The 72,089-nt window shown below is 29.2% G+C and overlaps 5 protein-coding genes and 1 long non-coding RNA gene across 18 annotated transcripts; 3 read left to right on the top strand and 3 right to left on the bottom strand.

The window, feature by feature from the left end:
- Positions 1-4,358: 4,358 nt before the first annotated feature.
- LOC111308458 (nuclear cap-binding protein subunit 2-like) lies at positions 4,359-7,692 on the top strand. The gene is made up of 8 exons (XM_022906782.2): positions 4,359-4,494; positions 4,595-4,818; positions 4,918-5,056; positions 5,249-5,282; positions 5,490-5,600; positions 6,300-6,353; positions 6,446-6,552; positions 7,394-7,692. The coding sequence occupies exons 1-8, from the start codon at positions 4,399-4,401 to the stop codon at positions 7,460-7,462; spliced, it is 834 nt and encodes a 277-aa protein (XP_022762517.2). The 5' UTR covers positions 4,359-4,398; the 3' UTR covers positions 7,463-7,692.
- A 3,994-nt stretch (positions 7,693-11,686) lies between these two features.
- On the bottom strand, positions 11,687-17,016 carry LOC111309292 (uncharacterized). Of its 8 annotated transcripts, none has more exons than XM_089750432.1 (10): positions 16,669-17,016; positions 16,477-16,589; positions 16,288-16,346; positions 13,700-13,753; positions 13,360-13,445; positions 13,220-13,280; positions 13,068-13,132; positions 12,873-12,978; positions 12,436-12,524; positions 11,687-12,133 (listed from the first exon to the last, which is right to left on the bottom strand). In XM_089750432.1, the coding sequence occupies exons 1-10, from the start codon at positions 16,791-16,793 to the stop codon at positions 11,980-11,982; spliced, it is 912 nt and encodes a 303-aa protein (XP_089606558.1). In that variant the 5' UTR covers positions 16,794-17,016; the 3' UTR covers positions 11,687-11,979. The 8 variants fall into 8 exon arrangements, with proteins under 8 accessions (XP_089606558.1, XP_089606561.1, XP_089606562.1 ...); XM_089750435.1 differs by having other exon boundaries at positions 13,390-13,445; positions 16,669-17,015; XM_089750436.1 differs by lacking the exons at positions 16,288-16,346; positions 16,477-16,589; positions 16,669-17,016 and adding exons at positions 15,714-15,783; positions 15,919-16,280.
- A 21,821-nt stretch (positions 17,017-38,837) lies between these two features.
- LOC111308130 (cytochrome P450 CYP72A616-like) lies at positions 38,838-40,088 on the top strand. Its single transcript, XM_089752149.1, has 5 exons — positions 38,838-39,011; positions 39,088-39,143; positions 39,225-39,327; positions 39,493-39,876; positions 39,978-40,088. The coding sequence occupies exons 1-5, from the start codon at positions 38,838-38,840 to the stop codon at positions 40,086-40,088; spliced, it is 828 nt and encodes a 275-aa protein (XP_089608275.1).
- A 528-nt stretch (positions 40,089-40,616) lies between these two features.
- On the bottom strand, positions 40,617-47,428 carry LOC111309291 (26S proteasome non-ATPase regulatory subunit 2 homolog A). Of its 6 annotated transcripts, none has more exons than XM_089750428.1 (25): positions 47,223-47,428; positions 47,034-47,134; positions 46,652-46,794; positions 46,222-46,281; positions 46,021-46,088; positions 45,711-45,753; positions 45,502-45,567; positions 45,354-45,392; positions 45,176-45,258; positions 44,778-44,892; positions 44,572-44,646; positions 44,140-44,298; positions 43,828-43,935; positions 43,646-43,750; positions 43,402-43,542; positions 43,220-43,324; positions 42,776-42,997; positions 42,515-42,628; positions 42,223-42,438; positions 41,849-41,908; positions 41,650-41,763; positions 41,482-41,567; positions 41,210-41,318; positions 40,944-41,122; positions 40,617-40,860 (listed from the first exon to the last, which is right to left on the bottom strand). In XM_089750428.1, exons 3-25 carry the CDS (start codon positions 46,742-46,744, stop codon positions 40,785-40,787), a joined length of 2,436 nt encoding a protein of 811 aa, XP_089606554.1. In that variant the 5' UTR covers positions 46,745-46,794; positions 47,034-47,134; positions 47,223-47,428; the 3' UTR covers positions 40,617-40,784. The 6 variants fall into 6 exon arrangements, with proteins under 6 accessions (XP_089606554.1, XP_089606540.1, XP_089606546.1 ...); XM_089750414.1 differs by having other exon boundaries at positions 46,652-46,772; XM_089750420.1 differs by lacking the exon at positions 43,828-43,935 and having other exon boundaries at positions 46,652-46,772.
- Positions 47,429-49,015: 1,587 nt separating this feature from the next.
- LOC111308455 (uncharacterized) lies at positions 49,016-49,983 on the bottom strand. Its single transcript, XM_022906778.2, has one exon. The coding sequence runs from the start codon at positions 49,912-49,914 to the stop codon at positions 49,201-49,203; it is 714 nt and encodes a 237-aa protein (XP_022762513.1). The 5' UTR covers positions 49,915-49,983; the 3' UTR covers positions 49,016-49,200.
- Positions 49,984-52,633: 2,650 nt separating this feature from the next.
- Positions 52,634-53,286, top strand: LOC149520008 (uncharacterized). Its single transcript, XR_016327118.1, has 2 exons — positions 52,634-52,904; positions 53,067-53,286. It is a non-coding gene; the product is annotated as an uncharacterized LOC149520008 (long non-coding RNA).
- The last annotated feature ends 18,803 nt before the right edge of the window (positions 53,287-72,089 follow it).

Below are 72,089 nucleotides of genomic sequence, written 5' to 3'. Positions count from 1 at the left end.
GAATCTACCTTTTAAAGATACCTAAGTTAAGCTTGAGACTTCTCATTAAAATGAAAAAGATTTAGTTAAGTGACCAATCGCACCTAAACAAAAAAAATTGGTAGTGACTTCTTAAGACAAGTCTAGTTATAGGTCTATAGATCTATACGTTATGACATATACGTTCGCTCATTCATATTTGGTTCATTTACATCCCTAATTATATTATTTTTTTATTGGTTTGGAAAACTAGAAATTAAATGGTGAGTAATAGGAAATTCAAATGCAAAAGTTTGCTAATTACTAAGGCATTTCGAGAAGTGGTAGTAGGATAGTTTCCTTGGATGAAGATTTTTAAGGAGAATGCCATTGTCAAGCTTGTTGATGTGAATGATTATATTGTTTACTTTTGTTTTTTGTTTTTCATTTTTTTTTTGTTATTGATTTTATCACAATTGGTAGTCTCAGTTTGTGAGATGAATAGGTGAAAAGGAAAGAAATTTTGAAATATTGCTTTCTTGCATGTTTAAATGTTCAAATTGAAAATTTTTATCATGTCTTGGTTTTTGGATTGACTGGATTAATGTGCTATCATCCATGATTTTTCTAGGAAATGTGCTTGGAATTTTTTAGTTTGGTTTGAATGATTGTAAATATTTTGAGTTGATTGGTTGCTTTCCATTTCACTATTTCAATTTCGTTAACATATTAATTTCATTTTTAAACTTGATTGTAAATATTCGTATCAATATACTAACTATTAAACTTAAGTCTTCTAGCAATTTAACAGTTCTTTTTTATCATAGAATCATTTTCCATTCAATTAATATGCCAATTGAATGCTATTTGTTCATGCATGAAAGTCATGTGGCGAGTTAACATGTGTTGTTGTGCAATTATCTTAATGCCACATTATCGATTTTGCTTCATTTTAGTTTTTAATGGCTTATGATATGCTAATTCCTTTGAAGATGTTCGAGGTTTGTATGAAAGTTTTCTAAAACTTTTTTGGTTTGGTTGTTGTGAAAATATGAAACTATGGGTTTTTGTTATTTCTTTAGCTTTTTGTGTATGATTCATATGAAAAAAAAAATGAGATTTATTGGAAACAAAATTATGGATTTTTCTTGATTCTTTAGTCTTTTTTCTTGATGAATGGTGAAATTAATATTTGATTTTGAAATTAAGATTGTAGCAAATTTTAGTTTTTAAGATATTTCTATGAAAACTTTTTGGAATATTATTTCGTGATTGATAGTGAGTTGATAGAAGTGATTGAAGTAGATTTTGTTTTTTCCCTAAAATTTGCAAGCATTAATTGTGGATTTGACAATTTTAGGTTAAGAATGATGGTTTCATTTCTAAGCTCAGTGGTATAGAATGGTAGTGAAGGGGATTTTCTCATGCATTCCACTGCACTTTGTTTTAAGGAGTTTTATAATGCATAAGGTTTTTATTTCCCATAAAGAATCAAGTTCAAGTGTAATGATATTGGGTTGGTAATTTTTTTTTTTGTATTATTCAAAATGCTAATTTATACTGATTTTTAACATGTTAATTAAGTCTGTTTCTTTTTTGGATGATAATGTTGAAGTTTATGTCAAAACTCAAAAGGTGACAAGTCTTGAGTATTGCAATCAGTTGTTTTCTACCTATTTAATGAATAAATAGATATTGTAAAGCATAAGTGAAACATCAAAACTCTTAATTTTTGGTTGTCAAAAGTAAAATTTTGTCTGTGTCCCTTCTCACCCCCATTTCATTTAATTAAGAGTATTCAGTAACGCATCTCAACGTTTAGTTTTGGAGGAACCAACTAATGATATATGATATACTTTTTTTTCAAAAAAAAAAATCATACTTATTAATGTAAAAAATATATTAATAAAAATATGATGAGTTCATAAAATTATAAAACAAAAATATTATTGTGACAATATTATATTTATAATAATAATAATAATAATAATAATAATAATAATAATAATAATAATAAGATTTACAATTAATAGTAGAATTACTAATTACACAATTTATTAATGAATTATGGGAATTTTTTATTTTTTGGCAATTTAAAATTGAAATAAAAAAGAGATATGAATAAATCAATTATTAAACATATTATCAGAACAAAAAAAATTATATATACTCTTAAAAAAATGATGATAAAATTTTGAGATTAAAAGTTGTGGTATTTTTTTTTATCCTTTTGTAAAATAGTTCCAATATAAATTTTTTTTGTTGAAAAAAATACAACAACTTGAGATATAAATATAAAATAAAAATAAAAGTGAAAAATGATATGGAGGAAAATTTGAAGTAAGCTAAAAGAAGGTTAGAGATCAATTCTTAAAAATTGCAATATCCCTTTCCCTAAATCTCTTAGGTTTGGTCTTTCTTACACAAAAAAAAAAAAAAAAGATAAAAAGAAAAGGAAAAACACATTTGATACTTATAAAAAATTTAGAATCTTATCGAAAAAATTAAAACTTTAATTTGACTTATATTAAGTTTATATGGTTGTGATTTAAAATTTATGGCAAATCTCTTAATTTTAAGACTTTACAAGTAATGATATTTAAATACAATAAACATATAAATATCAATGTGATTTAAATACCTCTTAAATTGTAATGCACAGATTAAGTAATAAAATTATTTAAAAAATTTATAATTTTAATTTAAGAATTAATTTAAATGTATTTAATATAAGTATATATAGGAGTAAAAGGTTTTTAAAAATGTTAGAGGGCTAAGCCCCTTTCGGCTCTTATTATCCACCTTTTCTAATATTATGTTTGGATACATATTAATAAAAGAAAGAAAAATTTTTTAAAGGAAAGAAAATGGTACATGTACCCATTGTTTGGATAGTTAAAATTAATAATAATAAAAAAATTTAACAACCATTACTTGGATAAATAGTAAAAAAAAAAAGAAATAATTCATTATAATAATTTTTTTCAATTATAACATTTTTTTAATAAAGTAACATATAATATACAAATATATCTTTATATTATCTAACTTGTATAAACAAATCTTTCGAAATAAAATTAAACTTGTTTAATACGGTAAGATATATTAGCTAGTTATTGATTTACTCTTAATTTTGTGTTTAATTTAACCTTTTGATTTATTCTAACAATAAATTGGCTTGTTTTGTTGTTAAGAACTAAAAAATTATAAAATATTTATAAAATGTGATATTATATAAAATACTCATAAAAAGAAATTATCTTTGTAGAAGGTATTAGTTATATAATCAAATCTAATGTTATAAAAAATATAAATTGAGGTATTAAAAAAATAAAGATTACAAGAGAAACCAAAGGTTATTTGATTTTTACTTATTTTCTTTCTTTTAAATTAAACGTTTATTTAAATAAATTTTTTTTCTATTTCCATTACTTTTTTTATTTTCCTTTTCTTTCTTTCCCCTCTCCTCAATCCAAACATAGTGTGAGAGTATTAATACATTGTTAAGTAAGTTGATTTAATTTTTGCGAATAAACTTCTTCTTGAAGAATAAGTGAAATGATATTTTTTATTTATAATTTTAAATAAGCTAGGAAAAAGGATTGTACACATATATGCACATGTACAAAAAACATGAGATATAATGATTTTTTTTTATTTTTTTATTTTCATAGCTGGGAGATCAAGATGAAAAGCTTGCCTAACATATCAAACTTTATGCAATATCAATCATTGCAACTTCAAAACAAGCCATTCTCAATGATCTCATAACAGTAAATTATTTATCTTCTTTTACTTTGTCTCATTGGTTTAAGTATTTTTTTTTATATTTTAATTATTTATTTGTAAATTTATAGATTTATATGTTAAAATTTTGAAGGAAGTTTTTTATGAGAATTGAGCATGGATGGAAGACCATGCTAATATAATGTAGCTACAGGTAGGGAGTTTTTTTTTTTTTCTTCCTTTTCGTTATTTTTCTCTATTGGTTAGTATTTTTATCTTTTTAGCATGAAATTGGAATTTTATGATGCATGAATCGAAGAAAAAGAAATATTAGTTTTTAATCTTTCACCAAATTATAATTTTTTTTTTGTATGCATAACTTTTAATCTCTTTTATTCGGTACGTAAACACAAACATAATACATTTAGATATTTTTAATTTTATCTTTATAATACATCCTAGGAAAATTGTAAGATTCCGTATCTCGTACACGCACACAAAAAAATTTTGCATTAAGACAAAGATTGATATCTAATTAATTTTAATCTTATTTTTAATTTTATCATTATAACAATTAATCTTACTATCCCCACTATAAACCAATTTTATACAGCTTGAGAACCAAATAAGCAGAAGTGGGTAAAAATGGGCCGAAGGCTCAACAAACCTTTCTTATACGTACGGCCCAATATTCGCTGCAAAAGGCAAAGGGTTATGCGCTTGTACTGTTTATCAAGGGCAAAACCTCAACCTGCAGAAAATACGGTTTTTTGGGAGCATTTGAAGAAGGCAATGGCTTCTCTGTTCAGGGTATATTATTCACTTTCCCAGCTTCTTTCAAAAGGTATTTATTAGTGATAATTTTTTTCTGATTATTTAAATTTGGGTGTTGGTTGGGGTTAAATCATAGGACCCAGCTAAGCTTTCAGCGTACCGGGACAGAAGATTTAATGGTACGCAAGAGGATTTCGAGCAAGCACTCCTTACTTCCACAACCGTCTATATCGGAAACATGTCTTTTTACACAACTGAAGAACAAGTTTACGAGCTTTTCTCACGAGCCGGTGAAATTAAGAAAATAATCATGGGCCTCGACAAGAACTCTAAAACACCTTGCGGCTTTTGCTTTGTCTTGTAACTCTCTGTTCATTTTTTCCCCCTAGAACATGTTAATCTTTGTCTTTATTTTAAAGCTATTAATTTGCTGTTGGATTTTTTTTTCTTCATCATCAGGTATTATTCTAGGGAAGATACAGAGGATGCCGTTAAATACATTAGTGGGACAATTCTTGACGACCGTCCGATTCGTGTAGATTTTGATTGGGGTTTTGTTGAAGGAAGGCAATGGGGCCGTGGTCGAAGTGGTGGCCAAGTGAGTTCTTTTATTGTGCCTACAATTTTACAAATGTTTGACCAAATGCACATTTTAAAGAGAAGGTCTTCGAATTGGATGTATAGTTTTGGACTTGTATATTATGGAATTAAGATATGTAAAATGAGATGGAGAGTGTTGCCAAATTTATATTTCTAGTATATGAATTGATTTAGTTTTATATTTTTGCAGGTGCGAGATGAATATCGAACTGATTATGATCCTGATATCCTTTCGGCTTTTATTGTTGAATTTTGATGCTCATAATTTCTTATATTGTTCAGACACACAAAAGATGCATATTTATGAATAATGAAGTCTAATATTGATTCATAATTTTGGATAATCACTTGTTTCCAAATCTAAAGAGTCGAGGTCTCTTCAGCATGTCTTTTTGTCTATATATATGGTCTTCTCCCTTAACATGCTTTACGCAGAGGTGGCTACGGAAAATTAGTTCAGAGAGAGTTGGAAGCGCAAAGACAGCTTGTAGATTATGGTGCTGGGTCACTGGGCTCATTCCCACCCGTTGTGCCTGCACATTGTGAGTTTCTAATGACTGTTAGAAATGGATCTCTAGCTTGTCAGTTAGAATTATTCCTTTTTTCTTTTGCCTTAAGGTTGCCTATTGCTCATTTTAAATGTTTGTGGGAGAGAAACGGGCATTCACTGGTTAGTTTGGAGAAATGCTGCAAGTTTATTTATTTTACTAGCAATGTTTGAAAATGAGTTTAGATGGCAGAATCTAATATGATTTGTCAAATCTACTATTCGTACTCCTGTTGGTACAATAGTACATCCTTAGACTACATGCTATATATCAAAGAGCCAAGAAAAAGAGAAGCAAATAGTTTTAACCGGAAACTGTAAAATGATAATCAGCAGAAAGGAAGGTTCAAGGTCTATTTGAAATGCCTGCCCTCTCCTTTGAGGTGTGTTGTAAATTAGGAACATATTTGGCAAAACTGTACTTATGATCATATTCTTGATAGATTGTAGATTGTGTGCTTTTGGCAGTTAGGTATATTTATTTCTTTTGTTTCTCAGTTTACCAGAAAAATTCATTACCGATATCACTTGATCCCTGTGTGATTGATCCTGTGTACTGAAGTCAATCTCCTGGATACCATTTAACTTATTAGTTGCTTATAGGCTTTTCTGTCCATTAATGTGCATCTCATGTTGTTTTGGGTGTTAATATGCTCAGAAAGGAGATAAACATACTGACATCTTGTAAGTGCAGATGGTAGGCATGGTGGTGGCCATGGCCATGGAGGTTCTCATCGTCATGGGAGAGGTATATACCTTTGAATAGTATGTCTAATTATTCTTGTTATATATATGTTTGTTTGAGCCATTCCTATATTTGACTAATTGTCCATAAAGTAGATTACCATCGGAAGCGACATCGAGATGATGACCGCTATGCACGCGAGTCCTCAAAGAGAACTTCAGATCATGAACCCAGGAGAGATTCAGACCATGATTCTAGACCGGTAATGCTTAATAGCACTATGAAGAGTTTATTGTTTGATCAATAAATTTTGAATTATTGGTATCCCCTACTTGCACTTGTTCCTTTGTTTTAGTTGTCAGGAGTAGGGGTGTAATTAAGTCGAGTCGAGCCAAAACACTAAAAGTCTTGAGCTCAACTTGAAGGTCATTGCTTGAAGTTCAAGTTGAGTTCGATCAAGATCTATTTTTCTAACTCGAGCTCGATTCGAGATGGAAACTGAGCTACTCAAGCTCACTTGAATAAGCTCGTAACCTAGTAAAATTTACAAGTTCAATTACTATATTTGACCTCAAACTCGATTATTGAATATTCAAGCTCAAGCTCAAATTGAGAGAAAATTAATTTTTTCTTATATATACCGAGGATAAAGTTATTCATAGATAATTAAAAATGATCTATATATAATATTAATATATAGTAAAAAATTTTAAAATAAAAAATCTTGAATAAGCTCATGAGCTACTTGACCCGAGCATTAAGATACTAGGCTCGAACCGTTCAATAATTCAAGCTACTCAAACTTGAGCTTGCCTTAGCATTGCTGGAGTCAAGTTTGAGTGATTTACGAGCCAAGCTTGAGTAATTCACTGAGTATATTAGCTTATTAACACTGCTAGTCAGGAGATAGTTTGGGATGGAAATAGATAAGCTTTAGGAAAAATGCAATATGGGAAAGGGAGAAAATTAAAAGGAAAAAAGATTAAAAAATGCAAGGATGCTAATTGCATTTTCAAATCTCCATTTCCTTTTCACTTTGTATGACAAATTGTATAATCAATACTTTTTGTTGCATGCTTTAAACCTCTATTTTGACCCAACAGGAGAAGAATCCACGTTTCCGGGAGAGTGGTGATTCTGATGATGAGGATGAAGATGATCGGAAACAATGACCTTAATGGATTTATATATATATATATATAGTGTAATATCTGGAATAACATTTGGTATTTTTATGTATTTTGTAAGAGGTGCTGGACAATATTTAGGACAAAATGGAGTTTTCACGCTACTATTGATGAGCAGCAAATCCTGCCTGCTGCTGTCTCATATCTTGGTTTTAGGCTTTTGTTGTATGTTTAAAGGTGAAACTATTGATGTCCTTTTTTACTTTTCTTTGCCATCTATTGTTCTTTCTAGTGTGATGGCCTTGATTCTAGCGGTTCACTCCGGATGAATTTTCTTTGTAGCATTTTGATAATACAAGAACTTCCATGGTACGGATGTACTCGGGTTGAATCGAGAAATTTCAAATCGATTCAAAATTTTATTTGAATTCGATTGATTTTTAATTTTTAAGTTTGAATTTGATTTTAAATAAAAATTAAATTATTTGAACTTTTTCAAATAAACTTGTTTTTTTGAAAAAAAAATAAATTTGAATCTCATATTTAATTTTAACTTAAATTATTTGTATTTGAGTTTAAATAAATATATTATATAAATATATAAAAAGCTAAAGCCGTTGACAAAAATGATAATTGTCTTATGTGGATATTTATTTTTTTAACATGTTGGATATTCTACGTTAGAGCTATGTGTTTATTAATTAACACATTTAATTTAATTTAATACATTTTTTAAAAATAATTTATTTTAATTAAATGAATTACATATATTTGTTTTGAATATCTAATATCCTTGCTTTCTGTGAGTGAATTATGATTAATTTGATCATTAATACAAAAAATTAAAATTAAAGAAGAAAGCACATTAACGGTGAATATTTTTTTATTTCTTCTAGTTGATATTTACGAGCTTATTAACAAATTAGTTTTCAATAAACATTAGCTTTCAATATAAAATTTCAAATCTTAAGTTATGGGTATGGACTTTTCGGAACAAAAACATAAACAAGTCGAGATTTTTTCAAAAAAAAAAAAAAAAAAATCTCATTATAATTGGTTTGCATAACTTATGCCTAAATTTTTTTATATAAATTATGCCTAAATGAATATGCAATTAGAACTTATATAAAGCTTCTTTATTGATTATGTTCTACCCATAAAAATTTTCTACTATAAATAGGGCATCTTGATATGTTAAACTGCATGAGAGGCTATTTTTCAATTGCATTGGCTTTGCATCTAGGTAAAGCTCCACCCACCTAATTCACTTAGTATTTGTTTAATAATTTATATTTCAAATTAGGAGTGCTTTGATTAGTTTTAATTTTTTACCTTTATCATGTAATGAAAATGAAAACTTAATTTGATTGTTTACAATATTTTTACAGTTTGAATTAAAATAATTATCTTTATCACTTCGTATCTCTTTTTTTTTTTATAATTTTTTATCTCTATTTGTTCGGTCATGGTTGATGCAAAAATTCTCAAATATTTCATGAAATTTCGCCTCCAACTTGAAGATTTAAGTGTAACCACAAAAAATACAATATTTTTCAAACTTGATTAATTTATCTTATAAGTCAAATGCAAGTGGCTTGTTTATCTTCTTTGCTAAAATTGAAAAATATTACACTTTTTTTTTATGCAATTTCGTTATAGTACACTTTTTGCTAACTTTCTCCTTTTGACCCAAGTAATTGTAATATTCTTGATATACACTATTGTTTTTGGTTAAGGGAACTTTGTTAATTCCAGGTTTTCTACAATATATGTAGTTAGCATATACAATTGATAAATGATACCTATTTGCTATCTAACATTTGATTTTTTTTTTTTTTTTTTGATTTGATAAATGTGCAGGTTTTAGGGCATTTTCCATTTTCTATTGGTGCGAAATCTGTTTTTTTCTTTTTTTTTTTATAGGCTATAAATACTTAACGATGATAGAGTAATTCTTTCTAATTATATAGCAGATTTGTTGTTGTTTTATAGCATGACTTGCTTTATTTTGTATATTTGAAATTTTTTTTTTTAATTTTTTTCCTTCTGTATTGAGATAAAGAAATGTTGATATTAATTGACATTTTTACTATAGTTTACATGTTCTTTTGCATTTTTATTTCCATTCTCCCTTTTTTTTTTTTTTTTAGTTTTGTTGTTAAACATTTAGTTATTTACTAAACCACAAATCAATATTTTTTTTAATTAAAATATCTTATATTTATATAAGATATATAAAAATAAAAATTTTGGGTAAAAAAAAACTATCCTATTGGATAGTCTAGCTTTTTTAACACAGGAAAACCTTGATAATTATCATATACCTATTACTTAATGTTTTTTATTTAATTTGATTTGATCTTGATGAAACTAATTTTATTGATAAATCTTTTTCTTAATTATTTTTAATTCTTAATTAATTTGATTCTGATTAAATTAATTATATTTACTTTTTTAAGAAAATATAATCAAAGCGTAATTAACGGTACTATATTTCTAGGTTTTCATGTAAAAAAATGATTTTTGATTAATTGATACAGCCATATTTGATTCAAATAAAATAAAATGTATTTTTCAATTAACTAATTGTTGCAACCCTAAATATAGAAAACCAAAATATTTGCTTATTTTTTTCCACGATCATGTTTTGGAAATATTTTATATCCTTTTTTTTTTTTGGTCTTAAGCTAGCAAAATCTCACTATATGTACGTTAATTTAGTGAGAATTGAATAAAAAAAAATATTTTTTTATGATCATGCGTGAATAATTTTTATTCTCAATTCTTTTTAATAAAATAATTTTATTCTCAACTCATTTTAATATACGTAAATATAATTGTGAATTGAATTACTTTATTTTACAAGCTTCATATTTCATTGTTGTGTATGGGTTTTGCAATTCATTTTTACATTAATCTACATTGTTCTTTCATATTAATAATATTTTTGGATTTTTTGTTATAATTCTTTTTCAATGCACGAGGAAAAGGCTCAAACCCTTGAAGAGATTCAAATTTCATGAATATTATATATGCTTTATTTTTTTTTTCTTTTTGCAATGAAAAATTAAAAGAATTTATTTCAAAGCATGGGTAGTTGAAAAAGTAATGACAAAGCTCAATATAGAGGTAAGCTTATAAAATACATTTTCAATGAAAAGAATGGGTATGGAAAATTAATATCATATATTTCAATCATTTTCTTAGTAGCATATTGATGTGTTTTTTTTCATTAATCTCCTTACATGTATTTTATTTAGCCTTAAATTGAAAAAAAAATAAAAAAAAAATCAAGAAAAAGAAGAAGAAGAAAAAAATTAAGAAAGAGTAATGAAATGCAATTTTATTTGGTATAGAATTGCAAAATGCAATTTTAACAAAAAAAATCTGCATAAAATTAATTGTTTTTTGGTTTGTGCTTTGTATTGTATCTGTTTAATAATTATATTATAAGCGTTCTTTTTTTCATTTTCGTTGATAGAAAGCTGTAAATGTTTCTACATCGAGTATATATTTCGATAATTGGAAATTTGAAATAATATTTTAATATATTATCTTATTATGATGTTTCTTGATATATTTGTGTAGAAATTAGATCTTTATTAATTTAAATCATTAATAATATATAACAATTATTTCACAATATTTATTTTCTTTGAAAATATATGTATTCTATTTTCATATATTAAAGATGCAAAAAGAAAATTCAAGTTTATCTCACAAATTTATAAATTTATAATACAAAAACCAAGTTCTGCATATTAAATGATTTTAAATAATATAATATGTAATAAAATTATAATTAATTTACTTATCTTGTGTTATGCATAGACTTAAAACTAGTATATATAATAATAATTTTTTAATTAACACAATAAAAATATATAATAAAAAGTAAAAATTTAATTAAGATTGTAAGTCACTCAAGTGAGTATTAAAAATTTTAAATTATGTTTGTTCAATCAATAAAATTGCTTGAATTTGATTTGATAATAATCAAATCAAATCGAATTTAAATTTTATTTAAGTTTTATTTGAGTTAAATTTAAATAATTTATGAGCATTGATAAGAAGAAAGGAAACAATTTGCAAATGTTTATTCTTTACATCCGTTTAACTAACTTTGGGCCCGTCAAGAAAGCAACTCTCGCATCAAAATAGAATTTATGTTGACCAAAAAAACGAGTACCTTATGATGGTGGAGACAATGATTGGATACAAATAGCCAAAACGGAGAAGAGAATTGAGAAAAGCAAAAGCCAACTGCAATTGAAGGAATCTAAGTATCCATTTTTCATAACTAGATTATGATAAACATTCCAATTACAAAAATATCAACAACTTTTTGTGTGACAAAACTGTTAAGATAGAGTAAGAAAAAACAAAAGATCCTGCTTCATCTCGCTACAGCCAACATTCAGCTGAGGATTCAAAGCAAACGTCATAGAACTTGGGGATTTGCAGTCTACTGCCATTGAACTACAGATAACAGCAGATGTGTAGGGATGATTGATGTGCAAAGCATAGTTCCTGGAGATAAGTTAATGTTCAACTCACTCAACCTATTTGATGATTCTTCTTCTACGAATTGACTTAGTCACGATGCTTCCAGGAGCACTATGAGCTTTTCTTCTTTGTTCTTTCCTTCTTTCTGCTTCAATCATTGTGCGTCTGAGGTTGGCGGCCTTGTAAATTGGTTTTGGTAAGTGCCTGTGCCTGCATAATCATAACCAATTCAGGAGCATTAAGAACCTAATACGAAGATCATTTGTTCTCATTAAATATAGCTTGAAAATTTCTCCTGCTCTTAAGTTCATTTATCATCTTACAAAGAAAACAAAATATAATATAATGTCAAAAGACTAGAAAGAAAAGAACAAGGCTTGATAAATAAATTTCCTAGTGCATAGTTTTGAATGCCCACCCCAAGGGAACTCCTCAAGAAAGGGAGGGCAATATGGGCATGTTTTGAAATTGTCATGGGTTAAGAAATGAGAATTCTTCAATTTCAATTTTACCTCACAATACGCTTGACTTCAGGAAGGTGCTTGTAGCGATTCTTAAGAGCTTCAAGATATTCCTGCTTCTTTTTTTCCCTTGGAAGTACCTGCATAAGAAATAAGAAGAATAGTTATGAATTTTAGGTGAGATGCAACAAGAGAAATTTCTTTTCAGGTACACATCTTGGATGAAATGCAACAATGAATATGTAAAGAAATCTCTCTTAAAATCATCTGGAGTTTGGAATGCAACCATTAGAATCCGAAGAAAATTATGAAATAAATAAATACTGTAGTTTGTGTTTGAAGCCTAAACAGGCCACATACTTTCTGTTATAAATGTTGATTCTCAGTTGGTAAGACAGTTTCAACAAATTTCTCAGTTAGCTTGCATTAAGAAATATGATTTAAATGTAGAAATTCCAATGAGTGATGTCAAATCAAGAGATTCTTACTACTCCTAATTGTTCTGATGCTTTAGCTTTCCAGAGCCTTAGGTTGGTGTTATCACTACATGAAATGACATAACTGGCATCACAGCTATACTTCACACAAAATACCCTAAAAGGAGAGGAAAAACAATCAGAAATAAAGAAAACAGACTCAATAAACTGAAAGATCCTTATTATCTAAATGATTGGAAACTGAACCTTTGCATTCTCTTTGTATGGTAGATTTCTTGACTGTGACCACCATTATACTGAAAAATTCTAACCTGTATATAGAAGAAACCAACAACATCCTTGGTGAATAGAAACAATCCTCATAAAATTGAAAGAAAAAAGAAAGAAAGACAGCTCACTGTTCTATCATAAGATCCAGTTACAAATTCTCGACCAGTTGGTGAGAAATCAAAATCCATTCTGGAAGGAAAAGGTGAGAAATTAATATTTTCATGAAAATAGATTACTTAACCAGAATAAGCCTAAAAACAGGTCATACACTATAGAAACATGGTTTTTGAGCACACACTTTGCCTCGTCCAGTTTTCTAGCATCATAGCTGTAGCAGTTGCAATCCTCATTTGCCTGCATTTAAAAGAGTTCTTCATGAAAGAGATTTCTTGAACAAATGTTTTGTTCCTTTTTTCTTTCATTTCCTTTCTCTTACTTTTCTTCTCTGTATTATTTATTTATTTATTTTGGGTGGGTGGGGGAGTAATGCTGCAAAATTTATCAATTACTGAGAAGAATTGGCATCAATCTTAAACATCCTAGAAGCTCATATAAGAAAATGTCAACATATGTTTCATGGAAAGACTCTTCAACTTGTTTCCCCTTACCGCAGTGAAGTTCATAGGCTCCATTGGATTCCAAGCAATAGAATTGGTTTTTGTCTGTAAAAAAGAAGATACAAGTCAGATTGCCTGTGAAAAAGTGCTGATTTTAATATTGATGGAAAGCTATCAGTATATGCAATAAAAATTGTTATTGACCAAAAAATGCATACATATTGTTGGAAAGCTATCCTTAAATGCAAAGTTTAAAGTAACAACCACTAAAAGCTATATTTGCTAAGCTCTATTGCATTCCAATTTATTAAGTCTAAATGTAACAAGTTCTGCAGCTTTTCTAAGGACAATAACCTACCATTTATAATGGATAAAAAGAAGCAAAAAAATTTAGATTTGCAATAAAAATGATATGATTTTTATCATTTCAAGCAAAAAATAAGGATTCCATGTTTTCAAACTCAAATGTGTCCAGAATTACCCTCATGATAACTTTCCTTGCAGGGGATGACATCCGCAATCATATAATGTTATGCTCCGGTCATTAAAAACAAAAATGGATGTAAATAATCATATACTCTTTGTATGACATGCTAAAACATTGTAAATGAGTAAATGCATTTTCAGGAGGGCAACCGAGTTCCCCAAAATAAAATAAAGGTAGGGAAGATAAATCAAATTACCAAAGACAGACTACATAATGCATAATGCACATCAATCTACATAGCTAATTGCTTTATGTAAACAAATTGGCAACCACATTGAATAATTTTCTTTTAATTTACAGATTATATTAACAACCAAGCTTCAAACTTTAAGGTTCAGAAGTTTAACTTCATGCAAAATATGAACTAAAAGTAGCATTAAATTGAAAACTGCTAGCTAGAAGCCTATTTCAAGAGTTAATGACATACTACTATCACCCATAAAAATCCCTTAAATTACATAATAGCATAAATCAAATTCAAGATCAATTATAAAAGATCGTGTTTCTTCAAATAAGAATTGACCATAAACAAAAAATCAACATATTTTCAACTACCTAACCATCTATTGTGACTGGAAAGCATAGATTAATAGCATATGACACTATTCCTAGCTGCTATGTCTTGGAAACAAGATCACAAAATAGCATAGAAAGAGTCATGAGAACCTTATGGTAGCCAAATATATCATTGGAAGGATACACCGCTTTGGTCACTCTACAAAACAAGCTAGTTGACATTATGGATCTCACTACACTCTACCTCTTCCTAATTTTATCTTCAATATATGATTCAAGGGATGAAAGCAGAACATTATCATTCTGTTTCAGTCGTCTATTTTAACTTAGGATGAAGCATACGATGATTAGAAAATTTGAGAGGTTTGAACTCAACGTTATATCACAAACCAATTGCGTTAACCACATAATACTCGATCTAGGTGCAGGCTTCTATGTATACTTAGCTGATGTTGCCAAAATATTTGGTTCTCCAGGATTAAATCAAACAGATATTGTGGTCTCTGTTCCCCAATCAAAAGTGTTCACTGGCTGAGACTTAATTACAGAAAGCCACATTCTCATAAAATAAATAAATAAATAAATCAGCATACTGCTGAAGGGTAAAAAAAAATGTAAAAAAATAAGACAAGTTGGGATCAAAACCTATTGTGATTCCATATATCTACTTGAGCACCAGGTGATCACCATCCTGCTGGTGATCAACAGCCCTGAAAAAGAGTAAAGATTATAGTTCACACCTAAGAAAGAGGAGAAGAACCCACGAACTACTGCCCATAAGGTGAAAAGGCTAAAAGAACAAAGATACTTTCTAGCAAGTCATGATCCTTACCAAAATGCATTCTTCCAAACATAAACTGCCAGTGGTTGAAAAATACCAGTTTTAGTTAGTTTAGAATGATAGCACTGGAATTCTTGGTCAAGGAAGATAGAAAGTAAAAAGGTGGGAAGATAGAAAGTAAAAAGAGGAAGTGCTAGGGTTTAGGGTAGGAATTGGAGAGAAAAAAAATTAAACTATAAAGTATTCTTTGCAGAAATACAAGAATATATAAAGAGACATACCTTGGCTGAATTATCAGAAAGGTTATCCAGATCTGCAAGAGTAGCATCAGGAACATTCCAGAGCCTAACACTAAAAAATGTACAGATTAAAGGAGTGAGAAAATTTAGGTGATAATTTGAGATAGTACAACTATTTAAGTTGCAGCTTAATCGGCATTCACTCCCTGCTGGAAATAAACTTTAACTATTAAAATTTATGTCTTACGTGCAATCACTTCCACATGATACAAGAATGCTTCCATCTGTCGATACTGTCAAACCTTGTACAGCACCTTGGTGACCAGGAAATTGGCAAACTATTTGCCTTTGAATCAAAATTTCAAAAATATGTAAATCACAGTGCATTTTAAATAACAAAGTAACAGTATGAAACCACCACAAAAGCATTAATGGAGAAGAATAAATGAGTTACTAAACTGATCTTGAAACCACTATTGCTACCATCATTGTAGTACTATGAGGAAATTGAAAAAAAGAAAGTAATTGTTAATAGCATTGTTTCAAAGCTCTAATTTATTTAATCATTTGATGAAAGATTGGGAGGGGGAGTTCAAATATTAAGATCCTAACTAACCAAAGCTGCAATCAAAGAGGTGTAGAAATACTTGGAAGCTAAATCCCAAAAACGAATATCTGAAAAAGGATGGGAGATAAAAAATCAGAAGTTTTAGTTGCAGTTACTTACTCATATGAAGGCATTGGTATTTGGTACTAAAGAGATAAAAATGAAAAAAAAATAAAAATAGTATGTTAAAATGTTTACCTCCATCATCAGAACCAGAAAAAATTGCTTTCAAGTAATTTCGGTTTTTGGCCATACACTTGATGGAATCGCTATGCCCATCCATAGCTCCAATAAAAGGGTCTTGCAAATATCTAAACAAAGTGATCAAATAATAGTGAGCGATTTTCAAATAAAACCAAACTAACTCAATCCCAAAGTTCGATATTTAACCTTGTCCAGTTTGGCGACGTTAAGAGCGCGGACATACTCAACGGCTTTCTCTTGGGTTCGAAGGCTGGGGTTGAAATTACGAAACACCCTCTGGAGGTCTTGGCTTCGTTCCTGTGTGAATTCATCAGTGGAACATGATATTACTTTCACCTTCATTCTCTTTATCTCTCTTGTTCCTGTTTGGGCTTAGGGTTTATAATTAATTCAATAAAAATGAATGTTCAGAGAAGCAGAGTATTAGTACTTAGTACGCGGTTTCTTTCTTTCAGAGAATCAGAAACAAAACCCCTAAATTTGATGTTTATGGAGAGTTAAACCCTAGAAGTAGAGACAAGAAAAGCAGCGGGAAGATGATTTTCCTTCAACTGGATAATTTTTTGTAATATACAGCCCAATATCAGGCCCAATCCATCTTCTTCCTTTTTTTTTTTTTACTGACATTAAAATCTAAACTCTAATTGTTACAATTAAAAGTCCATGCTGGTAGCTAATTTTGTCTCTTTTTTTGAAAGAAAAGAATCTTTGTAAGCAAATTAATATATAGAAACGACTACTTCACAAAGAAATTTTTAAATAGCATTCAACCTAAAAATGGAGTTAAAATATATTTTAGTATGCAACTAAAAAGAGAATGCTTATTATTAGATATTTGATTCTAACGTTTGGTTAAGAATAATCTGATTTTGCAAAAATTGGTAGATTTTTAATAGTACCCAAAGTTTCAGAATCAAAAACCTATATCTTCTTATGATATTTTAGGATTCCGAAGTAGAAAGTAGCGTTATTTTCAAATTTGATCTGACTAAAAAATTGTGAAATAACCATTACCATTTTGAAAAGCGTGTTTAGATGAATACAAGTCAGTTGTAGATTTCTGCAGCTAAAAAATTTGGTTTATATATGACGTTTGGCATAAAAATGTCTTCAATAATCTATTACAAAAAATTAAATAGAGTTATTCAAGGTATTTCTAGCTAAAAACGTCTTGAATAATTCAATAAAAAAAGGTACGAGATTATTGAAGATATTTTTTGTCAGAAACACCTCGAATAACCTCCATTAAATTTTTTATAAGGGATTATTTAAGGTATTTTTTATCAAACCCTAATAGTAGAGACAAGAAAAGCAACGGCAAGATGATTTTCCTTTGACTGGACAATTTTTTGTCATATATAGCCTAATATCAAGCCTAATCCATCTTTTTTTTTTATTATTGACATTAGAATTTAAACTCTAATTATTAGAATTAAGAGTTTATGTTGTTAGCTAATTTTATCTTTTCCTTGAAAGAAAAAAAAAAAAAACCTTTGTAAGCAAATTAATAAATAGAAATGACTATTTCACAAAGAAAATTTTTAAATAGTATCCAACCTAAAAATGGAGTTAAAATATATTTTAGTATGCAACTAAAAAAAGAATGCTTGGCTTGTTTATAATTTTTGTAAATATCTAATTTTGTCCTAGAGGCATTTGGTTCAAAAAAATCCATACATTTTTTTTTCGAAATTTTACTGTTGGGTATTTGATGTAGAAAAATTTTGTTTAAATGTCTCAATTAAGTTGATATTATTTGTTTAGGCTTCATTTGTATTTGTCGGGTTTGATTAGAGTCCAATTCAAATAAGTTTAAGTTATTTGGGCTATAACACTTTGAAGTACTATATTTAGACTTAAAGGGTTTAAGTCTAAAATTCATTTTTTTCATTTTTTAAATTTAAAAGAAATTATTAAATTCAAAAAATTCAAAAAAAAAGTAAATTAAAAAAAAACCAAAATTAAGACGGTAGCAGTCTGCCAGCCACCTTGCCAATCCTTCATCCCTATAACATGCTACCCTTTTTTTTGTTTCTTACAACTCACCTTTGTTGTTTTAATCCTATACCAACCACCACTATTTTCTCATGATCCTAAAACTCCCATTATCTTATTTTCTAACATCCTAATCCTTTTCAAGATCCCAAACTGCTCTATAAAGCTAAAAACAAACTCCACCACTCAACCAACAAGCCACCCTTTTACCCATATCCATCAACACCCGAAAGCTTCCATAATCGACACTAGCATACCCAAACTCCAAAAACTTCACAATGATGTGGAAGAATTTTGATTTCTTATGCTTATCTCGAAACCGTTTGAATGTTTTGATTAGGTTGATATTATTTGTTCAGGCTTCATTTGTATCTATTGGGTTTGATTAGAGTCCAATTCAAATAGGTTTAAGTTGTTTGGGCTATAATGCTTAGAAGTACTACGTTTAGACTTGGAGGGTTTAAGTTCAAATTTCATTTTTTTTATTTTTTAAATTTAAAAGAAATTATTAAATTCAAAAAATTCAAAAAATAAGTAAATTAAAAAAAAAAAACAAAATTAGGATGGTATCAACCTACCAGCCACCTTGCCAATCCCTCATCCCTATAATATGCTACCTGTTTTTTGTTTCCTGCAACTCACCTTTGTTCTTTTAATCCTATACCAACCACCCATCTTTTTTCTCATGATCTTAAAACTCCCATTAGCTTATTTTCTGGCATCCTAATCCTTTTTAAGATCCCAAATTGCTCTATAAAGCTAAGAACAAACTCCACCACTCAACCAACAAGCCACCCCCTCACCCATATCCATCAACACCCGAAAGCCTTCACAGTCGACACTAACATACCCAAACTCCAAAAACTTCACAATGATGTGGAATAATTTTGATTTCTTATGCTTATCTCGAAACTATTTGAATGTCTCGATTAAGTTGATATTATTTGTTCAGGTTTCATTTGTATTTGTTGGGTTTGATTAGAGTCAAATTCAAATAGTTTAAGTTGTTTGGGCTATAACGCTTAGAAGTACTATATTTAGACTTGAAGGGTTTAAGTCCAAAATTCATTTTTTTCATTTTTTAAATTTAAAAAATTATTTAATTAAAAATTTTTCAAAAAAATAAGTAAATTAAAAAAAAATGAAAAACCAAAACTGGGATGGTATTAGCTTGCTAGCCACCTTACCAATCCATTATCCCCATAATATACTACCCTTATTTTGTTTCCTACAACTCACCTTTGTTCTTTTAATCCTATACCAACCATCACTCTTTTTTCTCATGATCCTAAAATTCTCATTAGCTTATTGTCCGGCATCCTAATCCTTTTCAAGATCCCAAATTGTTCTATAAAGCTAAAAACAAACTCCACCACTCAACTAACAAGCCACCCATTCACCCATATCCATCAACACCCGAAAGCCCTCACAGTTGACACTAGCATACCCAAAATCCAAAAACAATCCAATAGTATAAAAAAAAAAAACACAAAAAAAGAGACAAGAAAAAAGGGTTTGAAAGAAAGGTGATATTTTTTTTTCAAGCAAAAAAGGTAGACTTAGCTTTTAAGTTCTTGTTTACTTTATCTTGTAAGTATAACCTTAAATCCAAATAACCATATGTAAATATTAGAATATCAAATTTGATCATATTACGTACCTATTTGGGCAATTATAGAATATAAGCAAAAGTAACATCAATTATTAAAGAAACTATGTCTTTCACTTTGCTCTTCTCTTACTAGCAGCTTTCAATGGATAGATACCATTAATTAGAAGTGAAGAGGGTAAGTTAACCAAATATTATTGAAACCCTAGAAACCTTTCTATCAAAGGTTTAACGGGTCAAAGGCCCGTACAATCGCTAAACTATACTAACCCTATAAGATGTGCAAAGCTTATATATAAGTGATCACAATTATTTGTTTAGGCTTTTATACTTGTCTCATATTAGGACTAAATTTAAAAAACAAGACTCTAGGTTAATTAATTTTACTTTGATATGGCCACAGTTTTAAAAATAATTTAACCCTTGAGACAACATCTTAATGATCTTATCTGATAAAGCCTTTTAATATTGAATTATGATAGTCCTTATGCCCCTTATTGACATAAGACCAATCTATGATTATAAATTCCAGTGACTCTATCAACACTGGATCTCAGTGTAGTTGTGTAGTAAGAAAATAACACTTAAATGTTATATCAATGAGTTATTTTTATTGTCAGTTCTCTTATCGATTATCCTAAACTTGTTGAGAAATTTTTATGGCATTCAAATATGGTTGTACATCTCCTTTTTATCCTAAAAGTTACTTACTGATATTATTTTTGAGATATACTTAAATGATATCAAAGTCTTACAAATACCAAATCTTAAGATTTTATAATATGACTTGTCAATAATGATGTGCACATGTAATAATAAACATATATACAAATAACAACTATGATATATATATATATATATAACAATTGTGTCCACTTAACTTGATGGTATCACATAGACTTATTCATCTTAACCATATCTTATAAGTAATTAGCAATTACATGTGATACATTTAACAAAGTAAAGAAACCCAAAACAATAATGATTTCAAAAGTAAATTTAGAATGCATAATTGCCATAATCAACCCAATACCTTAACAAGTTTTATTTTTCATACCTGTAAATATCTATATTATGAGCTTGGTAATAACATAATCCTCACAAAAAAAAAATATGTCATGATATAATCAAATCACACTCCCACTGATTTAACAAATCACAAACATGTTTAATAAAGAAGAAGCACTTCAATAAATGGAGTCATGAAAAAAATATGTATTATCCACCCTCATGCCAAATGCGATAACTATTATTGTTCTTAAACTTTCATGATGTCACTTTAATAAGCCACTTACAAGTTACTAACATATTAAGAACAAAATTTCATATTCATATGTTCATACAACACAACATGAGATCATTTTCAATAAATTTAGAATTAATTGAATTACTAATTTTTTTTAATCTAAAACAAGCTTAAACTAATAGCCTATTAACCCTCACTAACCTTAACACATATGATATCTTCAAAACAATAACTTTAGGGCTGTTACAAGTTTTTACTACTTTAAAATATATGTAAAAAAAATCTCACTGATTTTCACTTCCTTTAAAAGAATGGTTTTGGTGTTAATAAAATAATAATGATAAAAAATGTCAAAACTTTTATATTATCATTCTTTGAAATAACTCTTAAAATTAATTCATATATAGTTCAAAACAAAGGAAATGAAATGAGTGAAAACAAATGATCGATTTAATGAATCAAATGTTGAAATGAATGAATTTGGTGAACATGGGATAGGTGTAGGTGACCAAAAACCTAGTGAAGAATCATCAAAATTTTATAGGTTGCTTGAGGATATGAATGAAGAACTTTACAAGGGATATAAGCATTTAAAGTTGTTTTTCTAAGTGTTTTTTTCACTTAAAATGCTTATGTGGATAGATGAAAAACCTCTTTGGCTTTATTATTGAAGTTTATGAAAGAAATGTTTCTTTTTGTAAAAATCTCTAAATCTTGTAAGGATTTAAAGAAGATGATAAAGGAGTTAGGTCTTGGATATGAGAAAATTTATAGTTGTCTTAATGATTGCATGTTGTATTAGAGGGATAAAAAAATCAACAATCTTTTTATGTGTGTGATAATTCTCATTGGGTGGACACAAATTTTGAATACAAGTTGATGAGGATGATGATAAAGTCTATGTTACAAAAAACCTGTAAATGTTTTATGATATTTTTCGTTAATACCAAGACTTTAATGACTTTTCATGTCTTTCAAAATTATCGATTCTATGACGTGGTATCATAACAAGTGGACGAATAATGGATTATTAAGGCATCTTGTTGATTCTTTGGAATGAAAATCATTTTTCTCTAGGTTTTTAAACTTTGCTTCTAATCCTCAAAATGTTATGCTTGGATTAACATCTAACGGATTCAATTCGTTCAAAGTGATGAGTATTGCTTATAGTACTTGGGTAGTTGTATTGATTCCTTATAATTTGTCATCATGGATTGCCATAAAGCAATAGTCGTTTATCTTGTCTATGATAATTCATGGAAACAAAGGTCTAGGAAATAATATAGACATCTACTTACAACCTCTAATTGAAAAGTTAAAGTAATTATGGGAATGATTTGAGACATATGATGCTTTAAAAAATAACTTTAATATGCATGCTACCTTGTTATGGACTATTAACGATTTTTTTTGCTTATGCAAATTATTTGGTTTAAGCACCAAAGGTAGTTATGCTTATCCATGTTATGATGCGCAGATATGTTCGAAGGGGTTACATAATGGTAGAAAGTTCAATTATATAGCACATTGTCAATGGTTAGATGATAATCATCGATTTAAATTCTAAAAACATCTCTTTGATGAAACTAAAGAGTTGAAGAGAGCACCCTTACTAATTGTTAGGTCGATATCTTATTAAAATTAAAAGATATCAATTTCATTTATGAAAAAATGACTCAATCAAAAAAAAGTGAAGGAGATCTTTGAAGATATCTGACCTCCTATTCCTCAAGTTAGTGATGCTGAAGCTTAAGTTGGTGATATTGAAGCTCAAGTTGGTGATGTTGATGTTCAAAGTGATGAAGAGAAAGATGAAGAATATGACCTTAATGAGTCTATGTTATGGAAAAAATGTATTTTTTTTTAGTTACCTTATTTTGAGAATATAATTTATTATATCATAACCTTGATGTGATGCACATAGAAAAGATTGTTTGTAAAAATTTTATTGGGATAATTCTCAATGTGAATAAAAGATCAAATGATGACTTAAAGAGTCAGCTTGACCTGGTTGACATGGGGATTCGCCCTCACTTTCATTCAAATTGCTTTCTAATGCAAATCTTGATTGCCTCCTACTTGTTTTGAGTTGTCTAAAGGTGATAAAGATGTGTTTTACAAGGTTTTAAAAAATGTGAAAGTCTCATATGGCTATACGTTAAATATATTAAGATGTGTGAATCTAAATGAGGGAAAACTTTTTTCATTAAAGTCACATGATTACCACATCTTGATGCAAAACTTACTTTCCATTGCTTTATGTTCATCAATGTCAAAGCAAGTCACTTTAGTGGTAATTGATTGAGCAATATATTTAAAGCTCTCTGCTGAAAAATTGTGAATGTGAAAGAGCTTGACAAACTTCAAGATCGAGTTGAGATTACTTTATACCATTTAGAGAAGATTTTTCCTCCAAACTTCTTCACTATTATGATGCATTTGGTTATCCATGTTTCATATGAAACAAAAATCGATGAATCAATTTATTATCAATGGAAGTATCCTATCAAAAGGTATTATTTATTAATATCTTGATTAAGTTGTTAGTATTGATCAAACCATTCTAGTTAAAAATGTATATGACAAATGTTTTATGCCTTAGGTTTTTAAGAAGGTTAAAGTCTTATTGTCACAATAAATACTATCCGAAAGGTTCTATTACTGAAAGATATTTAGCAGAGGAGTGTATGACATTTTGTTCTCATTATTTGAAAGATGTTAAAATGAGATTTAATAGACCATCGAGAAATCTTGGTATGCAACATACTAACTTTGCCTACATTTATCTTTTTGAAAATTTTAGACAACGAATAGGCAAAGCTGAAATGATTGAGTTAGATGATAAATCTTGAGCACAGGCACATCGATATTTTTTTTCCATCATGACTTAATTGAATAATTTCATACATTAGTTTCTATGCGAGGAAATTATTCATTCTATTAAGCATAATTTATTATATTTTCTTATTATTAATACTTTATCTTGATGTATATAGTGAGTATAAAAATAATTTGAGAGCTCGTACACTTATTAATGATCAAACCGTTAAGAGTTTGATAAGTTGTTCACCAAAAATTTTCATGAATGGTTAGGAGAAACTATAAATAATGCCATACTTTCCATTATGAAAATTGTACATAGAATGCTTAGTGAATAAATAAAATTAATAACATATATTTTATTCCACCTTTATAGGTTTGAAGTGGAAGGCTTATTAGTGAAAATGTGAAGTGTATTTTACAAGGTCTAAATAGGATTATGAAACGATACAAAGGCTTCATCATCAATAGATTTAAATTTAACACTAAATCTCATGAGAGATTTAGAAGAACATAAAATTTAGGTTTGTTGCTACATTGTCAATTATTAGTTATGCTAATGCTAGGGACACAAACCTTTTAGAAGGAAATATTGACTATTATGGCATGATTAATTACATGCAAGAGTTAGATTATTATGGCAAGTGGAAAGTGGTTTTATTTTGATGTGATTAGGCTAATGTGAATAATATGAGTGGTATTAAAAAAAATTAGTTTGGATTTATAATCGTGAGTTTTTCTCAATTAATTCATACCAAACAATAACTCATCGATGAACCTTATGTTTTTTCCTCTCAAGTTAAACAAGTTTTTTATTCTAAAAACCTCGAAGAATCGGGTTAGTTTTTTATTCTTCGTAACACCTTTAGAGACTTATTTGATATGAGGTCAGATACTAGAGATAATTTGAATATAAAACTGAATATTTTTCTTTTGCTGAACAAACCTTAGATAGAAATATCTCCAATACCTCTACTTAGTGGGTCTGCGAATATATTGATGAAGACATTTATAAACCATGATGGATAATTTATATTTTGTAATTAGAATGTTCAAAACATAATGTAATAAATGCTTTTATGTAATTTATGTGGCATTAGCTTTTGTATATTTATTGTGTTGTAAATCATGCATTATCTTTTAATTTAATTAAATTGATATGTTCTTTATATATCATTGGTTATGATTTCTTGACTTTTTAATGTTTTTATATATGTTTTTTTAGATATGTTCTTTATATATTGTTGGTTATATTTACAATGTCTAAACTTATCAACTTTTAACTGATTTGCTTTTATGATGCAGTTAAGTTATAATATTGAAGAGTAGATTAAGAGGAGTACATATCAGAGATATTAGTTTAAAATCGTTTGTGGTACCAGTTGAACTTGGCCATGGATTGAATCTTTTGGAGGGGAATGTGCCTACTATCAGTTCTAACTTTGCTATTTCTTACCTTCAATTGATACTAGATCTGGTAATATAGGAGGTCAAGATTTAAATAGTATCCTGGCAATTGATTCTGTTCTAATTTGAATGAAGGTGTCATAAACCCCATATTTAGGTTTTGTTTATAATCATTAAAGTATTGACAATTCACTAATTAACTTTTTATTTTTTATAGTTGATAATAATGGTCAACGAGAGACCAGAGGTTGGACAACTTTGAAAGAATTATAGACATTATCTCCAAATAAGTGTATTGTAGTATCTGCAAACTCTGATTTGTAACCAACTGGTGAAGAGTGTTAACTGTTGGCAAAATTTCTAAGAATGATTACTCATAATGGAATGAAATTGCCTATTCATTATCAAACATGGCAAAAAGTTCTAGCATAAGTTAAGAAAGATGCTTTAAACTTTATTGAGATATTAGTATAATTAATTACATATAATAAATATTAATTATTTTAAAGTTGGTTTATAGACTGTAACTTTTCTTTTTGTATTGTTACAGTAATAATTTTTGCTTGAAATACCTATTTCATTGGTACTTAAGTCATTGATAAAGAAATGGAAAGACAATAAGCATAATTTGAAGAAAAAGTATTTCGATAGAAATAGTATTATAAAAGCCACAATGAAAAATCTACCTCATGGTGTAATTAAGTGGCAATAAGAACAATTGGTTAGATTTTGGTTCTTAAGAAAAAGATAGGTACTAAATTATAACTTTTAATATTATTTTTAATAATAAATGTTTTTATGGTTTTAGTTAGTAATATTTATATTTCTGCTATATACGCAATTGTTTTCTATGATAGGAATCAGAAAAGATTGGGATTGCTAGCAAAAAGCGATAGAAATATAGCTGCATGAGTGAATTAAAAAGCTTTGCAAGAAAGCAAAAAAAAAAAAAAAAGTAAGTTAAGAATTAAATAAGAGAGTTGTGATTTATATCTATTTAGGACTTTTTATGCCATTAAAAGGTAAAAATATAATTTTGTATATATAATTTTGTTTTAATAGTTTAGATATCTTAAATACATGATATTAAACTTCTCTAAATTATTGAACTTAATTTTCACAAATGATATGTGTGAAAAAGTTGCTATTTATGCTTGTTTAGGACTTTTGTGCTATTAAAAAGTAAAAATGCAAATTTACTATATTGTTCTATTTTAACAGTTTGGATAGCTTCAAAACATGATATTAAACTTATTCGAATGATTGAACTTGATTTCCATGGTTGATGTGTGAAAAAAATGTCATTTATGTCTATTTATGACTTTTTGTGCCATTAAAAGGCAAAATTATAATTTTACAATTATATTTCTGTTTAAACAATTTAGATATCTTAAATACATGATAGTAAACTTGTTTGAATGATTGAACTTCATATTCACAATTAATATATGTGAAAAAGTTACGGTTTACGTTTGTTTAGGACTTTTGTGTCGTTAAAAAACAACAGTGCAAATTTACTCTTATTATTTTCTATTTAACAGTTTGATTAGCTTCAATATGTGATATTAAACTTGTCCAAATGATTGAACTTGGTTTCCATGATTGATATGTGTGAAAAAGTTATGGTTTATGTTTGTTTAGGACTTTTTTTTACCATTAAAAGATAAAAATACAAAATTATTGTTAGTGTTCTATTTTAACTATTTGGATACCTTCAATACATGATATTAAACATGTCTGAATGATTGAACTTGGTTTTCAAGGTTAATATGTGTGAAAATGTTGTCGTTTATGTCTATTTAGGACTTTTTATTCCGTTAAAAGGTAAAAGTACAAATTTACTGTTATTATTCTATTTTAATAGTTTGGATAACTTCAATATATGATATTAAACTTGTCTAAATGATTGAACTTGGTCTCCATGGTCGATATGTGTGAAAAGTTATCATTTATGTTTGTTTAAAACTTTTTGTACTGTTAAAAGATAAAAATGTAATTTTACAATTATAATTTTGTTTTAACAGTTTAGATATCTTAAATACATTATATTAAACTTGTTCAAATGATTGAACTTGATTTCCACAACTGAATGTACGAAAAAGTTATTGTTTATGTCTGTCTAGGATTTTTTATGCCATTAAAAGGCAAAAATATAATTTTGTGGTTATATTTTTGTTTCAATAGTTTAGATATCTTAAATACATGATATTAAACTTGTTTGAATGATTGAAGTTGGTTTTAATGATTGATATGTGTGAAAAAGTTATGGTTTATGTCTATTTAGGACTTTTTGTTAAAAATCAAAAATACAAATTTACTGTTATTATTTTGTTTTAATAGTTTGGATAGCTTTAATACATGATATTAAACTTGTCCGAATTATTGAACCTAGTTTACACGGTTGATATGTGTGAAAAAGTTATCATTTTTATCTGTTTATGACTTTTTGTGCCAATAAAGGGCAAAAATATAATTTGTAGTTATATTTCTATTTTAACAATTTAGATATCTTAAATACATAATATTAAACTTGTCCGAATGATTGAACTTAGTTTTCATGATTGATATGTGTGAAAAAGTTATGGTTTATATTTGTTTAGGATTTTTTTGTGCCGTTAAAAAGCAAAAAAAGTGAATTTACTGTTATTATTCTTTTTAATAGTTTGGATATTTTTAATACATGATATTAAACTTGTTCGAATGATTGAACTTGATTTTCACAATTGATATGTGTTAAAAAATTACGGTTTACGTCTGTTTAAAACTTTTTTATGCTGTTAAAGGGTAAAATTTGGTTTTGTAGTTATTTTTTGTTTTAATAATTTATATCACTTAAATACATGATATTAAACTTATATGAATATTTGAACTTGATTTCCATGCTTGATATGTATGAATAAATTCTAGTTGATGTGTGTTTGACAATAATATGTGTTTTTATGTAGGAGATTGAATTGGATTAAAAAATTGGACATGTGAATCTTTTTCGATTAACCCACACGAAAAAAGATGAACTTTACCTAAATATCGAAACATAAGAAATTGTGCTAATTTCTTAGATTTGGTTTATACATAAAGTAAATATTTACTATTTTAAATATATTGTGAATTAATTATTAAACTTGATAGTTTTATCTAGTTAATTTACGAGAGAAAGCAAAAGAGAAAATGGTTGTTAAGATTTAAGCAACTCCTGATTGTTCTATCAACATGCAAAAATTAGAAGATCGAATTGTCACAGAAGTTGATGGAAAAGAAAGACATGGATGGGTCCAAGGTCTTGAATCGTCCAACACTATCTAGTTATTATGGATGTAGTTTTTAGCAATTTACATTCTCAACAAGTTAGTTTTTGTGAGACATCTTCATATTGAGAAAGGGATTGAAAACTATGCAATAACATGTCAAGCAAATAAAAGCAAAAAGAGAAGTAAAGCGTGCCAGATTAGAAGAAAAGCGTGCTAGAATTGAATAATAGTGTGCTAAAATGGATCAAGAGCATGCAAGATTTTAGCAGTTGCATGATCGATTTGACACTCTTATAAATTTTGTACAACAATAATTTTCAAAAACCAATCTAGGTGGTCCACTAACTCAGGATATTATATTAAATAACCATTTATTTTTTTCACTATCAGAAAATAACTTATTATTAAGTGTTAAAACTTGTTTTACTTTATTCAGTAAGTTCTAGAGCAAGCTAGTGATCATGGTGAAAAATTTTTTTTATCAAATGACAATATTCTAAGTTTAAGAGGTCATCAATTTCATACATTTAAATTTTTAATTAATTTACTAAAATAATTTGAATGTTATTGTATTAAATTTTGTGTTCTATGTATACTGAAACAAATTATGTATTTAGATATTTAAATATTTATAATATTTAGTTTATGAATTTAAATTCATTTTTATTTCTTTTAAATTTTTTTATTTAATTATAGTAGTAAATACTAAAAAATTTTTAAAAAAAAATTAATTTTCTAATTTAGCAAACAAATGCTGCTAGTTTATAGAAATTAGTAGCGTTTGTGCAAAAAATGTCACTAAATTTAACGGCATTTGTGATAAAAAAAAATGCCACTAATTTTTTAATATAGCGGCTTTTGTCTATAAAAAAATCATTAAATTTAGTGACATTTTTTTATTATAAAAGCCCCTAGATTACAAAAATTAAAGACATTTGTACATATAAATGTTGCCAAATTTAGTGGCATTTGTGGCTATAGAGGTAGATAAGTTAGCGGAATATTTTCTTACAATGTCATTATTATCCCTAACACAAGTATAAGTAATACTCTTAGTGATGTTTTTAGCAAATGGCATAAATCTTTTAGCGGTAAATGCTACTAAATATGAAAAAAAAAAAAAAGTCACTAAAGGCCTATTCTCTTGTAATGCTCTCAAAGTTTAAAGGTTTTTTATAGCTCGGAGAAAAGAAGGGGTTTTGAAGTTCTTTCAAAGTTCAAAAACTGGTTTCAAAGACCTTTTCGATTTTGCCCCTTTGTTGTCTGTTTAAGGAGGATTAGGATCAAGTTTTGAGCTTTTAGGTTTGACTTTGACGATAAAAATTGAAGCTTTTATAGTAAAGTCAAGGAGCTTTCCAAAACATGAAAGAAAAGGAAAGTTTCGATGGTTTTTACGTTTCAAAAATTGATTTGTGAAGGGGTTTCAATATTTTAATCAGGTGGGCTGTTTTCAGAAGCTCAAAGCTGGGTCTTTGGGGTCTCTAAGTGCTGTTTTAATGATAAAAAAAGGATGTCTTCATTCTTAATTTTAAAAATATGAGGACGAGAATGTTTAAAGACATACAAAATTTTGAAAACTAACCGAGAATGGAATCTTGGGCTATTTTGAAATAAATGAAACCATTTCCTTTGACTTTTCCATTTCCTTTGACTTTTCATTCATCAACTTTAATAGAGGTTTTGGTTTGTTATTGGGATTGCTCAAATTGTATATTGCATACTGTAGTCGTTCTCTAATTTACATGTGGTGAGGTTCACTTCCATTATGTTTTCACGTGTCTTATGTTAATTTGTTTAGGTTATTTATTTCGCTTGCTAAATGGTTTCCTTTACACATTTTCCGTTTAGTTATTCATACATATTCATTTGTTGCATAATTTGAAATCATGATTTTAAGCAATAAAAATTTTCCAAATAACATCCTAAATAAAAATAATATCTGGAAATCATATCTACATATTGAAAGGAATTTAAATAATTAATTTTATTAAAGAATATTAATTTTATATAAAAAAAAAGAGATCAATTATGCAAAATTTTTGAATAGAGGATCAATTTTTTTAAATTTCACTTCAAATTAGGGAATTAAGGAAATTTTCCAACACTAAAAATTTTTATTTTATTTCTAAAAACTTTGTTAAATAATAATAGATATAAAAATGAAAGACTTAAAAAAATGGAATGAAATTGATTATTTGCGTTATGTTATTTTTATGTGCATCATTTATATTGCATCACCCATTGATAATAAATCTAAAGTGATAATAATGATCGAAAAAAATTAAAAATTAATTTTGGAGATCTTATCTAAATATTGTGGGGAATCCAAATCGAATTTTTATTAAAGAATATCTTTTTCATTTTTACCAAAAATTAATCATGAGAATTTTTTAAGTGAAGGATTAATTTTCTTAAATTTCACCTAAATATTAGAAAATTAAAAAGGTTTTTCCAACACAAAAATAAATAAATAAAATTTCTTTTATCACTAAATATTTTTTAAAAATAATGATAAAAATAAAAAGATATCAAATTAAATACTTATAAAGTGAAATTAAATCGGACATTTACTACTTTTAATTTATATTTTCATCATCCATTTGCTCCATGTTGCATTATTTGCATTTTATTATTGTCAAAAAATATAAAGTAATAAATTATGATTTTGAAAAAATATATTTTTATTGAAAATAAAAGCTAATATTCCTAAGTGAAAATAATTCTTGAGATCCGACCTAGATATTCGAGGGTTTTTTAGTAGTTATTATTTATTGTGAAAATTTCAAGTAGAGAAATATTTTTCAAAATTTTGCCCAAATATAAGAGAGTTCATAAAAGTTTTTTGAAATTAAAGATTTTCATCTTATTCCTAAATAAAATGTCTTAAAAGGATTTTGTAATTAAAAAAAAATAAAATTAAGGAAATTATGTTAAATATTAAAATTAAAACTATTCTTATCAATACTAAAGGATAGTATGTGATCAATTATTACTGTTTTAAAATTGGCATTATGTGGGTGTTAATAATTTCACATGCGTAACAGTATTTCTGAACTCAAATTTATTTTCATAAAATAAAAGTAATTTTTAAATAAATTTTAATTAATCTTAAATTTTTATTAAAAAAATAAACTTTTTAAGTGTCTAACTACACATAATAAAAAAATTGATGATGACTCTCTTTTTTTTCAAAATCAACTGTATGATTTGGTTGTGTATGGGACGTTTGGAAGTTCCGGAACATATTACTTAGCCTGTTCCATCTTTAGGTTTGTTAAGTTAAATGTTGATGCTTCAGCTTTTCATAATTCGTGAGAATTGGTAATTGGGGGTTGTATAGTGATAGCAATGGTTGTTGGCTTTTTTTTTTTTTTCTTATCGAGAAAATTGATTGGGGCATCTTTCTCAAGATGGAAGTGTCTGCAATATATTCATGGGTTTACGAATTACATGAGAACGTAGTTATAGGTCTGCCATATTGAAATTTGATTCTCTTGTGGCACTTCATAAAATTATCAATACCTAACTTCAATCGATGGATCCTCTTTATAAGGTGCTATTGACAAGAGATTGGAATGGTCAAGTTGTCCTCACCTATTAAAAAAAGACTAATTTTTGTGTCAATTTTCTTGCTTCCATGGCGCATAGTGGCAAATTGGAGATACAGTTTTTACATTACCATCTTATTGCTTTTGTATAGGCTTATGCAAGAAGATTTAATTTGTATTGTCTAAATCTTGCATTGCTCAAGGGATCTTAACCGTTCTTATGAATAGAAATGGTATGCAATCAATTTTGTTAATGAAGTTTTAGTTTAATGGTAAAAAGAAAAAAATGCTTTAGAACCATAATATCTTAGTTTAAGTTTCATTTTGTATAGGTTTGATTCAATTTTATATTGGATTTGTCTAATGATATTTTAGTTTGTTTAATTGATTATTCAGTGATTTTTTATATTATAGATATAATACTTGATTATAATTATAATTTATATTGATAATTTGAAAAAAATATTTGATTAATTATTATTATTTTTAAAAAAATATATATTATATAATGTTATAAAAAATTTATATATAAGAAAAGTTTGTGGTTTCGAATATTAATATATTTTATTACCTATCATTAAATGAAAATTAGTTATAGATTTTTTAGGTGGCCACTCTTAATTTTTTAGGACAAAGAAAGCATTTTTTTTTCCTTTGTCTAAGACATCTATAATATTAATTTTGTAGGTTTTGTATGAGGGTGAGGTCACGTGGCATCCAATATTTCTTTAAAATCTACTTTTATTTTTTTAATTTTATTTATTTTTTATTTTTGACTTTATTTTTTATTAGATAAATTTTGAAAAAAAAAATTAATGGAACAAAGGATGACAAAATAATTCATATCCGATAAATTTTGATTCACCCCTCGTCCAATATAGGTGTTTTTTAAAATTTAAAATCAGGTCACTGTTTTTTTTCTTTAAATTGAAATTGAGTCGAAGAGGGATTTAAGATGTTATACCCCATTCCAAATATATATAAAGAAGTATTTTTATTATTTATTTATTTATTTATTTATTTATATATATGTATTATATTAATAAAGTTATTATTTAATATTTTAATTTAATAAATCTATGTGGTACCTATATTTAGCTTCCTTTTCTTTTCTTTTTTTGTTATTTTTTGGTTCTTAACTTTTATAATTAGGTAAATTTTGTAAAAAGAAATAATGAAGGTAGAAATGACAAAATACCCATATTTGATAGGTTTCAATTCATCTTCATCCAATAGTTGTATTTTTTAATCCAAATCGGGTTGAGTTTTTTTTTTTTTTTAAACAAGCTCGGGTGGAAAGTAGGTTTAGGATGTTTCAACCCGTCTCAGGTATATATAAAAATATATTTTATTATTTATTTATTTTTATATTTATATATGTATTATATTAATAAAGTTATTATTTAATATCTTATTTTAATAAAAAAACCATATTTATATATAATTAAGATGTAATTTATATTAAAAAAATATTTTCATGAACATTCTTCTAAATTAAAATTATTGAATTAATTTTTTATTAATTTAGGTCATATATGAGTTATACATAAATGTAACGATTGGAGATCAAATATTAATGATTAATAACTCAATGTCAAGTCAAAATTGAAATCGAATTGAATCATTAAAAAATCAAGTTAGCGTTGAGGCATTTTCTATTAATTTGGCTCTTTTTTTTTTAAGACATTTCCTTTTTCTAGTTATAGTTTTTTTAATTATCTATTTTAGCATTTTTTATCTATGTTTTGAAAGATAAAATGATAACAAAAGCGTCTACATGGCACCCTATTTGGCCTTTTTTTATTATGTTTGTCTTTTTTCCATTTTTAAATAAAATAGAATTTGTAAAAAATGGTGTCAGTGAAAGTAAAGATGTCCAAACAACCTGTATCCGATGGGTTTTAACTCGTCAAATTAATATGGATGATTTTTTAAATAAAATGAAGTCAAGGTAGGACAATTTTTTCTCCTTGAAAATTGAAATCAGGTTAAAGGCAGGTTGAAGGTGCCTTGTCCCGTCCCATTTTAAGATATATATATAAGAATATATATATTATTTATTTAATTTAATTTTTATTTATTATATTAATAAAATTATTATCTAATAAAATATTATATTTACATATAATTTAGATGTAATTATATTAAAAAAATAATATTTTCATTAATGTTATATTATTAAATTTATTTTTTGTCAAGTTAAATTAAATGTAGTTTATACATATATATGTGTCAGATTGAGGTTAAGTATTAAAAATAATAACTCAATATCGGTTGAGTTGAGACGAGTATAAAGTCATTCCCTTTTTTTTTTTTTTGCTTTTTGCTTAGGCCTTCTTTATTTTTATTTATTTATTTTTAATTTTAGCTTTCTTTTTATTTTGAAAGGAAATTTCAAGACTTGTATAATTTTTGTTACAAATTTTGTATCTTAGTGATGATCATCAATTTGTATCTTCGGTTATACTCTTCTCTTCTAGCCTTGGTTGATCTTAAGATGAAACCTTCAAAGAATAAGAAAATGACTTTAAGGCGTGCTACAAATGTCACTTTCCTTAAGTTATTTAGTCCCTCCCAATTAAGTTATGCAAAAGGGATATAACTGAAATGATTTCAAGATACATTAAAGTCTTGTTTGATTTCATCTTGCACTTATGATATCAAACCTAGAAACACTTTTTAATGAAAATGAAAACATTTACCTTTGAATATTAATTTATGTAAAAATAATGTCAATGTAACTTTATTTTATTTATTATAGAATGAGAGAAAAAAAAGTGAGTTTCTATATTGTCCAATCTTGAACATATTTTTGAATTAGCTCAAACTAACACTAACAATCTCTATTTATAGAGATTAAATCCTAAGGCTATGACTCTTTGATTATAATTGTTTAATCAAAGTTATATTAATTCATTTGAATGATTACTCTTTTCATTTTAATAGAAACCATTTTTCACGTTTCAAAAAAATTGTAACTTTTCAACTAGAGTAATTGATTGCTTCCTAAAAATAATCAACTATCTATTTGTAATTTTCATTTCCAAAATGTTCCATGAATTAGGGTTGTCGAAATTGCCTAATAGCAATCGATTTCCCTTAATTCCAGATACTCAAAACTTAAAACAATCAATAGAGCAATCAATTTCAGCCATAGCAGTCGATTGCCTAGGGTAAGCTATTGACTGCTTTTATGTTAAGTTTTGTACCAAGTCCTTGGTACCTTTTTGGAATACATAGCAATTAACTTTTTTAGTAAGATGGTCAACTTCTTTTTAAGCAAGAACATGGCAATCGATTACTCTTGTTAAGATAGTCAATGGCTCCTATGATATGCCATCTTTCATTAATTCTTTAAGTCTAAAATCAATCCTATTGATCATGAAACATTTCCTTAAATTATTAAATTAACTTAATTTGATTCTCTTATGACTAAGTCTTTATTTAATCAAACTATTTTCATATTTTGAAAATATTTCTAACTAGACATTATGTGGATCATTACAAATTGATTACAAGATCATATGATGTATATCATATGGATCATTGTAGACATTTAATTTTGTCCAGGCAAATTCCAGTTAGTTGTGATGCTTTTAAAGATCGACCTAATTCAAATTCAGCATTTCTTTAATATTGACAAATTTTTAAAAAATTGAATTTTGGACTAAATTAACTTGAATATCCTATGGTCAAACTTAGTCAAATAAAGTTAAATCTAGTCAAAATTTGTCAAACTTGGTTAGACTCAGGATGACCCTTGGAACTCACAATCGAATGGGATCATTAGGCTTGAAAAGAAAGGGAAAAACTATGCTAGCCATTGGAAGAAGAATTGATTAAAGGGTTAAGGGACTTTTGCATGGTTTCTAGATTTATCATATAAGGTTGAAAAAAAAAGGAAAAGGTAGCCAAATAGTAGTGTGAAAAAGGAGAAAATGGGAGGAAAAAATTTTTTTTGGAGAAAGCTTTTAAGGTATAATTTCTCCTCCCTACTTCCATGCATTTTCATGCAAACTTTCATACTCTTTTATTTTATTTTTCTTTGATTTTTGTGATTTTCCAATAGGGATCAACTCTTCCTGTAGCTGTTTTCTTCCATAATTTCATGTTTGATCTAATAAATTCAACTAACTAAATCAATAGTATAGTTTGAAGTAAGGAAGATCAAGTAATATCAAGAAAGCCACCATTGGAGGTTTGGCCAAGCTCTTCCATGCCATAGCCAAACCTCCTCTTAGTTTGTTTATGTGGCTTGCTTGCTTGGATTAATGTATTATGTTGGGATTGTGGTTATATTGATTGTTACTTGTATAATAGTCTAATACTTTTGTGAGCTATGTTGGTTATTTCGTAAGTATGGATGATTCTAACCTTTACTTTCTTAGTAGTTTCTTACATATTTGATGAAAGTCCTTTGATAATAAAATGCCTTCATAGGTTAGTTTTCTATGTATTTGAAGTATGTCGTAGCTAAATAAATGAGGAATATTTGTGGAGGAGCCATGGGAAGCTTTTGGCCTAGCACTTCCCATTGCTTGGTTGAGACTCCCAACCTTATTTTTCATGGCTAGAGGTTGATATTTCAGGCATGTTTGCTTTTTTTTCTAATTAGAATTTTATGTTTTCCATGTGTTTGATGAAATTTTCAAAAGTTAATAATGTTAAGTGAATGAATTTTTAATATTCTTAACTTTGATCTTCATGTGCTTGTTTTGAATGAAAATGGGAGATATATAGTATTATATGTTTCGCCAATATAATGGATGCTCAAATGGCCTTGAAGATTTTGGTCTAGCCCCTATTCATGGGTTGACTAATCCTTAAACCTTCCCATATCCTTAGGAGTTTGATTTTTTTTTAGTAAGGTTATGCATTTGCCGCAAGCTTCAGTTTTCTATGTAGTTCCATTTCATGCATTAAAAGTTTAATTTTCCATTGGTACCATGTTCATTTTGTCACATGCATTGTTCATGCAAACCGTTAAACTCTAAAATCAAACCTTAAAACCTTAAACCATTCCTAAACCCCAACTAAACCCCAAACCCTAAACTAAACCCAAAACCCTAACCTAAATCCTTAAACCCCATACCGAACCCCAAAACCCTAACCTAAATTCTTAAACCCTAAAACCCTAAACCCAAACCTTAAAACCCTAAACCAAACCCGAAAACCATAAATCAAAACCCTAAACCCCAAACCCCAAACCCTAAATCCTAAATCCAATTCCAAACCCTAAATCAAACCTAAACCTTTAAACCAACCCCAAAAGCCATAAACCTTAAACCAACCCAAACTAAACCAAACCTTAGCCCAAACCCTAAACTGTACCCACATTCCTAACCAGATCTAAACCCTAAACTCTAACCTAAACCCTAAAAACCCTAAACTGAACCCCAAAACAATCCCCAAACCAACCTTAAACCTTAAGAGCCAACCCTAGACTCTTTTTTCATGCATTCACATTTCATTTCCATAAATTATCACATGCATTAACATTCTTGAATTGTTATTGCATTCATGCATTCATATTTGCCATTCCCTATTTGATGGTCATGCATATATTATACATATTATGTTTGTTCATACATGTCACTCGCATGTTTCATGAATAAAATATTTTAGGAAAATGTTTTAAAAATAATAAAAATAAGATAATACTTCAAGTAAAAATAACTCTTAAGATCTAACTTAAATATAGAGAGATTCTTAACGGTTATTATTTATACGAATATTATCTTGGTTTTGTAGAGCATTTTGAAAACTCTTAAAGTTAGAAACATTTTTTAAATTCTGTCTAAATATAAGGGAGTGAAAGAAGTGTTTCAAAACTTATGATTTTTCATCTTCATCCAAAATAAATGGTATTGTTTTTTTTTTTTTAAAGAATAAAAATGATTTGTTTTCGAGACAATAAATTTTCAAAAAGATTCAATTTTTAGAATGAATAAATAAATTAGAGAATCAATTTACAAGCATTGAAAATAAGACCATTTTTACTAAATCTCAAGAATAATATACAATCAATTGGTATCGTTTTTAATAGTCACTGCGAAAATATTAATCATTTCTCATACGTAATCGATTCTCGAACTTAACTCTATTTTCGAAAGCTAAAATATATTTTTAATAAACTTTAAATTTTATTTTAATATTTTATTAAAGAGATAAATTTTTTAGATAACCAATCATACTTTAAAAAAATTGATAACGATTATTTGATTTTAATATACTTCTAAAAATACTTTTTGTTTTTTTTCCAGGTTTCTGAACATTGCAACAATCATTACAGCTTTTTTATAAAACATTTTAAATATTGAGGGGTATGACGTTTGGATCGTTAAAATTAAAGCACAAAATTAACAAAAGCTGTCAATGGTCATAAAGGATATGCAACTGACAAGAATCCTCACTGTATATGTGAAAACCATGCGGAGAAATCGTTCTTTGTTTGGTATGGAACAACTCCTCGTGTGGCAATCATGGAGCCAAATTTAATAAAAGAGATTCTGAACAACAAATCTGGTGATTTCCCTAAGCCAGAAATAAATTCATTCACTGAGCTGGTCGTGACTGGCCTTGCAAGCTATAATGGAGATAAATGGGCAAAACAGAGGAGAATCGTTAATCCTGCCTTCCATATAGAGAAGTTGAAGGTTATTTTTCTTCATCAGCTTTCTTTTTTAGAACCGTTATTGGCAACTTATTTTACTCATTTGGTATTATTGTTAGCATATGTTAACTGCATTTGTTGTTTGTACCGAAGAATTGACATCAAAGTGGAACAAGTTGGTCAACTTCATGTGGTCTTGTGAAATGCATGTCGGATGAATTTCGAAACTTAACTGGGGGTGTTATATCGAGAGCAGTTTTTGGCAGCAATTTCGAAGAAGGGAGGTTGATATTCCTTCTCCAAAAGGAAAAGGGACGGGTCTTTTTACAATCTCAGAGCATCAATTTCCCATTGTTAAGGTATATTTTACCCTATGGCATTTGCTCATTCACTATGACCTTCTATTTGACTCTTTATCTTCAACAAATTGTTACACAAATTTTAAACAACCTGAACCAATCTCCTCATCATGAGTAGTACCATTTACATTCCAAATTTTATTCCAAAACTTCCTTCTCAATCAGGTTTCTGCCAACCAAAGTAAACGAAAGAATGAAGCACATCCTCAGAGAAGTTGGATCCTTATTAACAGGTATAGAACAAAAAAGAGAGAAGGCTATAAGATAGCAGATCACAAAGACGATTTGTTGTACTTGCTACTGAATTCCAATCTCAATGAGCTACAAGAAAAGAAGAATTCTTATGCGGGGATGACCACGGAAGACGTGATTGAAGAAGAGTCCAAGTTGTTTTACTTAGCTGGTCAGGAAACCACAGCCAATAAGTTGACGTGGACCATGATTGTATTGAGCATGCATAATGATTGGCAGAAGCGAGCCAAGGAAGAAGTATTGCAAGTTTTTGGGAAGAATAAACCAACATATGATGACTTGAATCGCTTGAAGACGGTAAGTGCAGTTTGGTTTGGTTTTCTTGCTTGTGCTGTTTGATTGAAGATTGAATTTTTTTTTTCTGACTAGGTAAACATGATTCTGCTTGAAGTTTTAAGACTATATCCCTCGACGTCCTTGATTCGATGCACATACAAATAGACCAAGCTGGAAATTTTGAGTCTTCCAGCGGGAGTGCAGCTGTTTATGCCATTGCACCTTGTCCATAGGGATACAGAACAATGGGGAGAAGATGCAATGGAGTTCAAGCCAGAAATATTTTCAGAAGGGATTTTCGAGGCAACAGAGGATAAAATATAGTACTTCTCTTTTGGATGGGGGCCTAGAATACGTGTTCGACAAAACTTTGCAATGCTCGAATCCAAATTGGTCATGGCGAAAATCTAGCAGAACTTTTCATTTGAGCTATCGCCTACCTATACTAACGCTACATATGCTGCTGTAACACTTAACCTCAAAATGGTGCTCAAATCATCTTAAATAAACTAGGAAAATGAGGCGGGAGGCTACTGCTGCTCTAATCTCTGCCTAAAACTGCAATCTCACGTTAAAAAGCTTCAAGCATTAATGATTATATAGTTTTCCTTTTTCTTGCTACTTCTGTGATTTTAAAGTGAGAATGAAAGAATCGATAAGAACATTTCTTAATTTCCACTTTAAATTGCAATCGAATTAGGGTTTTAAGTTCTTAATGATTATTCAAATAAATAAATAAATAAAAAGAGGTTCTGCAGGAATTATACTAATTAAAAACTTTTGATCGGTAAATGAGTGCATGAAGAATTTCTGCTTTTGTAGTCAACAAATCGAAATTTTATGATGGATAAAAATTAAGTTACAAAAATTAAAAATTGAAGTTACAATCAACAAACATTGTATTAAGCCTCCAGATTCCTGCTTTTAACCTAACTATCTTCTCTGTAATCCGGATTTTCTTTCAAAATAACATGGCCCTCTAAGATGGGTGAGAGGGGAATATACCTGTACAAATGGAATCGTTAAGCGAAATCACAATTCAGTTAAATCACGCAACATTCCTACCAGTCATTCAGGAGGTAACTTACTTTTCCGTAGCCAGTTCTGCTCTATCGCCGGCAGCCAGAAGAACTGGGGTGGAATGGGTTTGGAAACCAGTAATAGTCTTGGGTCGGCCAGCCTGGCCAACAACATCAACAGCCTGGCCCACTCGAACTGGGACTGACAGAGGTTTGAGGTTTTCGTCAACAGTCATCAACATCCTTGGCTGTACAAGAAAACAATATTACGAGAACAAGAAAAACTACATTGACAAAAACATGCACACGGGGAAAGTAGCATCACTCAAACGAACCTGCATTGCCAAAACAAGGTAGTAGAGAACATAATGGTATTTCCCCAGTATTATAGCTTTCATATCAAGACATGCATGTAGCATTGTGACCAAACCAGCAAGTGCAGTCCTGGAGGTAACAAAAGAAAGAAATTTTTATAAGGCAAACCAAATTGAAGCAGCTACTAGCAGTTTACAGAAAGAAAGCCACTCCCCAAGTCCAAACCAAATATATCATTTTGTGAATTTTAATTTTAATTTTGGTGAATGTGTATGCAGGAAGAGCCACTTACGGGGATAGCAAAAAGCGATCAGAATGATAGGGATTAAGAGTCAATAGACCCTTCCCCAAATGTACTAATCCTTGAGCAAGTCGCACCTGCACAAGCAATCAACCTTAGTCTCTAACAGAGCACATGGTATCATGCAAGATACTATAAAGACAAGTACAACAAACATACACAGAATAAAAGGCTAGCATCTTTGTAGTAATAACTTGAAAGATTGCGAAGCATGCCAGCTATGCGAGCATTATTGGTTCCAGCACCTATCAAACCCAAGGAAATAACTGCAGCCTGCAGCATCCATGCAAACACTTAAGTGCAAGCTGATGGAAAAACAACAATATTATAGAGAAAAGCTTTACTCTAACCATCTTACCATTGCAACTTCTGAATCTGTATCATGACTAAGCCTGCTTAAGGTGTCCATCACATTAACCTGTAGAATATATGTGCAACCAATAAAATGGTGAGAAAGAGACATCATAAAAAGTTGCAGTACTCTCTTCAGCTTTCTTAACATCTTGATCTTTGGGTTTAACAGCAGGCTCATGCAAATTGTGAAGAAACAAGTCAACTTAATTGTTCTCTGCTTCTCAGTTTGACTTCACTAAATCATATTTATTAAATTCCATAGTGTAGCTCATTTGCTACGATGAAAAAGTGGTACCTTTAAGTCTTCAACCTAAAATTTAATCCCCTTGAAAATAGCCAAAATAGGTTGTTCAGCCAGATGTACTGAGATTAATTTACCTTTGGGTTTGATATACACAGAAGACCAAGAGCCAAAGGAACTGCCCGCCGGATATTCTGCTCACCATACTGCAAAAGATGCTCTAATGAGCGAATTGACATCTCAAGACCCAATTCTTCAGCCATTGCTACCATGGCAATTCCGAGCACAGCTGGTCCCTGGTGGGTTTCAACCTTTTCAAGATGTTCAGCACAATGACTGAGTAGGTTTTGGACCTGTATATTAAACAGTTAACTAAAAATGCAAAATAATCTAGTTTTGAACAGCATTTTAATGGATTTAAGGGATTACCTTTAGAACATTCCCAGTTCCAGCGTAGGCACAAGACAGCAGTGTCATATCACAATAGTTTCTTATCTTTTCATCAAACGTTTTTGAGACCTCTGCAGTGGCCTCCACACTTTCCTGTCAGGGTAAAAGTTTTTGCTGAACAGTCAGGATGAAATGTTCCAAAATTGCATATAGCAGACTACATTTTCTCAAACTGAAAAAGATATGTAATTCACTTAAGAGAAACAAATATATGCCAGAAGCCCAAAACTAGTTATTTACCTGCTTCCCAAGGTATAAAAGACCAAGACCAAGAGGTAGAAGCCGAGTAAGGGGCTCCCCCAATTCTGACCCATTTCGTTCCATTAAAGCTAATATAATAGCCTGTGCAACTTCCTCATTGCAGGAACCCACAAATATCAAACCCAATGAAATTGCAGTAAATGCAATCACATCAAGGGGGGCTTTTGCATCATTAAGTATGGGAGTCAGGCTGCTACGAATCTGTCAATAACATTGGTGAGCTTTCATTAGAACCAAACATGCCCCATCCACAATTTCAGCCAAATTCCCAAAGAAAACTAACATAATTGTTAGATTAAGTGCATCCAATCAAAAAATAGCAACTGCATTCATCACAAAGGACATATTTGCCAGTGCCATGACCTACCAGGTTCATTTAATGGAGAGAGAGAGAGAGAGAGAGAGAGAGAGAGAGATGTATACCTGCTCATTTTGAGCACCTGCATATGCAATTCCCAAACCCATAATTGCACCAATTCGGATTGAAGAATCTTCTTTGCCTACGTATTCACTCAGAAGTGCCAGTGCCTGAGAAAAGAAAACAAGACAGATATATAGCAAGCAATACACTGCACAAACCAATAGATGAGGAGAAAGAAACTCACAGGCTCACAATCATTCTTAACACCACAGTTGACGATCCCAACTCCTAATAGTGCTCCAGCAATCACGTGGTTATCATTGCTATGTAAATACTTGTCAATATAAGCAAGCCCAGAGTCAACATCCCACAATAGAATCATTCCCTGTTATGCAGAAAGTGATAAGAATCCTATATTTAAACTGAATTGCTAACAGAAAATTGAATATCAGCATATGCATGCCATATGGAAGCAAATTTTTACATACCAGACTTGCTGCAGCACTGGTCTTCCCATGTTCTTTGTTTTTGAAAAGCCAATTTCCAGAAGAACCGCCACTTGAAGAGTCTGGTGGAGCTGTCATTAACTTATCCTGTGAGGCAAAAATATTATCCGGTATAAGAAACTAAGCTCTCATGCTTTCATTATTTTTAAGTTTGCAAACCATACCAGGCCAAAGCCTGCATTAACAAATGAATTGACAAATGTAGCTGCCAAGTTCTGTCTAGCTGAATCAACACTTGCACCACCACTAGCGCGGCCATCAAGCAAGTGAGCCTAACAAAACCAAGCATGTAAGTCATCAATATGATGAAGCAAATTATCCAACATGGGCAATGTCATGTAAAATAAAAAAGGTATCACTGAAATAACTGAACATGCATGTGAGCACTTCATTCCCTTCATTAGGAAAGGGAAACAATAAGATGAGGGGGAGAAAAAGAGGAGGGGTTGGCTACCAGCCAGTGTTGAAGTCCAAACCTTATAGATGTCTTCTGGAGATTTAGGCTCCATAACCTCGATATCCCGAGCAAGGGTGAGATAACCTTCACTTAATTTGGTATTGTTGATGATATCCTGTAAACCCTCTCTGTCATCATCTTCTGCAACCATCTCATCATCAAGCTTAAAAGTAATCCCCTGCAAAAAAATAAATAAATAAATACATAAAACAAATGAATAACATGGAAAATGTCATGCACATCAAACACATGCACATTCACACTGGTACATACACCGACTAACAAGTCTAGAGAAATTTAAATCCATCAATACCCAATTTCGACCATGAGAAAATGAAAATTCAATTGTCCGTAATTAGAAGAAACTATTGACCAAATGATGCACTTAGCAATAAATAGTTGAAATACTTTCCAGCACAAAGAATCTAGCCAAAGCAAACCTAGCACTTACATGTCGAGCTAGTATGTAGCAAAATTGCTTCTTCCTCAGCAGATTATCACAAGAAGTAAACACCTGTCTCACATGCTGCAAGAGCACATTCTAAATAGTTAAAACTAAGTAAATTCATAAATGAATTTCATACTGACATCCTGAAAAAGGAGTTTCTCAACAATGCTGCATGGCATGAAAAAAGAGGAAAATAATAGAAAACAAACCTGCATGTTGTCAAGGAAAAGTGCAATCTGAAGTGCATTTGCAAATTCCTCAAACTTAAGATATATTGTGTATGCAACATCCAAAACTAACATGTCATCTGGTCCAGGAAGGTATCTGCAAAAAATTGCAGCATGAAATGTCAAAACAGGGAGAGAGAGAGAGAGAGAGAGAGAGAGAGAGAGAGCAACATCATTTATCGTGGATAACACTACATCAGAGATCCAGTTGAAAATTTTCAGTTCAGCATTTAAAACTTAATAAATTTCACATATAATTGATTGGAGAATTCTCAATCAGAATTCACCAAAGAAGATATACATTAGGAGAACAACAAAAAACACTTTCTCTCAATTATTAATGGTAAACAAGTTGTTCAGAAGCATTAGTTTCCAGTTACCTAGCAGCACCGGTGAGGTATAGACAAGTTCTCCTGAAATTTGTAACATCAACATGCTCAACTAAAAGATCAAGATCTTCAACCTGCAGTGGGTTGCAAATCATATGTTTCAAGCTCAATAAAAACAGAAGGCAACTCAAATAGGAAACCTGAAAAAAGAAATTATGTTGTGTGGCACCTCCATCAAGAGATCAACCGCTTCAGGTTCAGCATTGTGCTGCACATAAAAGCACAAATACATAAGAAGCAGTAAAACGTGGCATATTCTGAACAGAATTTTCTTCTGTAATAAATCAATTGCTTGTTATATATAACAAGATCTAAACCTTCATGTGAAAAGCAACAATTTGTTGCACAAGCTCCATTAGATCTTCAATTGGGGCCTCTTCACTCTGTATTGGCGGCAAAGAAAGTAAATACAATTGAAATCCAGATTCATGTCTCACTATTCAGGAAAACCATATAGAGAGAATTGTTTTAAAGTGCATAACTCATTAAAACTTCTAGATATCTAAAGATTCCTTAGATTTCTAACCTGCCGCTTCATATACTCTTGTGCAACTTCTCCCGCCAAGTTCCTGACAATAAATTAACAAGTCAGAACACAAATTTCTTTTAGATTTCATTACCAACATGAGAAGAAAAAAATTCACATAGGTTATCCTTAGGTTAAAAATTCTAAGAAAAGAAAGTCGGAGCACCAAGACAGCAGTAGCAACCAATAAACCAACAGATAAAACTTAAATCATGATCACAATCTGAAAACAAGTTCAGCTAGCACTGGTAATACAAAATTTCCAGGAAAAAAAATAAAACAGTATGTTATCAAGTCAGACAATGCTCACCTCACATACTCATGGCCCCACGAACCAATGTCGCCTTCTGAACCCAACAATCTATACTTTAAACTCTCCTGTAGGATTGTCAAATTGAAAGAATGATTGAATATCAAAATTAGAGTGCCATACAAGTGAGGAATGAGAAAGATAAAGCAAAACTTGTGCAATTCTCCAAGTATAATATTTGGGAAAAAAATGGAGAGCTACCCGCTCGCCCTCTTCAGACATGGTCAGTGCCAACACAGACAGGATATCAGCTAGGTATTTCTGCAAACAAGTGAAAGTAATTTAGTGATGCAGAACATATAGGAAAGAAAAGACATCAAGAAAATTCTTAAAACGAAGGGAAATTCTGGATTTATGAGAATATGGCTAATTAACCTGAAAGAATATAGGCATTTATAGGCTACTTCCTAAACTTAGTTAATAAAAAAAAAACCTACTCAAAACAAATAACCTAAATACCCTAAAAATTTATATAAAATAATAATTCTGCCCATGACATATTAATTAAGAACAAAGTCCCAATTAAAAATAATGCTTCCATCTAAATCATCCTTCACTACATTGCTTAGCTCAAATAGATCACCCTTATAAAAGATGTAACGGGAGATAATTAACGCAAAACAAGTAATACCTTCAAATCTGATTCCAGCATTGTCTCATAAAAAGCCTTTAGGGTTCCATAATGAGGACGGAGAAACTTCAATGGCTTTGGAACAGAAGTCATGGAGCTTGTTGAAGTGCGGATTTCTTGCCTAAAAAGGATATAAAATTACACTGTAAAAAAATGATGCTTTATTCAGGCATTGCAACTAAACCCACCCATGGACGTTCCAGCTAACAGTAAAATCGACAAAAATAACATAATTTGATAAATCGATTCACATTCGACCTGACCCATCAACTTGATAAGATGTTAATAAAACATACAAACATAAAATAAACACTCTTTCGAACTATAAAATAAGCTTCCTTTTTCTCTATTCTTAACTCAAATTCGCAAATAATTTGATTACCTCATGCTCTCAAGAACTACTTTCTGGAGTCCAGGATCAGGATCCTGAACTCTTTCAACATATAACTCCAGCTGTTGCTTCAAAGCCAAATCCTCTTCCGACTGCGTATGCCAAAAAACAAAGAACTACTTAAGTTATAAAAAATATCGATACAGTTAACTAAACCCTAATCTCCGAACTGCGACTCACCAGATCCTCCTCTTTTTTCTCATCTCTCTTCTTGGGGTCCTTGGGCGGAGGCTTCGTCTGGGAAGTTCCGGCGCCTCTTTTGGGATCCGACATCGCGCTTAGGGCAATGGGTTATCTGGCTTTACTTGGGAAATCTCTTCGGAGTCGTAAGCGTTCGAAGAAAGAAAAGAAAAAGCAATGTTATTATACCAATTGAATTTCTCCCCAAGCAATCCATCATGGGTCTCCCTTTTAAACTGGTCCTCTCCTAACTGAAAAGAGCAAACTGGGCCGAACCGGACTATACTATTCTGTCGTAAAATTCCGTAGGCCCACACGCCATTTTTTATTCCAGACGCTCACCAGGTATTTGCATGGATCTTTTAATAGTACATAGGATCAACGTGGGCAACATCCTGGGACCGCTCTCACCTGGGCCCTTTTTTTACAAGGTCCCAATTATTATTTTTAAAACACTTTAATATTTTTTTGAAAATTTAATTTACTTAAAAAAAAAAACCTCTTGTCCTATTATATTTTTTATGAAAAAAATATTATATGCTTAAATTTTTTTGAACTCTCAATTTTTAAACGTCAACTCTAATAATATATTAATTGATCTAAATCAGTAAAATATTTTAATAATTTATTTTATTACATAAATGCAAAAAAACGGAGCATTTATTTTTCCCTTTATATAGATTTTACTTCGGAACTGTTTTTTTTTTTTTGCTAATTTAGAGTTTTTTACTTATTCTTCATATATTTGAACTTTTAAAATGATGAGAGGGAGCTTCTCTTGGCCCAAGTTAACCATTTCTCTTCAAACCATGCCAGGCTTTGGGGAAGGGGTTTCTCTTCACAACATGAAGAATATAATCTGGTCTAAATTCGGCCCTTCCTGGCCCATGATCGCCTCAGGTCTAATTTGGTGGTCTTTTGTTTCTTAGTCACAAAATCGCTTACTCGCCTAATTAAATATATTAATTGGTGTATTGGCACAGTATGTATTTTATGTTAAACATGTAAGATATAAAAATTATTATATTATAATTTATATTAACATATTAAATATAAAATATATTTTTTAGTTTTTATTAAATTCATATATTATTTTTGTTAAAATTTTTATATCTCACTTTTATATTTTTTTGTTATTATCATATTATCATATCATGTTTAAAATTAATAAATCTATAAATAATTACCAAAATTTTAATACAAGCTGAAAATAAAAGGAATATAATTTTTTTATATAAAAAAACTGTAGCTTGAGAATGAAGAAAAAAGATTGCACGTAATGTAATGGGATTTGCATGGTAGCTCACATTTTGCTAATGTAATTTATTAACAAAAAGTAAATCATTGATGATGAGATGGATGGCACATGGAAGTGTGGGTTTTTTTGTTAGAATAAGAAGTCTGACTAATTTAATTCAGTTTGTGAGCACGATTAACCCCTCGAGCCGTTAATCCTACCCTTGAAATCAAGCATGCTTTAACATCCTGCACAAAGTTGTGAATTTCAATTGGGAATTGAATGGATCTTGGCCTTTATAAATCATTAAACTTAGGTGTTGCTTTAATAGCAGTCATATATATGCCTCTTTTTCTTATTAATTTCAGTCATTTTTTGCTTAACTTTTGATCAATTATACAATAATGAATTTTTTAGAATATTAAATTTACCACATGATGAATTCGGGGTTATTGGATTCGGCTATTTTGGCAAACCCAATTGATTCTGTTGATTTGAATCAGGACAACATAATACTTAGCCCTTAGAGGAAGATAATCAACAATCAAGTCCAATGTGTTAAAACTGTATTGTTTTCAATCCTTTCTGATTTGCAAAGCATAAAAATTGTGCAAACACAAGTGAGAATAGAAAATAAAAACATGAATACAAGACTCCATAACTTAGTCTTCCAGATCTTAAACATATATCCACTATCCAAAACTCTTTTCCCTTTTTTCATTCATGAGTCATGGCCAATATCTATGGCACATACTCTTCTTGGCTCTCCTGGTACTCTTCCATGGGGTTGACCTCATTGGAGTTCTCTGTATTTCCGTAGTAACCTTCATTTTTAGTAGTTTCCTTACCTGACGACTCGTATCCATTAGGATAATAGTTCCCATTCTTCACATCATAATAGTACTTACCACCCTCCACAAATCTGGTATCACTCATTCCTTGTCTCTCTGTCTCATAACCATTGTTGTTGTAGTTGCTGCTGTAGACATTGGTTCTATAGCTGCTTGGGTTGCCATTGTTGTTGTAGTTGCTGAGGGTGTAGCCATTGTTGTTGTAGTTGCTGCTTGTGTCGCCATTGCTGTTGTAGTTGCTGAGGGTGTAGCCATTATTGTTGTATTTGTTGTTCTCATAGCCCGTCTCATATTTTTCATCAGCAAGTTCTTCAGCCAAAAGATCATTTTCGAAAGTGGTAGGAGTGTTGCTAGTGCTGACAGTCTTCTTTACAGGAGGGAACATGCCAGAGCCCTGACCATAAAGGCCATGATAAGGATCTAATTGGCCCTCAGAGTTAGCCGGCGCTGGTGCTGGAGATGGTGTAGGTACCTCTTGAGGAGAAATTTTGCCCCCAAGGTGGAAGATCTTGCTAAAGAACATGCTTTCCCTAGCTCGAATCTGGACAGAGGAGGATAGCACTAGAAGGAAGAAAAAAGTAATGTGCTTTGCAAGGGAAGCCATGATCAGGAAAATAGAGCAAGCGGAAATAGTAATAGTATAGTACTCTAAGTTGATGGAAAGCTCCAATATTTATTAAGTTCTTTTATAGACTTAGTTGCTCTGCTGATGACCGGGCACTTATGCGCGGATTAAGGAAAGCGAAAGATGCGGGGAAGAAAATAATGATAACAAATAGCGCATACAGCATGTGCATTCCATGAGAATGTCGGCACCTAAAATCTTTGTTTTGATCTCATCCGTCAAAAAGGTGCATGCTTATTTTAATTTCTTTGATTTTGTTGAATCAGGCTCCTCTCTCTTTTGCTTTTCATCAAAGGGTGGTGGGGAAATGAAAAATGGGGTCCTGTCAGTTAAGTTAGGTATCTACAAGACAAAAAGTCGAAACTGAAATCTCCCCTCTTCCTTTTTTTTTTTTTTTTTTTCAAGATTACTCTTATATAGAGGTAGAGGATAGTTAATTTCTAGGTTGATTAATTAACATGTATTTAAAAGTAAATGCAACGGTGATGATGAAATTTGGTAAAACAATCAACAATGTCACTAAAAATAATCAGTTGTCATAATTAAAAGTCCTCTTCATTTTTAATTTTATACTAAACATTCGACCACTCAACTGAACCCTTTACCTTCCTGTTTCCAATTAAAGGGGGCAGTGCGTTTGAGAGCAATGAAATACAATCCAAATGCATGCATTTGAATTGTATTACATTGGAGATGCAATGTAATCCAAATAGGGCATTAGTGGGTGTGGCACTTGAAGGCAGGCTTGAAACAAATATTCTTGTAGTTCTTTCTTCTGATTTGTTCAGATTGATTCAAGAAGATTTTTTTAGATATAACTAGGTCAAGGGCGTATACCATGTAAGCGTTTTTAATCATTTCTTAGCATAAAAAAGAAAAAGTAATATTATTATTGCTTTGACATCGGCATGCTATCTTTAGCTTACCCTATAATAATTCAAGGAACAAGGAATTATGTAACATGCTACATCTTTCCTTTTTTTTTGTTTTTGTTTTTTTTTTTTTTCTCTTTTGAAGTACTGAGAAATGCATATAGAATGATTTGGTATTATAATTGATGAATGAAAATTATTATGTTTGATGAGTTCAAATGTTCTCCGAAGATGGGAATTAACAATATTCCTTTGATTTTAAATAATTTTCCAGACTTGAGCCTTTCTCTATTTGCAAACACTTAAAGAGCAATGTAGACACATGAAACGAAATGTCGTTTGCATTTATGGCTTTAAATCATCATTCACATATTTTTGAGAGTGCATCAATTATGAACCGCTGAAAACCAATATTTAGCTTCATGATCATCAATCTCATTTTTAGTCTCTGGCAAAGGTTTATAAAATGAGATGATTAGTTGGAAAAGACATGTTTGGTTTGGTACACTCCAGTGATTAAATAATTTCTTTAAGTAATGTTAAAGGAAGAACTTTAGCTGTTCAATTTGTCGGCGTGATGTGCGGAAGCTTGAAATTCAAGTCCCATAACATAATATTTTCCACTTTTTGACCTGTTTCAGGTAAGTGAAGATTTTGAACTTTTTATCTTCTCCAGAAAAAGAAAAAATAATAACAATAAAGTGTGCTCCTCCTTGAACAGTTGGGAACAACGTTTGCGGTGTGTCCAGCCCTTAAAGGATTCTCCCAGGCTTAAAATGGGATGGGCCAATGTTTATGATCTAAAACTCCTAGCATATAGTGAGCTGGGCTTATCTTTAAGAGTCAATGTTTTGGGTAAATATTCTGAGGCATACATGGCCCAAACTATATGTTTAGATTTTCGTTCGGCTCCGTTAATGAACGATTGCTTATGAAGAAATTATTGACTCATCAAGGAGAAGTTTTTAAAATAGATCTTGCAAGCGGTGCGATTTTAATCTTATTGGAATCATTAATAAACTTCACCCAAATCTTACGCAAACAATATCATACCTTAATTTGTTTTTCAATTTGTCAGAAAGTTGGTTTTCCAATGTATTAAAGATGAATTTGGTACATAAAATTATAATAATATAAAATAATTTGATATTATAAATAAAATTAGATTAAATAATTTTATTTTATTTTATGTTTAATATGTTTAAAGATTAGAATATGATAATTTATTTATTAATTAAAATTATTTTTTTAAAAATTAAAATTATTAATATAAATTTTAATGATATAATAAAATATGTAAATTTAATTTTATAAATTAAAAATAAAATTTTTTATTTTAAAAAAATTAAATCATTTTATATCAATGATTAATTTTTTTATAATTTTATAATTTTCTTTAAATATAAATTAAATATAATATAAAATAATTAGTATTGTATTATATCTATTCTTTTATGTATCAAATATAATTTAAATATATTAGTATTATGTTAATCAAATAAAAGATTAAAGAAAACCATATTTACAAAATTGTTTCTTTATAAATTAAGAGCAAGCATAAATTGGTTTAAATCAATAAAATCAATCTAAATTGTCATCTTAATTAAATCGATTTGATTTTTTGAGTTTAGATATTAAATTGGTTTAGCACTCGATTTTCGATTTTAGCAGCCGAAATTCGATGTTGAATTTTTAAATCCAAATTAATCAAAAAACTTAAAATTAAAATAACTAAATATTTAAAATATATAATTACTCTTTCAACCCTGTTTTTCAGCCCTTTTATCTTTTATTTTTTCTTTTTTACTGAATCCCTAAAATGAAAATCTAAATTCCTAATTTCCTTCCTCCTAGTGATGCTCGTCACACCCACTTGACTTCCCCTCTGGTCAGTCCTCACAGATGCCACTAGGCATCGGTCGGCAGTCGGTTCAGTCCTCTCACCACTCACCGTCGGTAGCCACCAATCTTCTCACCTCTCATCTCTCACCATGAAGCAACCACACTACTGCAAACCTTTGTTTCGCCTCCAAATCAATGCTTTCTTATCTCAAGTCTCGGCTTGTCTCCTCCAATTTTCAAAATTCTCATTTTAAGGTAAATGATTTTTAGTCGTCTTTATATTTTCAGTATGAATCTCTAGCTTTCATTTGTGATCATGCTTCCTTTTTCATCAAATAGTTTTGGGAATCCCGAATTGGGAAATCAAAACAGTGGGCAAAGGTTTTTTTTTTTAACTACATTTTCTTTTTTGGCCAGGAAAAAATTTAGGAGCCATTCAATCTCCAGGACAAGCTATCAACCTACAAGGAGATTTACGATTATTTTTTAATTTTTTTTTAGAACTTTTCAGATTTACGGTTTATATACCAACAAAGGACAGTGTTAGTTCGAATCTAGGTGTTTTATATCAAGATCTTAATTTTTGATCACTTGCGAATATTTATTTTTTTTTCAAAAGTTATTAAGTTTGAGACTATCCTGAATTGTGGTTTTTGCGGAATTTTGTACCTTAAGTATTTGCAAAATAGTGTTAAGAGGCTGTTAGTCGAAAGGTTAGCATATCTAAATGGAGACTGACAAAACTGTTGGTCAATTTTTATGTTTGATTTGAACGTTTCAATTTGAGTTTATTCAAGCACTTTAATTGAATTTACATAATTAATTTCATTTGGATTTTATTTTGAATTAATTGTACTTGGATATTTTGTTTGGGTAAGATCTATTTAATTTAATTTAGGTCAATTTTAAATGTAATTATTTGGATTTATAAGTTTAAATACTGTACGAGTCTAAATTCAAATTCAACTTTTAAAACTGAGTCCAATTTCATTTGACTTAAAGCCGAAATCGAGCTGGATCCTAGAGCTTGAAGGCCAATAAAAATTTGAAACTAATAATAAGACCCAAGTTTATTTTGTCAAATTTTTAAATTAATTAAAAAAAACTAAGAAACAAACAAAATTCAAAAAATAATTAAAAAAAAAAGCAAAAATTTCGGTTCACACAATTTGCTATAGCTTGCTTTGGCATCAAGTTTTACTTCATTTTATTTTAGCACAACTTGATGAAACATCATGTCGCATCGGTCTGAGAATTTAATCGTTAGATGTAAAAATTAAAAGTTGTTATCAAATTTTTTTTTTATGTAATTGACCATTAATTTTATTTTTAAATAAATCTTAATGAAGATTTATTTAACAAAATCTTTTGATTTGTAAATCAAAGTTGGATTTAAGAGTACAGTTACATATAAAAAAAATTATAGTACCTTTATAAAGTTCGTCCAAAGAGGATATCAATTGATTTTGTGTTATTCATTAAGTTTGATAAAATTTCTATAAAAAAAGTTCTAAAGAATTTAATAATAGATATTATTCTTAAATTACTCTAATATTTTAACAGAAATTTAAGACTATTTCCTTACATAAAAGAGTATTTAAGAGATTTATATCATCTTTGAAGAGATTTCGTTATCAGATTTAAAAATATTTTTTATTAGTTATTTTTTTTATTAAAATCTTTGATATTTGATTTTTTAAAATATTTTAATATTTTAGCAGTATTTATAAAATAATTTCTTCCCTAAGAAATTACGTAGAAATTATTATTGCAACTTTTTAGTAATTTTATCATTGGAAAATCCAAAAATTTTATTTTTTATTTTTTTTAAGAAAAATTGATATTTCAATTTTTTCCTAAACATTATTTTTAAAATCTATTATAAAAAAAGTTTATAATAACTTGTTCCTTAATTAGTTTTGTTTATTTTATTTTATGTTATTATTGGAGAATTGTAAGAAAAAATAATATTTCAATTTTTTAAAATATTTTTAAATTTCATTTTAAGGAAAAATTGATATTTCAAAATTTTCCTTCACATTTTTTAAATATTTTATTTTATTTTATTCTTAAAGAATTTAGAAAAAAATTGATTTTTCAACTTTTTCCTAAATATTCCCAAAATTTTATTTTAATAAAAAATTGATATTTCAACTTATTCATTAGCATTTTTAAAAACAATTTTTTTAATTTTTTATTCTTTTGTTTAAAAGTATTTAGAAAAAGTGATATTTCAACCTTTTTCTAAATTTATTATTTTAATTATTTAAATAAATTTCAATGAAAAATATTTTATTTTTCTTAAATATTTTTCACCATTTATTTCATTTTCTTTATCAAAGTTCACACAAAAATAAAATAAAAAATCATAAAAAAAGACATAAATATATATTTATATTTACCAAAAAAATAAAAAAAAACAAAAAAAGCCTCTAGTCATAGTTAGACAAAAGTCTGAGGGCAATTAGTTAGTTTGGTGTGATTTAGCTAGCTTGGACCTATTTGGAGTAGTTCTTAGTGGTTCAATGCAATTTTGAGCAATTCAAGCTGATTTAACCTAGATTGAGTTGGTTTGGTTTGGTTTAACTTAAAAAGAATTGGTTTTTGAGTTGGGTGCACGGATTGCGAGTTAGGTCTTAAGTTGACATGTGGATCTTGTGGCCTAAAATGATGCTTTTAAAAATATTTTTTGCTACAAAAGTCAAAAGTTTTTTTCTTTTATTTCTCTTTTTCTTTTCTCTTTCTCTCTAAGAGAAAGGTTTCTTTCTAAACCTAGCCGGCCACTTAAATTCTATGATTTGATGATGGGTCACCTTGCAAACCATTGTTTCCTTCGTCATTAGTTTTCATCGCCAGTGATAAAAAATTCCCAAAAACACCAAAAAATTCTTTTCAACCTTTTTTTTCTAGTTTTAAGCTTCGTTTTCTTCAAGAATGCTTCCAAAAAACCCAAATCGGCTTTCAAAGTTTCGGCTAAAAAACTTTTCCTTTTTTTTTGTTTTTATTGCTGGTTCTTTTCGGGGATGTGGTGATATCTTTTTGGTGGTGAAAAACTATAAAAAAAAAAAAAAAGGGATTTGCAAAGCAAGCTTTAGTGGATTTTAGTTTGAAAATTTTTTTGAGTAATATTTGGTTTGAAATTTTTTTGGTTGGCATCATATCTTTTTTTTTTGTTTAAAAAAAATTTTTGGTTATGGGATTTTTAGTAGTTTTGGTAATGGCAGTGTGATCACAAAAGTAGGAAACGGGCTGTAATGAGTTTGGCAGTGTTGTTGGATGATTATTCCTTAGTTTTTTTTTTTTTAATGTTTGAAGGCTTCATTTATAGAGCGTCATAGGTGACTTTGATGCTTAAACAATGGTTTTGATAACCAATTTTGGTGCCACAAAATTAGGTAGTGGTAAGGGTTGCTGGAATTCAATGCAATAAATGCACCAAAAACTTCGGAGAATGGAGGAAAATAAAAAAAGAAAGAGAGAAGAAAAGAAAAGAAAAGAAAAAAGAAAAAAGAAAAAGGAAAAAAATACATTTAATAATAATGATAATAAAAATAAAAATAATAATGAAAATTTAAAATAAAAATTTAAAAATTCCATTATGAAAATGATTTGATGAACTTAATTAATATTCTTGAATGGACCCGAATAAAATCAGAATCAATTCAAATTTATTTTGACATAATATCTGTTTTTTTTTGCACAAAATAGATGTTTACACATCTATTACTTTCAGCTTCTCCTATATTAAATAAGCTACAAAGTCCTAACTGTAGCATTATGTTGTTATAGTTCTGCAAAGAATCTAATTTTGATGTCTTGTAGGAATTATGGCTACAAGAATTGAAAGGAAGACATACAACAAAGAGGGGAAGCCAATTTTCATAGAAAAAAATCTTAAATGTCTACTGTCTAGCCAAGACTTCATATGCTAGAGGCTTCTGATCCACCTTTAACTACCATACCTTAGACTACCCACCATTATTTTTGACATTCAAAGCCAATCATCGCCAACCCAATGACCAAGTTAAACCATGCCCTCCACTACCACCAACTACTAGCATACACACACACATACAAACTTTACACTTTCAACAATTATCCCATAATTGCACTATTCATCATAGCTTTCCTTCTTTGCCGAGCACCACAAATAACCATCCCCTTTTGAACCACCATTGTTAACTAAAAAGGTCCCATTCCCCCCACCCACAATAGAACCCAAAAACCACTATTACATAAATCTAGCACATCATTGCCACCACCAAATTCAACACTATCAAGAGCCACCATTCAGCCCCAATACCATTGCCAATAACTTAAACACTCAAACAACCTCAAACAAAAACAATCCTTTTATTTTTCTTTAAAAATTAAAACAAAAAAAAAAAAACATAGCCTTATTTCTATAGTAAGAAAGCAATAATCAAACAAAAAAAAAAAGAAGAGGTAAAGAAATGGTTCACAATCAGTAATTTGAGGTTTAAAGTTTTTGGATGGATTTTAGGGTATCCTAATGGTGGACAGCCAGTGAATAATAGAATGAAGACTTGGTCAAATTTTGGTGCTCATAAGAGAGGATGACGGTGGTAGATTTAAGTTTTTTAGATTGGCTTTCTTTAACTTTTTATGAAAAAAGAAGGTTTTTTAGAGAAATCTAAACCATCAGATTGAAAGAGAAGAAGGAGAGGGATTTTTTACAGTTTTGGGAATTTTTTTAATGTCGATAAGTAGCGGTTGAAGGTGGAGGCAACAACTATAAACGATGATAGAGCATCGATATCTGAAAAAAAGGAAGACTAGTTTTTTGAAATTTGAGGGTGTGTTTTTTTTTTTTTTTTTTTTGGAAGAATAAGCTAAAATGATTTGAAGAAAATTAACTTTTATAAAGTAGAAAAGAGGGAAAGATCTACATATGGACTCGAGCCAATGGTCCACATGCCCAACCCAAAGTCACATAACAACCAAATACTTAAATAAATCCAGGCCAACTAGTTGTGAACGATTCCAAGCCAAAGGAAAAATGGTCTTAACCACCATTGAACCAATCCAATATGGTTTAAATCACCTCAAAACCATTCCAGGACATAAAAAATTGCCTTAAACCATGTAGAACTGACTAAACTGCCCCTTGAACCTTTGAACAATGTTGAACAAATCGTTTTGGGTAATTTTTTTTTTCATTTTTTATTTTCAAATTATTTATTTATTAAGGCATATTTTTGTTTCAAATCCCTAGAATAAATATTTTTTAAGTAATAAAAAGATTAGTGTTAAAAAATTTTAAATTAAAGAATTATTAAATTTAAAAAATGCATATAAACATGAAAAATTATAAAAAACTATTATGACAGCTTAAAGATTCTATTGGGACACAAATTTTTTTTTAGAGTTAGGTCAAAATTAAATATGTGTTATCCTTAAGTTTGATTTAATGGTCTTAATTGGTATTTAATTTTAATTTCTTTGATTTTGATTTTTTATGTAACAATAATTATAAAAAGTAAAAAAAAAATCACATGCATTTCAATTTAATTATGTCATTTATCATTTTATGTCTTGTATATATTATTCTTAATAAATTGTAAGGCATTTGAGATTGGAGTTCTAATGTTATGTTCTCTCATTAACATAATGGCACATTCATGTCATGCATGAATTATAGACCCATGTTTCAACCCTTTTAGGAGAGAGTAAAGTACCTATGCTCTTGTGAGGTGATAACCTCTGTAATGGCAAATAAAATACTCCTACACAAATTGAGCTATTTTCATTTGTAGACTATAATGGGTGAGGATCAGAGTGCCTTACTAGTCTTGTATAGATGCCAATGAAGATGGGAACCATTTAGGTGAGTGTAAATCCAAACTAACATATAGGGAAACCTAAGAAGCCAGCCCTTGGTAGAGCCATGCTAATTCTTTTTGTAGCAATTACTCGAATTAAAACACATAAGGGGACAATTTGATATATCATTTTTTTCCTTAGGATAATAATATGAAAAACTTTTAATAAAAAGCTTTTTAGAATGTTGTTTAATTTAAACTAATTCGTCTTATGCATGTGCAAGATTAGTATTTTTTATAACTTTTTTTCTTTCAAGTTTCCATAAAAAATGTTTTTTTAAACTTTTGTGCTTACAAAAAAGAAAGTGAATTTTTTTTTTCAAAAATTTTACATTTTTAATAATAAAATTATATTTCATTTCGCTTGCTCTTTAAGAACATGATTATAGCTAATCTCTTTGTTTTTGGAAAAAATACTTAAACTTTTTGGGTCTTTTTATTTCTTCAACAAAAAACAAAATCATCTTTCTTTCATTTAAGAAATATTTGAATTATTGTCGTTTCATGTGTTTTTCCCCTCTGACAAAGAAAAATAAATTTTTTACTTTAAATGTTTTTATTTTACTACTTGTATTTCATGCTATTTGATTCTTTTTCATTTAATCATATTTCACATTCACAAATAACGTGATTGCATGCATTACATTTCATGTAAAAATATCTCCTCATGCATTTAATATGTCAGTACATTTCGTATAACTATGTTTTCTTAGTCATATGCATATATCTTATTACTCATATAGTATGTTATTGTGTTTCATGCATAGGGATTCATGAATAATATATTTTAATAAAACTTGCATTGTATGAATTGCATTTCATGTGAACATATCTCACCATCAACAAGACATTGCGTTTCTTACATACACATTTACTGGTGATGTGATTTTTATTATTTGAACCTTATACTTATGAAAATTTATTGTTTTAAGCACTTTGTGTTTTGTGACATTCTCTTGCATCAATTATCATTGCATCATGCATCCATAGACATATCATGCATATTTATTATTATGCAAGCTTAGTTTAATTTTACTTTTATTTTTGTCCTAAATTCCATAAGAAGGTAAACATTTTTTTTATTCACATCAAAAGTTGGAAATATGAAGGATCAATTGGAGGCACGAATTACTACTTTAGCATAAAATTAAGAGAAATTTGGGCATGATATTTGAGAGTTGAAAAATAGCTCACCAAGTTGACAAATTCAGTTAAGTTAATTTGGTTCCTTCTTAAGGGTCTTTACCAATTTCAGCATAATCAAGTTTCAAAAACTCATGAAGTCGTGATCAATTAATTCTTGCTAGGTATAACACTACTAGCCTTGAATTGATCCTTATTTTGAAATGACAAAACATTAAGCTAAATAGCTTGAATAAAATTTTGAAAAAGATTTATTTAGTACATGTTTTTAAGTTTTATTATTTTTGGTACTAAATAAATAATGTGTTCTTACACTAAACTACTTTTTTTTTTTATTAATTCACAAAGTTTTAATATTTGAATTTTATATGGTTGGAAAGCACTTTGAGTCTACTTTCTAATGGATTAAACAAAATCCAAATCCAAATTTTCTAAGAAAAAAATTAAAATTTTTACTAGACACTTTGTAGTTGTCTAAAAATTGCATAAAGTTTAGATTTAAAAATTCACTATAATTCATATTCAATGAATTTGGTGATGAACTTTATATGCATAGAAAACCCTTTAAGTCTAGTTTCTAAATCTTTAAACAGTTTTTGATTTGGAATTATATAACTCAAGATATGATCAAATTAGTAAGTAAAGAGCAAAACAAGAGACAACCACCCAGCTTGATCGAATCGATCCTCTGGTTAAACCAATTGATTTTATTTTGTAATGGATTGATCGATTTTTCTTACAAAAGCATTTTTTTTTTGAAAAGGCAAAAAGGGATCGATCACCTCTTCGACGAGATGGATCCCTTACCTAAAGGGATCAATAAGGTTATGATTTTTAATTATAAAATGGCTTTCCAAAACATGAACCAATCGATCCCCTCAAAGAAGGGATCAATCAGGCCAGCCTAAAGATGTGCATAATGGCTAGTTTTTCAAGCCTTCAATGGGTATTTTCAACTCCAAACCATTTCCAATGACTATTTCCTCAATTCCTCTATAAATTAAGCATTCCAACCCACCAAAAAGGTTAATGAATTAGGAGAGCAAGAACTAACAAGTTATATTTTTATTTTCTCAAAGAATCAAGAGTTGTTAGAGCTTAAAATCCATATCTTTTGTATTTGTTATATCCAAGCTATATTGTGTTGTTCATTCATCAAATTTCTTTGTATTTCATTAGGCAAACACTCAACCTTAAGAGGTATTTTAGTTTGCAAAAATCATTTAGGTTAAGTAAGAGGTGAGGTATCCTCTTGATATTGTAAAGGTAGAGGTTGCTATCTAAGCCTTAAAAAAAGATAGGGATATAGTACAAGATAGGTTTATATCTTGCAAGAGTTTTTCTTCAATTAGTAGATTGAAACTTTAATGTGGATAACTAAGAAGAGATGACGTAGGTACCTTATGGAGAAGGATTGAACCTTTATAAATTATTATGTTTGATTTTTCTATCTCTATCTCTTTACATTTATTGTTGTTTATATTTGATTCTAGGTTCATTAATTGTTATTGATTGCATCATATTTTCATAAAAAATGCTTATTGATTTTATTTCTCATTCAATTATCTTGAAATTATTATTTAAGAAGAATTTAGAAAAATCTAATTCACCCCTATATTGGATCACCATCTTGGCTAAAAAGCTAATAAACACTTTTTTGAGTATACAAAGGCATTCAATGGTTTGAACAATGATTTGACCACACAAATGACTGAGCTTAAAAGTTTAATTTCCAAAATAGAGTCACTAGGTTTCATACAACCCTTACAAACTATGTCAAACCTAAACTGGCACTTAAACCTTCATCACGCCTATTTTCAACCTTATTTTCAAATTCCTAAAACTAAACCCTCAGGCTTTATGCAGTTTCCAAGGATTCCACATCTAAGTTTATACCCTCAGCCTACTATTCCCCAATGACTTGTTTAGCCAATCTCTAGGTCTAAACCTTAAACACTCAAGATCTTAACCAATCTATTGCCTAAAAATCACTTAAGAAGAAAAAACATACATAGTTAGATATTATTTCCATCCCATATGGATAAGCTTTTTCCTATTTAGTTTAGAAATACCTTGTTGCCTTTATGCCTTTAGAGCCTTTAAAGCTTCTATACCTAAGATGGTATAATTCGAATACAAGATATGAATATGATAGTGGAAATATAGGGTATTCCATTAAAGATTTTGATGTTTTCAAACATAAGATGCAAGCACTTATAGATGCAAAATGGTTTGATCCAATGATAATAATAAGCTAGAGATCTAAGGATGATGAGAAAAGGTTAGATGCTTGTGAATGTTGATGGGGTTTTTTCCTGTAAAAAGTTTTTTTAGCTTACATAAAAATAGTTTCTAAATTCTTCTATTTTGTAAATGTTTAAGAAGAATGATCTTTTGTTTTAAATGTTATAAAATATGGTGTTGTCTTTTTGAATTAGGATGTATGGATTATGATATTGAATTTCTCTAACTCTTATTTTTGTTCCTATTTGTGTGCATGTTATCGAGGAGCTTTGTCATTCATTCATTCATATATTCATTTAATAGAATTCAATTTATATATGCCCTATAGAGAAAATGAGTTTATTTGGGATTAATCTTGGTAGTTTTATCTTAGGATAAGGAGAACATCAAATTGATAGGGGTTATATAGCCTAGATAGATTAAACGAAATGAGAACAAAATATGATATCACATGAGATAGAAGGTATAGGATAAATGAAAAAGACTATGAAGGAACTTTTTGCTTAAGGAAATAATCAACTCTAACGACCTAGCAATTTTCATGAATAAACTTTCAATGTGACTCATTTAGAATCATGCCTAATTTAAGGGACAATTTTTTTGATCCCATCGGCATTCTAGATTAAGACCCTTAGGGGAAAACCCATTAAAAATGGCATGGGATCCAAATATACAAAAAAGGTATAGCCTCTTTGAAAAAAGTATTCAAGCTATTGAAGGTGGGGATGAAATCTTGTGATGCAAAAAAATTTTGGTTGGTTCCTGATGTGGTCATTCTACTTAAGTTCAATGTTTTGATGTTAGGAAAATATGATGGACTGAATGCCTTAAAACATATTTGGCTCGATACTATCATAAAATGGTTGGATATGCTCTTAATGAAAAATTACTCATTCATGTCTTTCAAGAAAACTTAACTAGTTTAGCAGATAATTGGTATTATAGACTAGAAAGTAGCCATATTTGTACTTAAAGGGATTTATCTTAAGTATTTTTAAAGTGGTAGTAGCATATGTTCGAGATGGTCCCAGCCTAATTGTCCTTTTAAAACATTAAAAGAAGCCCCAATGAAAATTACAAAGAATAAGCTGCTAGATGAAATGAGATAGCATTGAAAGTATGACCACCACTTACTAATAGGAAGTTGAATTCCTTGTTTGTGGATACCCTTCCTTCTACCTATTATGATAGGTTGATTACCAATACTTCTTTTGAGTTTGTAGATTTACTATTTGCTATAGGTAGAATTAAAGATGAGATAAAAAGGGAAGGAATTGTGTATGCTAGTGTAAAAACTAATAACCAAAAAATGGGAGATATTTTTGGTGAACATGCCCAATAAACAATTGTAGAAGAGCGAAGTAAGAGAAACCTTAGCATGCTATAAGAAAATCTTGTAAATGTCACAATGTACGGGTCTGAAAACTCGACTACAGGATATGGAAAAATAAAATAATTTTGAAAAGTATCAAAATTCAAGAGTCACCATCAATCTTTTTTAAGGTGTGATTGGTCACTTAAAAATTTATCTTTTGAATAAAATATTAAAATGAGTTTAAAGTTTATTAAAAATATATTTTGGTTGACAAAAATAAAGTTGGATTTAGGAGTTTGGTTACGCGTACAGAAGGATTAGCACCTTTATAGTTCCCTTTGAAAAAATGTACCAATTGATTGCATGTTATCCTTGAGTTTTTGTAAAAATGATCCTAACTTTAGTGTTTACAAATTAATTCTTTAAATTTTTTTTATTTCTTCCAAAATTATTTCTTGAAAACAAATCACTTTGAATTTTATGTTTTATAAACAAATTATTTTATTTCATTTGAAATCTTGAAAAAAAAAAGATTGATTATTTTGGATTAAGATAAAACATCCTAAGTATCAAAACACCTCTCTTGTTCCCCTAAGAATTTCAAAGATGTCCCTAACTTTAGGAGTTTTCAAAATACCCTACAAAACTAAGATAACTTTGGCATAAATAACAACCATTGATAATCTCCCTATATTTAGGCTATATCTTAAGGGTTATTTTTACTTGAGATATTACCTTATTTTATTTATTTTTCTTTTGAAACATTTTTTTAAAACTCTTTATTCATGAAACATGTGAGTAATATGCATGAATATCATGATATATATGCAAGATAATCAAATAAAGAAAGACAAATATAAATGCATGAATGCAATAACAATTCAAAAATGTTAGCATATAACAATTTATTGACATGAAATACGATTACATGAAAATGGGTATAGGTTTGGCTTTTAGGGTTTAAGCTTGGTTTAGGGATTGGTTTGAGGTTTTGATTGAGGAATATGAAGCTCAGTTTGGGATTCAAGTTTGGTATAAGATTTAAGGTTTGGTTGGGAGTTTGGGTTCAGTTTGGGGAAGAACAAATGGTCAGTTTAAATTGACTAAATTGACTTAAAACTTATAATTCAATTAAATTCGATCAATTTTTTTAGTTTAATTGGTTAAATTGATTTTGGGATCAATTTAGTCAGTTTAGTTTATTGGTTTGTAGTTTTGAATTTTACAAACCAAATTGATAAAAAAAAATTAACTTTTAATAATTAAATATTTAATAAAAATACCCATTTACCCATTTATGAAACCCCAAAATCTGAAATCCGTATTCTACTATTCTTTCACTCTCTCTCTTCATTTTGCCTCTTTCACTATTGCACAAACTCTAGCATACCAAAGGCATTCACATCTCCTTTCACCTCTCACAAGTATGCCGGAAGCCACCACTAATGATGCTCGAAGCTACCACACCAAAGCGAAAGCTAGTGTGTGCTTTACCTGTTTCCTTTACTTAAAATTTGCTTGGTAGTCTCGAAATCTGCTTAGTATACACTAAAAGTGTGTTGACTTAAATCTACTTAGATTTCTTTTGACATTTTCTTAGATATGATTTTCCACTTCTTTTTCTTTTTTTTTTTTCACTGAAACTATGTGTTTATTATTTTCTTTTTTCTTAGATTTCTTTTGAAAATCTTAGGAAACTATGTTTTGTTTAAATTTGATCACTTTTCTGTCAGTATTTGAATGCCTTAGATATTAGATTTTAAATCTTTTGGATGAGTTTAGTTTTTAGATATGAAGCATCACATTTTCACACAACTTTTTTATTTAGATTATACTCTTATTTAAGTGTTTTTGCTTAATTTGTTCCAGTTACTTATTTAGTAATTTTCATCTTCACTTATGCTACCTAATGTGTTTTTAATCTTTTTTTTTCTATAATTTTATTTGTAAAATGAAAAAAAATAGAACAAACTGACTAAATCAACCAACTTAAGTTGATTTGGTTTATGTTAATTTTTAATCCTTTAATTGGTCAGTTAAATTTTTGCATAGATTAATTCGATTAAAATACTTTTTAGATTTTTACAAATGAATTAGTTGAATTGACTATTTGCTCAACCCTAGTTTGGTTTAGGGTCTAAGAGTTGAGTTAAAGGATTTGGTTTAGAGTTTAGGTCTAGTTTGGGTTTAGGGTCTAAGTTTGATTCAAGTTTTGGTTAGGTTTGGGGTTTGGGTTCGATTTATGGATTGGTTTAGGGGTTGGTTTAGTGTTTAGGTTAGTTTAGTGTTTGGTTTAGAGTTTTCTTAGGGTTTGGGCTCAGTTTGGGGTAGGTTTAGGGTTGGGCTTGATTTGGGGTAGGTTTAGGTTCAGTTTTAGGGTTGGTGTTGGTTTATAGTCTAAGGGTTTAAGGTTAGTTTGGGTTTAAGATTAGGGTTTGAGGATTTAGTTTTAGTGTTTGTGTTTGAGTTTAAGGTTTGAGGATTTGAGTTTAAGTTTAGGGTTTAAGGTTTAAGTTTGGGGTTTGATGGGTTTGCATGAATAATGTATGTGACAAAATAAATAAACATAGGTATTAATGAAAATATAACATTTAATGCATGAACTGCAACTACATGGCAAAACCAAAACTTAAAGAAAATTCACAAACACTTCATAAACTAACTATGCATGCAAAAACCTAACTAAAAAAGAATCAAATTCCAAGGGACATGGGAAGTACCAAGGTTTGACCAAGCCATGGATAAGTTTGAACCAAAACCTTAATGGCCATTTGAGCATTCCTTGAGTTGGCTAATCATGTAAAATTATGTATCCACCATTTTCGTTCCACACAAACATATGAAAACAAGGCTGAATCCTACTAAAACTATTCACATATTTGACATTTTTATTTTTTGAAAATTTTATCAAAAAAATAGAAAACATGCAAATCTAAGTAGAATTAAAAACAAACAAGCATGAAATGTCAACTTCTTGGCTAAGAAATGAGTTGGAAGTCTCAGCCAAGCAATATGGGTGCTAGATCAAAAGCTTCCCATGGCCCATCCACAATCGTTCCTTCATTTCCTTTAGCTAAGACATGCATCAAACACTTGAAAAACTACCTTATAAAGGTCTTTAATTATTAAAAGATTTTCATCAAACATACAAGAAACAACTAAGAAAAAAATTATTAGAAACATTCTTACTTACCAAACAACCAACACAGCTCATCAAAGTAGTATCCTATCATAAAAATAACCATCAATACAACCATAATCACAACATAATACATCAATCCAAGCAAGCAATATACAAGAAACAACCAAGGGAAGGTTCAACCAAGTTATGGAAAAACTTCCATGATGGATTTATGGCTAATTTTTTATTCACTTTAGTTCAAACCATACCATTGGTTTTGTTAGTTGAGTTTATTGAATCATAGATGGAAATATGGAAGAAAAAAACTATAGGGAGAGTTATTTCTTCTAAAAAAATTAAAAAATTAAAAGAAAACTATATGGATGAATATGGAACTTGAATGAAAATGGATGGCAGTGATGAGAGAATTATACCTTCCAAGCTATCTTGTATTTTTTCTCTTTTTCCTTCCCTTTTACTACCTTTCATGCCACTTTCCTTCCTATCTCCTCCTCTCCATTTCCAGCCCTCTGTGATGAATTTAAAGGCCAAGGAAAAGCTTTTCAATCCTATGATCAATTCTCCATCTAATGGCTATTATAACCTTTCTTTTTCTCTTTAAGCCTAATGATCAAGCAACCACTTTGACCCTAAGATTTAAACCTTTGAAAAATCAATCGCTCCGGAATGAATTTAGCACAAAATGCGGCTCTTAGTGCCATTGAGTTGATGAGAAAATGCTATTTTGCCCCAATTAGTATTTTTATCCTTTTTGCATGATTTTCTTAAAGGCATATAATCCCACATTTGTAATTATGTTTTTAATACACCAAAATTCATAAAACAATATCTAACTATGATTTAGAACTTGTTGTAAAAAGCCAACCTCAGGAAGGTTAAATTATGAAAATACCTAAAAAAGGGTATTTTAGTAATTTTAACCTTTTCAAGGTACGATTGGGGTTTTTAAAGCATAAAAAATCATGAAATAATATCAAAACATGATCTGGAGCTTTTCATAAAAAATCAACTTTGAGAAGGCCAAATTATAAAAATACCCCTAAGGGCATTTTAATAATTTCAAACCTTCAAAGATGCGATCAGGATTTTTAATGTATTAAAAATCATAAAATAGTATCAAAATATGATCTAAAACTTTTCATGAAAAACTAACCTAGGAAATGTCACATTACAAAGATACCCTTAAAGGACATTTAAGTAATTCAACCTTTTTGAGGTGCGATTATGGCTTTTAGTTCATCAAAATCACAAAATTGTTAATCTCACATCTTAATAATCCTATTCATTTGTGAATTCTACGAGTTGACCCGAGTTTGTCTAGATTTGACTTTATTTGACCAAATTTGCCCATGAGGCATTTATGTTAACTTGATCTAAAATTTAGTTTTGAAATTTTGTCAATCTTAAGGAAATATTGGTCATAAATTAGGCATGACTTTAAAAGGTTCACAATTGGCTAGAATTTTCCCAAATAAAATTAGATGTCTATAGCTACCTTTCTTTGCATATTTTTAAAAATAAAAAATAATGCAAAGATAAAACCATTAATTTGTCTAAGATTAAGGCTTTAAGGTTTTTTTTTAGACAATTATTAGATGTTTTGAAAATTTCAAAAATTTCCTTTTTGAAAGGCTTGTCCTAAATAGAAGTTAAATCTTAACTTTGAAAAGGTTTTAAGAATTTAAAATTTAAAGCATTATGCTTGGAGGACTTAGAGATTATACCCAGATATCTTATAAATCTCGATACTAAAATAAACTTAGCTTGAAAAACTTATGAATGTTGCCTATAGACTTAGAGATTATGCCTAGAGATCTTACAATCTCAACACTAAAATAGATTTTACTCAGAAGACTTCTAAATCTTGCATGAAGGAATAAGAGATTATGCTCGAAAGTCTTACAAATCTTGATACTAAAACAGATTCTACTTGGAAGACTTATGAATCTTACCCTAAAATCTTACAAATTTTGACACCTATGAATGTTCTTCTCATTAGAGGCTTCACAACTTTAAAAATTTAAAATATTTTGCCTAGAAAACTTACGAATAGAGGTGTTCATGGCCAAGCTGGGTTAAGTTTAGATTGAGCTCATGTTTGGTATTAATAGCTTATATATTTACCCTAGTCTAGCCCAATTCAAAAGTTGGGCCTCAAAAATTTTCCACCTAACCCAAATTAAAAAAAAATCCCAAACTCATCCATTAAACTTAATTTATATAATAAAAATAAAAAAAATAATTAAATTAAGTTTAATGGGATTATATTCAATTCACATATTTATAAATTAAAAATAAAAATTAAGTTTAATAAAATTTATATTTATATTTTTAATATCTATGTCAATTAATTTATATAATATATATATATATATATAAATTTATATAAATGCGAATTTGGGCTAGGCTGGGCTCGGGCTTTAAATCTTTTGCCTAAGGCCAAGCCCAAAATTTAAATAAGCTTAAAAATTATGCCTAAGCCCATTTAGTGAGCTTTAATTTTTTTTCCAAGCACTCTAAAAACTTAGGCAAGCATCCAAACTTGGGCAGGTAACTCGACCTTTGAATAGGTTTACTTACAAATCATTATAATCTTTGCTTGGAGGTCTTAAAAATTATGCTTGAAGGACTTACAAATCATTCTAATCTTTACCTGGAGGTCTTAGCAACAAATTTATCATTTTGATGCCTGGAGGTCTTTAAAATTTTCTCATCTTGAATATCTTAAAAGTTCTCAACATTTCCCTTTCTTAAAATTGTTATGAAACTTGCTTGGAGGACTTGGATATGTTGCTCGGAGATCTTACAAATCTCAACACATAAATAGATTCAGCTTGGAAGATTTATGAATCTTGCCCAAAAGACTTAGTGATTATGCTCAAAAGTCTTATAAATCTCAAAAGCTATGAATGCCCTTCTAAACAAAGACTTTACAACTTTAAAAATTTAAAATATATTGCCTAGAGGACATATGAATCTTTCTTATATTTACCCGAATGTCTTGGGAATAAATTTCTCATCTTAATGCCCAAAGGTCTTGAAAATATTTTCATCTTGAATGTCTTAAAATTCTCATCAATTTTCTTGCTTAAAAGCATTACGAATCTTACCTAAAGAACATGGAGATTATGCTTGGAGCTCTTATAAATCTCAAAACTAAAATAGATTCAGCTAAAAAGACTTATAAATCTTGTTTGGAAGACTTAGAGATTATGCCCAAAGTTCTTACAAATCGTTTTATGACAATTTGCTTTTCCAAGGAATGAAATGTTCAACTTTTAAGATTTCTTGAAACTCAAATATGACCACTGAGAAAAGATACAAATGTCTTTGGATATCACTACAAAAAAAAAAAAAAACTAGTCCTAACTAGTGCCAACTTCACTAGGTTTAATAATCTAATCTTGGTACTAGCTAGATTAGGCATAAAAAAAATCTCATGGGTGCCAACTAAACTAGATTTAAATCTTATCAATGCTAGTTAAATTATCTTAAAATTTGGGTACTAGCTAAATTAGGCTTAAATCTCATTGGTGCTAGATAAACTGAGCTTAATTCTCATTGGTGCTAACTAGACTAGGCTTATTTCTCATCGATGCCAACTAAATAAGGCTTAAATCTTCCTAGGCGGTAGCTAAATTAGGGTAAATCTCATCGATGGATATTATCTTTAAAATATTATTTTTTTAAAAAACTCTCAACATTTTTGTTTTAAGAAAAACTCTCATCATTCTTCTTATTCCCTAAGTATCATGTATTTTTTTCTAATTTTTTTGGTAACTTTTCCTTTTTCTTAGACTAAGTTTTTTTCTTTTTCTTTCATCTATGCTTTTAGTTTCTTTTTTTCTTTCTATTTTTTTTGTTTCTCTCTTGATAAACTCTTATTTCTCTTTTGTTTTTTCCTTGATATAAATTTTCCTTAATAATCTTTTTTTTGCTTTTATTTTTTCCCAAAACCTAAAAGAATGTCTATATTTCTTATTTTTTTCCTTAATGTTTGCAAAATTACAAATGCAATTATGATGCAAATATTTGATCTCATGATAAATGGTGAAAATGTGAATATCTCTACACGAATGCAGATGATTACAAATGAAAAATTCTTTCCTAGTGATTAAAATGCAATTATATTTTCCATGATACAAATGCAAATGTCTTTTTCCTTATGTAAATGCTCCATGCAATTATGCAAATGTAAATTTTTATCTTAATGATGCATCTTGTAATGATGCAAGTGTAAATACTTTTCTCATAATGCAAATGCAAATATGAAGATGCACATATAAATATCCTTGCCATGAAGGAAATGTACGTTCATTTTACATTATGCAAATGCTCTACAAAGTTGTAAGTGCTAGGACTCCTTTTTTCTTTTCATTTTTTAGATTTTAATTCTACTGATTTCTTTTTGCTTATCAAATTAGCCGTTAAACTTCGTGTTAAAAGGGTCTCATTTTCCATTTTCTCATGTCCTTTTTTTTTACCTATCTTTCTCCTTGTATCTTTACTATCTTTTTCTTTCAAAAATACTTCCCAACTTTTTTTTTGTTTTAACTCTCAATTATTCTATCCTTTTCATTTCCATCATTGGTTCTAACATACTGCTTGCATATGATCACTTAAAACTTAATATATGCACCATGTAAAAATAAAAAAAGATAAAAAATTGTATTCCTCCTACTCATTGAGTGCATAAAAGAATCTATCTTTTTTGAAAAATGCTTATTCTTCAATGGGAAACATTTTTTTTAATGAAAACTAGTCATTAAAAATTTTTTAAAATAATCAACAAAATTGCCCCACATAATTATATTCCATGATAAAAGATAGTGAAATATCCCAACAAGTATGATTTGGAGTTTCTTGAAAATTGGTGCTCCCTATAAAAGAGATGACAATTTACTAATTGGGTTAAGCAGTTTAGCTCATCAAGTTTTTAGTTCATTTAAAAAGGCTTCACCACTTGAAATGAACAAAATAGATGTATACTTATTCCTTTAGGCTCACAAAAGAAACATATACTTTTAAAAGGTATGAATTTTTTGAAAACTAGACATTGTGACAATTTTTTTAATCTTTAAATATAGCATTATGATAAATATCCAGGCTAGGCAAAATGGGCTTAAGATTTTGCAAAGCTATTTTAGAATGGAAAATGGGCTTAAATTTTCAATATGAGTCCCTTTTTATGCATTTCAAACTTTTGGGACCTTAATATTTTTGGATATTTCAAAGAGTCTAGGTTACTTTTGGTTAACATCTGTCTTACTTAATATCAAGAGTAGCTTCAAAGCCTTCGAGATTTGCTCTAACCTACCCTTTTGTAAGGTTTCACGCTAGAGCCACATTTATTTTTTCTTTTTTTTTTTCCTTCTTTGGTCTTGTTTTTTATTATTATACCATGAACTTAAAAATTCAAACTCATCCAAAATAAGTTAATGGTCTAAACGGGTAATTACCTAATAAAGGAAGACAAAAAAGGTTCATAAGTTTTATGGGCATTCCTTAAAGAGAAGCTCTTCATTTTTAAGCATTTTTGGTTGATTTAATATGAACTTTTCAAAAGACGTCACGTAGTCCATAGCTCAAGGTTTTCAAGGAAAGAAATAGATAAGCTTAAATAAGTGTTTAAAGGTGATCAAACCAATGATCATTCTTTCTTATTTAAAGGATTCACTTTGGGGCATTTCTCCTTTCATTTTCCCATATTGTTCACTCAATCATTTTATTTCTTTTTTTTCCCTTTCTGTTCG

The sequence above is a fragment of the Durio zibethinus genome, chromosome 2 (assembly GCF_047325235.1).
Source record: "Durio zibethinus cultivar Kanyao isolate XHJ-2024 chromosome 2, ASM4732523v1, whole genome shotgun sequence".
Taxonomy (NCBI): domain Eukaryota; kingdom Viridiplantae; phylum Streptophyta; class Magnoliopsida; order Malvales; family Malvaceae; genus Durio; species Durio zibethinus.
This window is presented reverse-complemented; position numbering and strand designations above follow the sequence as displayed.

Bases quoted from the DNA above. Each gene is read 5' to 3' on its own strand.
- LOC111308458 (XM_022906782.2), top strand. From the start codon at position 4,399: ATGCGCTTGTACTGTTTATCAAGGGCAAAACCTCAACCTGCAGAAAAT. The intron at 4,495-4,594 runs GTATATTATTCA...GTTAAATCATAG, and splicing joins CAATGGCTTCTCTGTTCAGG to GACCCAGCTAAGCTTTCAGC. The intron at 5,601-6,299 runs GTGAGTTTCTAA...TTGTAAGTGCAG, and splicing joins ACCCGTTGTGCCTGCACATT to ATGGTAGGCATGGTGGTGGC.
- LOC111309292 (XM_089750432.1), bottom strand. From the start codon at position 16,793: ATGAATTCACACAGGAACGAAGCCAAGACCTCCAGAGGGTGTTTCGTA. The intron at 13,446-13,699 runs GTAAGGGGAAAC...TTTTAAATGCAG, and splicing joins AGCCTATGAACTTCACTGCG to GCAAATGAGGATTGCAACTG. The intron at 12,979-13,067 runs GTTCAGTTTCCA...CTCTCCTTTTAG, and splicing joins CATACAAAGAGAATGCAAAG to GGTATTTTGTGTGAAGTATA.
- LOC111308130 (XM_089752149.1), top strand. From the start codon at position 38,838: ATGGAGCCAAATTTAATAAAAGAGATTCTGAACAACAAATCTGGTGAT. The intron at 39,012-39,087 runs GTTATTTTTCTT...TATTATTGTTAG, and splicing joins TCCATATAGAGAAGTTGAAG to CATATGTTAACTGCATTTGT. The intron at 39,144-39,224 runs GTTGGTCAACTT...TATCGAGAGCAG, and splicing joins TTGACATCAAAGTGGAACAA to TTTTTGGCAGCAATTTCGAA.
- LOC111309291 (XM_089750414.1), bottom strand. From the start codon at position 47,315: ATGTCGGATCCCAAAAGAGGCGCCGGAACTTCCCAGACGAAGCCTCCG. The intron at 45,393-45,501 runs GTTTAGATCTTG...TTTTATGTGCAG, and splicing joins TTGTTGCTTTTCACATGAAG to CACAATGCTGAACCTGAAGC. The intron at 42,629-42,775 runs GTAAATAACTAG...TTACCCTGACAG, and splicing joins TTTTATACCTTGGGAAGCAG to GAAAGTGTGGAGGCCACTGC.
- LOC111308455 (XM_022906778.2), bottom strand. From the start codon at position 49,914: ATGGCTTCCCTTGCAAAGCACATTACTTTTTTCTTCCTTCTAGTGCTA.